The 56621-nt window shown below is 60.1% G+C and overlaps 9 protein-coding genes across 18 annotated transcripts; 3 read left to right on the top strand and 6 right to left on the bottom strand.

The window, feature by feature from the left end:
• Positions 1 to 606: 606 nt before the first annotated feature.
• LOC135403786 (nucleoplasmin-like) lies at positions 607 to 3677 on the bottom strand. Of its 2 annotated transcripts, XM_064638106.1 has the most exons (5): positions 3457 to 3677; positions 3177 to 3259; positions 2976 to 3095; positions 2792 to 2885; positions 607 to 2556 (listed from the first exon to the last, which is right to left on the bottom strand). In XM_064638106.1, exons 1-5 carry the CDS (start codon positions 3518 to 3520, stop codon positions 2471 to 2473), a joined length of 447 nt encoding a protein of 148 aa, XP_064494176.1. In that variant the 5' UTR covers positions 3521 to 3677; the 3' UTR covers positions 607 to 2470. The 2 variants fall into 2 exon arrangements, with proteins under 2 accessions (XP_064494176.1, XP_064494175.1); XM_064638105.1 differs by having other exon boundaries at positions 767 to 2556; positions 2976 to 3259.
• Positions 3678 to 4091: 414 nt separating this feature from the next.
• On the bottom strand, positions 4092 to 7801 carry ADRB3 (adrenoceptor beta 3). The gene is made up of 3 exons (XM_064638184.1): positions 6464 to 7801; positions 5484 to 5551; positions 4092 to 5286 (listed from the first exon to the last, which is right to left on the bottom strand). The coding sequence occupies exons 1-2, from the start codon at positions 7720 to 7722 to the stop codon at positions 5512 to 5514; spliced, it is 1299 nt and encodes a 432-aa protein (XP_064494254.1). The 5' UTR covers positions 7723 to 7801; the 3' UTR covers positions 4092 to 5286; positions 5484 to 5511.
• An 8268-nt stretch (positions 7802 to 16069) lies between these two features.
• EIF4EBP1 (eukaryotic translation initiation factor 4E binding protein 1) lies at positions 16070 to 20751 on the top strand. 2 transcript variants are annotated; one of them, XM_064638182.1, is made up of 3 exons: positions 16070 to 16306; positions 19069 to 19239; positions 20396 to 20751. In XM_064638182.1, exons 1-3 carry the CDS (start codon positions 16159 to 16161, stop codon positions 20428 to 20430), a joined length of 354 nt encoding a protein of 117 aa, XP_064494252.1. In that variant the 5' UTR covers positions 16070 to 16158; the 3' UTR covers positions 20431 to 20751. The 2 variants fall into 2 exon arrangements, with proteins under 2 accessions (XP_064494252.1, XP_064494253.1); XM_064638183.1 differs by having other exon boundaries at positions 16071 to 16306; positions 20399 to 20751.
• A 3657-nt stretch (positions 20752 to 24408) lies between these two features.
• NODAL (nodal growth differentiation factor) lies at positions 24409 to 27356 on the bottom strand. The gene is made up of 3 exons (XM_064637965.1): positions 26381 to 27356; positions 25154 to 25944; positions 24409 to 25065 (listed from the first exon to the last, which is right to left on the bottom strand). The coding sequence occupies exons 1-3, from the start codon at positions 26799 to 26801 to the stop codon at positions 24913 to 24915; spliced, it is 1365 nt and encodes a 454-aa protein (XP_064494035.1). The 5' UTR covers positions 26802 to 27356; the 3' UTR covers positions 24409 to 24912.
• A 131-nt stretch (positions 27357 to 27487) lies between these two features.
• Positions 27488 to 35991, top strand: ASH2L (ASH2 like, histone lysine methyltransferase complex subunit). Of its 2 annotated transcripts, XM_064637960.1 has the most exons (17): positions 27488 to 27618; positions 27911 to 27980; positions 28656 to 28801; positions 29560 to 29648; positions 29977 to 30071; positions 30158 to 30253; positions 30444 to 30539; positions 30753 to 30828; positions 31447 to 31464; positions 32754 to 32847; positions 33182 to 33399; positions 33610 to 33777; positions 33859 to 34052; positions 34381 to 34473; positions 34588 to 34686; positions 34978 to 35037; positions 35409 to 35991. In XM_064637960.1, the coding sequence occupies exons 1-17, from the start codon at positions 27515 to 27517 to the stop codon at positions 35514 to 35516; spliced, it is 1824 nt and encodes a 607-aa protein (XP_064494030.1). In that variant the 5' UTR covers positions 27488 to 27514; the 3' UTR covers positions 35517 to 35991. The 2 variants fall into 2 exon arrangements, with proteins under 2 accessions (XP_064494030.1, XP_064494031.1); XM_064637961.1 differs by lacking the exon at positions 31447 to 31464.
• STAR (steroidogenic acute regulatory protein) lies at positions 35967 to 39274 on the bottom strand. Of its 2 annotated transcripts, XM_064637969.1 has the most exons (8): positions 39257 to 39274; positions 39112 to 39218; positions 38448 to 38561; positions 38070 to 38197; positions 37835 to 37993; positions 37108 to 37292; positions 36819 to 36912; positions 35967 to 36736 (listed from the first exon to the last, which is right to left on the bottom strand). In XM_064637969.1, the coding sequence occupies exons 2-8, from the start codon at positions 39173 to 39175 to the stop codon at positions 36635 to 36637; spliced, it is 846 nt and encodes a 281-aa protein (XP_064494039.1). In that variant the 5' UTR covers positions 39176 to 39218; positions 39257 to 39274; the 3' UTR covers positions 35967 to 36634. The 2 variants fall into 2 exon arrangements, with proteins under 2 accessions (XP_064494039.1, XP_064494041.1); XM_064637971.1 differs by lacking the exon at positions 39257 to 39274 and having other exon boundaries at positions 39112 to 39208.
• Positions 39275 to 41671: 2397 nt separating this feature from the next.
• On the bottom strand, positions 41672 to 48007 carry LOC135403706 (G protein-coupled receptor kinase 5-like). 3 transcript variants are annotated; one of them, XM_064637962.1, is made up of 16 exons: positions 47862 to 48007; positions 45542 to 45637; positions 45299 to 45411; positions 44924 to 45001; positions 44706 to 44806; positions 44544 to 44636; positions 44405 to 44468; positions 44187 to 44327; positions 43926 to 44116; positions 43814 to 43851; positions 43563 to 43652; positions 43265 to 43473; positions 43048 to 43185; positions 42821 to 42958; positions 42604 to 42735; positions 41672 to 42503 (listed from the first exon to the last, which is right to left on the bottom strand). In XM_064637962.1, the coding sequence occupies exons 1-16, from the start codon at positions 47935 to 47937 to the stop codon at positions 42390 to 42392; spliced, it is 1812 nt and encodes a 603-aa protein (XP_064494032.1). In that variant the 5' UTR covers positions 47938 to 48007; the 3' UTR covers positions 41672 to 42389. The 3 variants fall into 3 exon arrangements, with proteins under 3 accessions (XP_064494032.1, XP_064494033.1, XP_064494034.1); XM_064637963.1 differs by having other exon boundaries at positions 45299 to 45406; positions 47862 to 48005; XM_064637964.1 differs by lacking the exons at positions 45299 to 45411; positions 45542 to 45637; positions 47862 to 48007 and adding an exon at positions 45264 to 45286.
• Positions 48008 to 48615: 608 nt separating this feature from the next.
• On the top strand, positions 48616 to 55181 carry BAG4 (BAG cochaperone 4). Of its 3 annotated transcripts, none has more exons than XM_064637967.1 (4): positions 48616 to 48831; positions 52452 to 52691; positions 52946 to 53188; positions 53850 to 55181. In XM_064637967.1, exons 2-4 carry the CDS (start codon positions 52455 to 52457, stop codon positions 54315 to 54317), a joined length of 948 nt encoding a protein of 315 aa, XP_064494037.1. In that variant the 5' UTR covers positions 48616 to 48831; positions 52452 to 52454; the 3' UTR covers positions 54318 to 55181. The 3 variants fall into 3 exon arrangements, with proteins under 3 accessions (XP_064494037.1, XP_064494036.1, XP_064494038.1); XM_064637966.1 differs by having other exon boundaries at positions 48616 to 48894; XM_064637968.1 differs by lacking the exon at positions 48616 to 48831 and adding an exon at positions 51217 to 51299.
• Positions 49134 to 51117, bottom strand: LSM1 (LSM1 homolog, mRNA degradation associated). Of its 2 annotated transcripts, XM_064637973.1 has the most exons (5): positions 50988 to 51117; positions 50747 to 50815; positions 50416 to 50527; positions 50046 to 50161; positions 49134 to 49575 (listed from the first exon to the last, which is right to left on the bottom strand). In XM_064637973.1, coding segments are annotated over exons 1-5 (345 nt in total). In that variant the 5' UTR covers positions 51034 to 51117; the 3' UTR covers positions 49134 to 49573. The 2 variants fall into 2 exon arrangements, with proteins under 2 accessions (XP_064494043.1, XP_064494042.1); XM_064637972.1 differs by lacking the exon at positions 50416 to 50527 and having other exon boundaries at positions 50988 to 51116.
• Positions 55182 to 56621: the final 1440 nt, after the last annotated feature.

Genomic DNA, 56621 nt, shown 5'->3' with positions numbered 1-56621 from the left:
GCCATGAAGGGGATGAGATGGGATAGGGGCAAGGAGGGAACCCAGGGGCAAAAATGAGACCAGCCCTGGGAGACAGGTCCCTGCCACCCTGGGCTGCTTCCCACAGGCAGCTGGGAGCACAGGCAGCACCTTTGCTCACCACACCACTCACCTCTGGACCCCTGCCCGATACAGCCCTCGTCCCTCAGCTCCCGCTCCCTCTGCCCCTCCTTCTCTCCTGCACTGAGTCATCTCATCACCCGCTGCTCTTCAACTCTCATTTCCTGGGCTATTTCCATAGATTATCTCCGGCTCTCTCCCAGCACAGGACTTGCCCCCTGTTTATTTCTCTGTGTACCAGACGTTGTTTCACCCTTAAGCCCTCACGTACCTGATCCACGAGGACTGAAGCTCACGTGGCAGATTTTGGAAGCCCCAGATGGAGAGCTGCCCCAGCCACACTTTCATTACATGTCCCAGCAGCCCCTCAAAAGCTCCACACTCCAAACTTGCATTAATTGGGTTTTCAAACCGACTCCCTCACACCCTGTCTGCTTCATCCCTGAGACGCACTCGGAGGCAGACTCGGAATAAAGTCCCTCTGGTCAAGTGTTTGCTGCTGAATCAAAGTGACACAACCAACCAGCCCTCTTCTTTGTTCTGCTCAGGGAGGGACTTTGCCAGGCAAGCATCAGCAGGGAAAAATTCCCCCCCTAAAAAAATTACTGTGCGCAGGAGCCTCCCCCAGGACACATCCTCAGCCCCCATCTCAACTGGGGGAAGTTTGACTTACTTCAATTTATTGCAATTAAAACAATCACTATGTTAATTATCATGGCATGGGTGTTGAAACAGTGGAAAATGTAAATATTTCAAAGGCATTCAGGGAAATGCTTCCTCCTGCCCTTTCTTTGCTTGGATAACGGGGGGCTCAACTGGACACCCGAGGACTTTATTGGAGTGCTCAAGTTTCACTATTTAACCCTCACGTGATTAATTGGGTGCTCATGGGTGAGCTGATGGGGTGCTCATGCATCAAATAATTGGTCACTTATGCACAGAAGGGCATTCCTGCATTTATTAATTGGAATTTGCTGGTGCAAAAAGGCAGGAGAGGCCGAGCTGTGCCTGGGGGAGCTGAGGGGACCAGCCCCAAGCAGGGGGAGGCACGAACAGCTGTGCCCAGGGTCTCACCCAGCTCATTTCAGGCTTTGGGGTGAGGCTGGGAACGTCTGGAGGACAGTGGCTGCCACGTGCCCCCCTCACAGTGGGGTGACATCCCTGCCCTGGGTGGGCACAGCACCAGCCCCACACTGTGTGCCGGGGGGTCATATCCTGCACTGGGGGCTCAGTGCCTCCGTGGGCAGGGGTGCAGCCCCACCCGCTCAGTTGGTGCCTGTTTGGTCTCCATGGCATTGAGACTTGGCCATTAATTACCTGGCAGTTGCCATGGTTATGCCAAAGCCCTCCTGGAGACGCTGTCGGGCAGGATGGGGTGGACGTGCCGCTGCCAGGGGCTGTGGGAAGGGGGACCAGGGCATCCCCCCAAAGCACCCACCGTTCCTGCTGCTGGGGCTCCACCAGCTCCCACAGGGTCTCTGTGCTGTCCCACAGCCCAGGATCCAGCACAGGGGTCACAGCTGAGTGGGGTGACAGCTCTGGCTCCCTCAGCTCAGCTCTGGCATTTTCTATTACAAGTTGGGAAAAATCAAAACCCAGAGCCACGTGCTCCCTTCCCAGCCCATCCTCCTGCAGGTCCAGGGCTCCCCTTGAACTCAGCCTCCCTGCCAGCTAGTGGCAGGCATAGAATGGATTTGGGTAATTGTCTCAATTAGGAGTTCTAATGACATTATTTCAGCAGCTGCATTTCCCTGCACTGCCATGAAGGACTCGGTCCTGTTGATCCCAACAGGCACACTGGAGAGATTCCTCCTGGAACAAAAGGACCATTAGCTGGGAGCTGGCAGGATAACTCATGCCAGGGCTGTGCAGGGCATTGAGTCCTACCTGAGGAGGCAGAGCCACAGCACAGTGCAGCCTTCCTCCTCCAGACATGCTGGAGCTGGGAGAGGCCCCAAGCCCCCTGTCCTGGCAGCAGCCCACAGCTCCCCAGGGGCTACTCGCTGGGACCTCTGCCCAGCCCAGCATCACAGAGGCACACATGGAATAGGTTTTCCCGAGAGGAGGCAGGGAGGGAGGGACAGGAGAGCAGGTGACACGGGAGCACCAGAGCACAGTCCAGACTGACTCCAGGGTATCTGCACTTCCTATTATTATCACAATAAAAAGGGGGGGGGAAAAGCATTTCTGCAAACATGGGAGGAATGGAGGGGGCCAGGAGAGGAGACAAAGAATGACAGCCAAAGCCCAGACAGTTTGTGTCCCTCTGCAAGGATCTGTTGCATTTGGCACAGGGCACTGGCAGCTCCTGGCAAGGGGTGTCCCCACCATCACACCAGCTGCACTCAGAACTCTCTGAGCTGCCCCTGTTCTATGATTCCCCATCATCATCCTCATCTCCCACATCTTCCTCCAAGAGCTCTTCCTCCTCGGCTTCAGAGCTGGCATCATCTTCCACTGGGGAGAGAAGAGGCAGGGCTGCAGCAGGGGTGGCCCTGACCCACCCCACAGCAGCAGAGCAGGGAAACTGGCACAGACCCCCTTGCCCAGCCCACAACTGCCAGCAAGCACCAGTTGCCCCCTGAGTAGCCCTCCCTGCAACCCTGGGGCAAAGCAGGGAGCACGAGCTGCCACAAAAGCTGCCGTGGGACCCCACGTGCCCACCCTGACCCCGCAGCTTGGTGACACTCACGAGTGACTCGCTGTCCACTGAGATAGACTGGCCCAGCCCCACACTGGAGCACGAAGGTGACGGGAGGGACCAGCTCCAGAGCTTTGAGGCTGATCTGCAAAGAGACAGAGCTCAGAGACATCCCCCCCCCGCCGAGCCCAGCCCGAGGTGATGTTGTCATCCCAGAGGCAGCGGCTGCCCTTACCATGGGCAGCACCGAGCTCCGCAGCGCCGCGATGGGCACCGGCCTGTGCTCCCCGGAGGCGTTTTTGGAGTCCACAGCCACCACGTGCAGCTCGTCCCTGGCGTCAGCCCCCAGGCAGATCTGCGGGGCCGAGCAGAGAGCCCGTGGCAGGGATCCGCCGGCCGGGGCTGCGGCAACTCCTCGGCAGGGCTCGGATCTCACCGTTCTCAGCAGCACCAGGTGCTCCAAGAAGTCATCGCCCTCCTTCACCACGCAGCTCCGGGCGCCCGTGCCCAGCTGGCAGCCTGGGGGACACGGCACGGTCTGGGCGTGCACAGGCTGCCCCCGCACAGAAACAAAGGGGAGGCTTTCCCAGGGGGGCACTCCAAGGGAAAAGGGGAATCACACCCAGCCTGGCTGCCTGCAGAGCACAGCCACTGTCCCCCCACTCGCTCCTGCCACCAGCTGCCCCCAGCGCACCCCGGGGCTCACAGCTCCCTACCCCACAGCTCAGCCACGGGCCACTCCTCCGACAGCAGCCGGGAGAAGGGAAGCGAGGTGTCCATCCCCCACGGCAGATCTGACACCGCTGACCAGCTCCCGTGGGACAAACAGCAGAGAAAACAGAGAAAACAGCACCCAGAGAGCAGCAAGGACCTGCTACGGCACCGGCAGCTGATAAAGGGAAGGGGGATCCCAGGGAGGTGAAAGCTGGGAATGCAGTGCAGGTGACACCAATGCACCCACCAACCCCTCACACCCCCCCAGCAGCACCTACAGCCCATCTGAGCCCCCTTTAGCTTGATTAGAGATGAGGCCACCAGTCCTGCTAGGGGGGACCTGTAGAGCCCTGGGCCCCCATTCCCTGGGCCAGCCCCCCCTTGCCTCTGCTGTTTGGGGAGTCACTCACTGACACTGGGCTCTTGAGGGGGGTAAAGAACCCCTCGTGGGCTGCTTTAGACTGCGTGGGAGGATGAGGCCAAGGGGGCTGGGGGGCACAGAACCTGTTTGTGCTTGGGGACAGCTGCTGGGATCAGAAATGAGTCCCCTGAGAGCCACCAGAGCTACCAGACTGGGGCCTGAGGCTTTGAGATGGCTACACTTGCCACGAGCTGCTTTTATTCTCTTTATTTAGTGATTTCATCCTTGCAGGGTGTTAAAAGCAAAACACACCAGGAGAGGATCCCAGCAGGGCAGACCCTGTGGCACCCTGGTTCCCGTGCAGAAGCTGAGATTTCCCTGGCACCAGGAGGTGGCACTGGGCACCTCTGTCAGCTCTGCCTGCCCTTTCAGGGTGTGAGGACGTGTGGCAGGGCTGGGGGCTGGCATCATGGCACTCCTAGGGCCTGGCTTTTCTCTGCCAGGCACAGCCCCTGGAAAGGGGGATGCACCCCCTGAGCCTCAGGCAGCCCCCCAGGAGCACATGGAGCAGCACCCCTCTGCTTGGGATGGACTTGGAGGCATCGCAGAGATTCACAGGTTTATTTCACACAGCAGGGGGGAGACAAACCAGGACAAAACCTGTACAGTCACTGTGACTTATTTACACCAACTCACGTGGGGTGGGCAGGGCACGTCTGTGCACGTGTGGGACAAGAATCCATCTCCCGTCCCATCCCCAAGCAGCACAGACAGGGACACCTGCCCCAAATGAGAGGGAGGAACTGGAGGAGACCTGACGAGGTCATAATTCCCTGGTTTGGGAAGTCCTTTGTGCTCAGAGCTCCCCTCACTCCCCCGAGCCCTTCCTCTGCCTAAGGCATCGCTTCGGCTCCCGGGATCGCACCCAGCCCTGGAATGCAGCAGCTAGGGCAGGGATGGAAATCCTTGGAAGGGCTTGTGCATGCAGGAGGCTTTCCTCCCTTCCAGATGGACTGTCTGAAGCTGGCCGAGCCCAGGGCGACTGGGCCATTCATCCTTCAAGAGAGCAGAGCTGCCAGTCTCCACATCCCACTGCCAGCGTCCACATCCCACTGCCAGTCTCCACATCCCACTGTCAGTGTCCACATCCCACTGTCAGTGTCCACATCCCACTGCCAGTCTCCACATCCCACTGTCAGTGTCCATGTCCCACTGCCAGCCATGCCAGGAACACTCCAGGTGGGAGCTTGTCCCCTGTCCACACATCCCCAAGGCTGTGCTGTCCCTGGGCAAGCGGCTCCAGAGCTTTTCCCCAGCTCTAGGTCTCCAGCACCAATGGCCCAGAGGAGCCAGTGCTGTCCCGAAACCAGCAGCATTCCCAAGGAAGATCCCCCTCCTCTCCAGGTCAGTGCATGCACCGGAGGGTCCTTCCAGCACCGTCACCCCTGGTGCTGCTTCTCCGTCCCCAGCCCTGCAAAAAGAGGGTGGGAGTGACACAGGGTCACCCACCGGGCTCAGCTGGGGACAGGGACCCACGGCCACCACCCCAGCAGGCACGGAGGGGGATCCAGGAGCACCATGCACAAGGGGCTGGCCGCGGGCTGCACTCCCCGGGGAGGGCAGAGGAGAGGCCGGAGGGGTGATGGCCCGGCCGGGGGAAACACTCACTCTCCTCCCGGCTCTCGGCTGCTCCCGGTCAGACGGACGGACCCGCGGGTGTGTCTCTGCCGGCAAACCTGGAATAGAGCACAGCGGGTGAGAGCCCAGACCCTTCCCACCACTCACCACCTCGTGCTCTCAGCACGGGTGAATCCCAGGGAGCACCTCTGGCACCCCTCTCTGCACATCTCTGCTGGCAGGAATCTCTCCTGCCCTCAGGCATCAGGAGGGGTTTTGACCAGAGAAACACGGTTAAAATCCACAGTAACCACAATAACTCCAGTTTCATCATACTAATAAAAAAACCCTCAGGGTGGAAAAACCCCACCCTGTAATTTGGAGGTGTAAACCCGTGTCAGGGTGCTGGCAGGGCAGAGCCACAGCAGGGGTGTTCCTGCCAGCCCCCTGCCCTGAGCAGGCCACCAGCTCTGGGAGCCCATCTCTCACCGAGGGACAGAGGGGGATGAAATGAATTCCCTTCCCAGATTTACACTGTTGGAGGGCAAAGAGACCCACAGAGCCCAGGCTGGCGACAGCAGCCCTGGTGCCTCACTCTAGAGGGAGTCTCTGCATTGTCCTTCTTTAGCAGCAGAAAGTGGGAGCAGGGGCAGAAGGGAGAAATCCCAGGCTTTGGGACACACTCCTGCTCAGCTGGTTTGCTTCCCTGATCACAACCAGCATTTCCTTTACCCTGGAACAGCAGAATCTGTCCTGGCAGGCTGGGGTGAGACTGGCTGGGACCCCAGTTTTGCATCCTTGTGGAGAGGCCAGGGGTTTAGGGGAACATAAAGGGAGAGGACAGTGGTTCCCAGTCCCACACCCCAGCACTTCTCCCGTGCACCATGGGGTCTGCCTGCCCCCCCAGCTCCAGGGTCTGCCTGCCCTGCAGCTCTGCACTGCGCTGTCAGACCGTAGACCCACCACTGACAGCCCTCCCAGTCACTCCCCAAAGGGCTGGATGCCCTGAGCCCCCCCGAGCCGGTACCTACTCATCAAGCTGCGAGCACAGCGTGGTCTGGGTGCCCTGCAGCCGGGACTCGCCCAGCGGCCGCTGCCGGTGGCCACTGCCCTGGGCTGAGGACGTCTCCTCTGTCCGGCTGCCGCTGCCCCGACCCTCCCCGTCCTCCCCGGGGCACCCGAGGGCCGCCTTGCTGTCCTCTGGGGGGCCCCCGCGGGGGCTGAAGGCGCAGGGGCAGCGCTGCAGGTCCTGCTGGACGGCGTGGAGCCGGCGGTCGGCGCGGCGCGGGCAGCACAGCAGCTTGCGGAAGGCGCTCCTGAAGTCGGGGCTGCGGCAGTAGATGATGGGGTTGAAGGCTGAGTTGATGTAGCCCAGCCAGTTGAGGAAGAGGAAGAGCTGGTCCGGCACCAGCGGCCGGCAGAAGACCTTGATGATGTTGGCCACGAAGAAGGGCAGCCAGCAGAGAGTGAAGGTGCCCATGATGATGCCCAGGGTCTTGAGCGCCTTGTGCTCCTTGATGGCCAGCAGGCGGGACGGCCGCCTCCTCCGGCTGCTCCGGGACGTGGGGCTGGGGGGCTCCTGCAGGAACCTCACCTTGTCCTTGCCGATGAGCTGGACGTGCCGCGTGGCCACGGCGAAGACCCGGACGTAGACGAAGATCATGATGAGCAGGGGCACGTAGAAGGAGATGGTGGAGGAGATGATGGCGTAGGTCATGTTGGTGACGAAGTCGCAGCAGCGCGGGTCGTCGTAGCAGCGCGCCGCCTGCTCGTCCGCCCCGTCCCGCCACCAGTGGTTCATGATGGGCAGGAAGGAGATGAAGGCGGAGATGGCCCACACCAGGCACACCACGGCCCGCGCCCGGCCCTTGGTGACCAGCGCCTCGTACTGCAGCGGCGAGGTGATGGCGAGGTAGCGATCCACGGCGATGGCGCACAGCGTCTCGATGCTGGCCGTGACACACAGCACGTCCAGCGACGTCCACAGCTCGCACACCGTCGCGCCGTAGGGCCAGTGCCCGCTCAGCAGGATGGTGGCCCCCGGCGGCACCACCAGCAGGCCCATGATGAGGTCGGCGCACGCCAGCGAGGTGATGAAGACGTTGGTCATGGTCTGCAGCCGCGGCGTCTTGGCGATGGCCACGATCACCAGCAAGTTGCCAGCCACGATGACCAGGACGGTGAGGCTGAGGGCGGCCCCCAGCACCCACTGCCGGCCCAGGCTGCCGGCCCCGCTGCAGTTGCCGGAGCCCCCCCAGGCGCTGCCGTTGCCCGCGGGGAGGGGGCTCATCTCCGCCGGGCTGGGGGCGCCGGCCCCGCGCCCCGCCGTGCGCTCCCCGCCGCGCTCCCGGCGCAGCCCTCGGGGCGGACCGGCGGGGCCGGGTCCCCTCCGCGCCGGAGGAGGAGCCTTTAAAGGCGCGGGGCGGCCCCGGGCTGCCCGCTCCGGACGGCGAGGGGAGAGGAGAGGGCGGCGGCACCGCCTCCCCCCCGGATGGGGTGTCCCGGCCCGTCCTGCTCCCCCCGGCATCCCCGCCGGGCGCCCTTCGCCGTGCGCTCCAGCTCCTCACTCTGCCTTCCCGTCCGTCTCCATGACCTCCAGCCCCTCGCCGTGTCCCCAGTCCCACCCGTCTGTCCTTGTTCTCCGTGCACAGCGTTCCCTGGTCTTTTGTCTGTTCACCCTCACCCCTTTGTGCCCCCCTCGCCAGTGCTCTGATCCCTCTCCCCACACCTCAGCTCTCACCCTGCCCCTCTTGCTCTCACCCCTCACTGTGCACCCCAGGGCTTTGCTGGTCCTGCTCCCCCTGTGACCCTCTCCCTGGGCAGGACAGGCTGTCCCTGGTGGGGACAGTGACCCCCCTGTCCTCTCTGAACATCAGCAGAGGGATCCAAGGTGACAGCTCTGCTCCCAAAGACGATGCCCAGGGCCACAGTCACTGTTTCATTTACACATTTATTGCCAGAACCTCCTTCCCAGTGGATGGAGGAGACTTCCTTGCTTCCTCTCCTGAATTTGGGTGGGTGCTGATGTCTGGAGACTCCCAAGACCCCCACCCACACTTCCTGCCCCACTCACACATGGCAGTGGGGAGACACCAAAAATCTGGAAGGCTCTGGGGGCCTCCAGAGCCCCACTGCTGTTCCCAGAGTTCCTGGGCAAACTCCAGAGCGGGTCATTTCTTTCCCTATCAGTTATTTATACAAATACTGAAACTTTCAAGACAGGCGCTCTCCAAATGTGGCATTTTGAAGTTTCAGCCAAATGTGGGAATGTTGACAAAGAGGAAAAGAAATATGTGTAAAAATGATCCGGTTGGCATTTCTTCCCATTCATGAGCTCACAAAGCAGAGCCCTGGTTTTACGAGCTCGATCTTTACAAGGCTGTTTTGGTTTTTCAAAGCCCTCAGCCGAGGGCTTGATCCAGCCCTGCTCAGCTCCCAGCCCCAGCATTTGCTGCCGGGAATTGCTGTCCACAGGGAGGTTTGTCCTGGCTCCAGGATGGTGCTCGGCACAGACACAGCACATGCAGGGGTGTCATCATCTGTCCAGCGTGGCTGCACACCTGATTCCAGCATGGATCAGCCCACGGAGCTGGATTTGTGTCTGGAAAGTAAAGCAAGAACATCAGTGGGAATGTCCATGGATAAACAAGGGCTTTGGGCTTGGGTCCACAGAGCTGGCAGAGGACAGGCACCGAGCAGGATGCCCAGCTCTGCCACCACACTTCTGACTGACCAGGGGCTGGTGGCTTCCCCTCCTTCCCTCCTCCTTCCATCCTCACCTCCACTCCCCAGGCAGCGGCGGCCACTCAAAGTGTGCCCGCCGGGCAGAGCTGGGCTGTGCACTGGCTCCTGGGCACCACAGGGGCTGTGGGACTCACCTCTGGGGGTTTTAGAGCATGACTTCCTGCAGACAGTCCCTCATGGCACCTTCTGGCCATGCCCACCCCGCTGTGCCCTGCAGGGAGCTCCCACGGACAGACACTGCCTGCAGTGGGACACACAGACATGTGCTCCCAAGGGGCCAAGCAGGCATCCAACCCACCCTCCTGATGTCTTCTCTCTGGAATTCAAATCAGGCTTTTCCTCCCACTCCCAGGCAGGGGAGCTCGGCTCCCTCCCCGCTTCCCAAGGAGCAGACAGGGCTGAGGAGAGGAAGGGAGACTCCCAGGCCTTTCATCACTGCAGGGGAAGTAACGTGGCTCCATATCTTTGTCCCAGTTTTACAGCTGGAAAAACTGAAGCACAGAGGTGCTGGGTCTTGCCCAGCCCTGACCCCCATCCCCACTGCTCCAGAGCCCTGACTCGAGCCCCTGCAGGGATGGAGACCCCGCCTGCTCCCTCCAGCCCAGAGCTGTCACCAGGGGAAGCATCCTCTCCCCCTTCCCATCCCTGCCACGGGCCAGAAGCACTGCCCTGGCCCTACCTGCATGGCCACTGGCAGCAGGGGAGGCAGAGCCAGCCCTGACAAGACCCCATAGGAAGTGCTGGCCAGAGGGTCAAGTGTTGTTTGGAAAACTCTGGGAAAGTTTGTTTATGCCACGGATCAGAGCGGCTCCTTTGGCTGTTGATCCAGAATAAACAATGGGTATTTAAAGATACTTCTTTATACATAGAGAGTCAGGATGAATCGGGGAAGATCCTTGCTTGGGGGGAGATGGGATGCAGGGAACAGGCAGTGCCACTCTCCTTGCTCAGCAGCACATGGAGCTCCTGGTGCCCACGGATGTGTTTGGAGAGAGGAAACAGATGCCTGAGCTGGTCCCAGACACATCTGAGGGCGCACAGGCTCTGCCTGGCCATGGAGGCCGAGGGGTGAGAGCTCAAGTAGCAGCTATGGATAAAACAAAAGCTTTTTATAGCTGGGAACTCGCTCCCTCCCTGGCATGTGGCTGCATACTCGGAACAGGACAGGAGATAAACCCATCACACGGCGGAGTCACAGCGGTGTCACTGCTCACTGCCATCGGCACACCGGCAGTGGGGACACCAGCGTCCCCCTCTGCCCTCTGGTCCAGCTTCCTCAGCTCCCCACCAAAGCAGAGGGTCCTAAAGCAACCCCAGCACAGCAAGTGAAGGCACCAAAACTGCCCACTGAGCCCTTGGGGGTCTGTCTGTGCAGCCTTTCCCCAGAGCGTGGGTGCAGGCAGAGCAGGGAGGAGCAGGTCGAGCAGGAAGAGGCACAGCAGCACCCAGAGAGACACAGCTCAGCTTTGCAGCAGCACCAGACGGTTCCAGAGCTGCTCCTGAGCCAGGCTCCTGTTGCGCAGTGCTGCCTGTGCAATGAATTCCGAGCCAGAGCTGTGCTGGCACAAGTCTCCAGCCCAGAGCAAAGGGCAGGGGCAGTGGAGGGGTTCACCCCCCAGCCTGGAGAGTCGGAGGCACCGGCACCTCTGGGATGGCACCGCAGCCCTGCCGCTCCATCAGTGCTCATTCCCCACCAGGTTCCCAAAAAGGTTTTCCCAAAAATCCACACACACTGTAGGAAGGTGACAGCACCTTCCTCCTGGTGCTCATGCCCCACACAAGGCTCAGAGAACACTCTGCCCAGAGACCCCTGGTACCCGGTGATGCCACGTGGGGCTGACAAGACACCCCCTCTGCAGGAACCCCCAGCCCACAGCCACCCAGGACGCAGCCACACACCCACCATCACCTCCACCAGGACAAGCCACCAGCCCTGCAGGGCCGCCAACCACAGTGCCACCAGGGTCCCACCCCCCCAGCCTTTTATTCTGCTCCCTGGGGGAGGGGGCTGCACTACACCCCCTCTTGCCAAGAGCTGGGATGGGGCTCAAGGTTGCAGGGAAGACCCTGCCTGGGATCCAGGGCCGTGGGGGACACTGGAGACAGCACAGGGGGCGGGTGAGGATTGTGTGATGCTCTTCCCTCTGCCTAAGCAGAGGAGCAACGTTTTACCCCAAATCCCCTCCCCAGGGAGGGAGCTCTGGGCTCTGTGGAGTGGGCACCGAGGCCAGGCTGTGCTTTGGGAACGGGTCCTGCTCTGGCTGTGTGTCCCCAGTGGTAGTGAGTCGGGGGCTCTCCCTCCTCACTGAGACTTTTCCGAATAGTTTCCATATCAAATCCACAAATCTTGCTTTGAAGTTGTTTGGGATTCTCTGTCATCACGTTTCCTTGTCAGCACATAAACACGCTGTGATGGAGCTTTAACCCCTGGGTACTGCCTGTCCCAGGAAGCCTGCAGGAAGCTCCACATAAACTCTGGTCCCCATATAAACCCTCCTCCCCCAACAAAGGTGGGCACAGCTCTGGGAGCTGCAGCACCACGACAGCTTGGGCAGGAAGGGAAAAATCTCTGTGTCAGAACAATAAAAAAGAGTAAAAATGTGCTGTTTCACTGACTCTCAAGCAAGCTACTGTTTTCAGAGTGTGGGTTACTCTGGGATAATCCTGGTGCTACCCCAGCACGGCCTCTCCCCCAGCCCAAAGGGATGATCCCAGTGCCACTCCAGTGCTGCCGCCCCAGCTCGGGGTGAGCCCCGTGCCCCGGGGGGCTCCGAGCTCCCACGTCTCCGGGAGCATCTCGTCTCACACGCTCACATCCTGTTTTCCAAGAGAAGCTCCTGGGAGCGAGTGCCTCGGTGTGATGAGGGAGCAACGCGGACCCCGGGCACCCGGGAGGTCGGAGCCGGGGCTGAGGTCACTCCACTCCCTGTTTATCAGCCCGTTCCCACAGCGCTTTGCCCTGTGGACACACAGCCCGCGGGAAGGAGCCGTGGTGCCCGTCAAGGGCTGGGCAGGGCTGGTGGGATCTTCCTCGGGGCATCCCAGGGTGGATCTAGGGGGAAAGATGGGGCTGGAGGGGCAGGAAACCTGGCACGGAGAATGCTGCTTCCCATCAGAGAGGAGATGGAGGCAGGGATCTCCCTCCAGGACCATCCCGGAGCAGCACTTGCCATCCCAGGGCTGCAGCTCTTCCTGAGGCCATGGCAGCGTTGTGAGAATGAGGGAAAGGGGCATCTGGGTCCTGAAACCCAGCCAGTGTCAAAGGCTGCGCTAAGGCAATCCCAGGTCCTGCTCCTGCCCCCCAGATCCCTGAGCAATTATGTTTTCAGATTAAAAAGTAGATCATAATAAAGCTGTTTTCTTTCCCACGTTGCTGAGGGGAAAATCCACAGCAGCCCACAGCAGCAGCCAGAGCAGTGCCTATGGGCAGATATTCCCAATTTCTGACACTTCTATCACACCTCACAGCAGGGTTTCACTTCAGACACGTCCCATCTCCCTCCAGCCACAAGTACCCACAGAAGGGAGAGTCCCCGTGCTGCCATCAGGACCTGCAGAGGATTTACAGACATTTCCACAGCTCCTTCCCCATCAGGGCTGGTTTTCCTGCAGCTATTGCTAAAGCAAGCCGGGGTGGGGGGAAGGAGGGAGAAGTTTGCAATAACAGGGGTACAGATTTCACAAAAAGTGTGGGAAGTGTCGCGAAAAAATGTCAACAGCAGAAATAACCTCGGAGGGAGCTGGGCTTTCAGGCAGGGCTTTCCGAGGGATAGAGGAGCATCCCGGCAGTGGGATTCCTGGCCCTGCCCCAAAGCAGGGTGGGAGAGTGAGGGTTTGGGGAGAGGAGCTGCTCTGGGGGAAGCTGGCAGAGATGGGGAGGGATCAAGTGCCAAGAGCCCCACGTGGAGCCTCCTGCCAGCCCAGCCACGGCCACGGGACATCGGCCAAACTGCCACGTGCCGCCCGGCTGCCTCCTCTGCCACTCCTCTGCTCCCTTCCCTGCCCCAGGCACCCTCTGCCAAAGCTCCTGGCTGTGCCCCCACCACCCAACTCCTGGGGCTGATCCCAAGTCGTATTTGCTTCCAGCCCAATGTTTACAGGGAGGAAAAACAACAACAACAACAACAGGAAGAAGAGAAGGATGATGAGGAGGAGGAGGGGTTCAGATGCTTCCCCTCAGGCTCTGGCCATGGCTGCCATGGCAAATCCCGTGCTATGGTGGCTATTTTTAACCCATGTCAAGAGCAGGAACCAACCAGGGGTGCTGAGCACTCCCAGCAGTGCCAGCCCTGTCCCGTGCCCAGGGGAGGGGACACGGGGGGCCCTGGTGAGGGTTTCCTGCCGAGGGCCGGGGCCGGCGGAGATGCCCTTCCCAAAGGCAGGATGGGCTTGTTTATGGGGCAACTTTTATCTGCACAAACAGCCCTTGGGCGGGCAGCAGGGATGTGGGTTTGTCGGGGGTTTGTCCTTATCGCCGGCCGCGATCGGAGGGGAATGTAAACACAGATGGACGGGCTGGAAATGCCACAGCACAGGGACATCCTCACCGGGACGGGATCCACCATCACCCCGTCCTGCGTGGGGCTGCGGTGGGGTCCCCAAGCCTCCGTGGGAGGGACGGGGTGCGGGGTGGGACTGGGAATGCCACATGGACCATGGAGGGGGAGGTGATGGATGGGGTGAGATGAAAGCAGCCCTCGCTCCCCACCGGGCGGGATTTTATCCTCCCCTCGGGATATTTTCTTCCTGTCTCAGCAAACCCTCCCGCAATCACAGCCCAGTCAGTACTGGGGGAAGTGGGGCCGCTGATGGCAGGGCTGGGCAGGAGGGACTGCTCTCACACCAGGGCTGGGGGCATTTCACGGCTTAAAAGACACATTTCCCTCCCCAGGAGGAGCGAGTCCCTCACCAAAACCCAGCCCTGCTCAGCTACCAGTGGTTTATACCAGGTCAGCAGCAAAGACACTGCTGGTGGAGGGACGGACGCCTTGGAGAGGCACTTCTGCTCCCGATTTAGAAGGCAATAAGGCGATAACCTCGCGTCACATGAGGATGACAAAGGGCTTTCCAGCACTGGGAGCTGCCCGGGGAATGGGCAGATAAAATGCCCTGGAGAGGAACATACTGTAACCAGAAAGAGTCTGGTTCCCTGAAGGGGCATCTCCAGAGGGATGTTTTGTGGGATTTGGAACTCCCTGGAGGGTTTCCCCTCACACTGCTGCAACCAATCCCTGTCCACACCCTGACCAGGGGGCCCACAGGCACCGAGGGCAGGTGACCCCTGGAGCAGGGGCCCCTGCTCTGCCCCAGCCAGGATGTGCCCTTAAACCTTGACCTTTAAACCCCCCCGGCTCCTTGACCCTGTAATGGTCTGTTCTCCGGACGAGGAGGAAATGGCAGTGGCTGCCTCACTGGGTTGGGGGTCACTGCTGATGTCATTCTGTGGCCGGAAATGTTATTTTCCTGCCCCAGTGCCCACTAATCGATTCAGCAGCTGGCACAGGGCGAGGGCTGCCTGCCTGGCACCGTGGCCTGATGGGGTCTCAGGGGTCCTGGGGGGCAGAAACGCCCCTCTCCATGCCCCAGCCCGGCAGGAGATCACTGCCTTGGCCACTAAAATGCTGCCCTGTGGAAAGGGCTCTGAGCCCCCCCGAGGACCCCCAGCACCCCAGGGTTGGCCCGTGGCTCCGCAGGGATGAGCTTGGCCCTGGGCCAGGGTCCGGAGTAGCGTGTGGCCGCCGAGCTCCACCTGTTGGAGCCGGGATGATGGTTTGGGCAGGACGGGACTGGCCGTGTCCCACCTCCGCCTGGGCCGGGAGAGCAGCCTCGAGTCCCGATCGAGGGACGGGCACTGCCGGAGCCCCAGTGACCTCGCGGTGCTCCAGAGCGGGCGGAGCGCTGCTGGCATCTGTGCTGGCATCCGTGCTGGCATCCGCGCTGGAATCCGTGCTGGAATCCATCCTGGCTCCCGGCATCCCGGCCGTCAGCAGATGTCAGCACTGGACCGGTGTCCAGTGAGGGTCAGCAGAGCTCTGTGGCCGCTGCTGGGGGAGCAGGGAAGGGCTGAAGGGGCTTTTTCCAGCGGGTATTCGTGGTGGTCCCAAGGATGCTCGGAAGGGCTTCGTTCCAGGGCTTCGTCCCAGGACCCCCCAGCCTCCCCCTGCCCGGCACGGGGGTCCCTCCCGGCCCAACCTACCCCTTCCGCCGCCGCCGAACGCCAGCTTCTCCTTAAATCTTTTATTTAGTAAAATCTTAAGAAAAACGCTATTTTTCCACCGCTCCATCCCACAGGAGCATCTCCGGGGACACGGCGTGTGTGGCCCCCCCGGCCCCCTGCCACGTTTGTCCCCGGGCTCCCCGGGGGTGGCAGAGCCATTTGGGATGGGGTTTCTCCACCCAAGCCGGGCAGACATCTGTCCCCGCAGCGCTCCCACAGGGACCACCCGGACCTCCCACTGCGGCTCTCCCCGCTCCGCTCCACGAAGGGGCAGGGGCAGCGCTGCTGGGGGGTCCCGGCGTGGCGAGAGGGGCACGGAACGAGGCGGGGGATCCCCCAAAATAGGGGACAGAGGCGGTGGGTGCCTGGGAGGGAAGGGGGAACCGGGGGTGCCCCGCACAGACCCCGCCCACGGCCCTCTTAAGCCACGCCCAGTGCCACACCCACCGACAGGCCCCGCCTCTTCTCGTGCGAAGCCACGCCTCCATTGAGTCAAACCGCGCCCCCGCTCGTGCTAAACCACGCCCACACACAGACCGCGCCCATATCGGACTAAACCACGCCCACTCTCTCTGCCGTTCAGGCCAAATCCCGCCCCGTGCCCCGCCCCTTGCCCATATGTAGGCAAAGCCCCGCCTCCTCTGGTGCACGCCCCGCCCTCTTTTCCCGCGCGACGGAAGGGGCGTGTCCCGGCGCGGAAGCGGCGGCGCTCCCGGTGATCCCGGTGATCCCGGCGATCCCGGTCCCGGCGGTCCCGGTGCCGTCATGTCGGGCCGCTGCTGCCAGGGGCAGACGCCCAGCCGGGACATCCCCGGCCCCGGCAAGTGCCTGGCGCTGCCCGACGGGGCCGCGCTGCCGCCCGGCGACTACAGCACCACGCCGGGGGGCACCGTGTTCGGGACCACGCCGGGCGGTGAGCGGGGCTTCGGGGGGCTCCTGCTCCCCGGGAGGGGCTGGGGAGGCTCGCTTTGGCCAAGGGGGGGGCTCCCCTTTTTGTCCCAGGAGAGGGATGAAGGGGAGCCCCTGCTTTGTCCCCGAGGCTCTGGGGAGCTTTGGGGGGCCCTTGGTGGGATGGGGATATGAAAGGGGGGGGGTCCCCACCTTGATGGAGGGGGCTTTGCTTTGGGGAGGGCTTTTCCCCGGGAATTCGGACACGGCTGTGCCCGGAGGAGGAATGAGGGGTCCGGGGGGCTCCCACCTGCCCAGGGATGGGGCTGGGGGCTGTGCCCCCCGAGGAGCAACCTCCGGCATCCCCCCGGGTTACTGCTTAATTCTAATCTCTAATATTTGCTGTTTTCTCCGGCAGTCATCAAACCCTGGGGGCCTTTTCCTTTATTTCTTATTCCCAGGTTGCTCCAAATCCTGGAAGTGTGGCAGCTCCACTGCTGCAAACAGGACGTGGGCTGGTTCTCTCCTTGTTTGCTGCAAGTCCTGTGCAGCCCCAGAGCTGCCAGGAGTCGGGAATCTTCAGGGATTTGATCCTCAAATAAGAGGAATAAACAGGGTATACGAAGGGCTCCTCCATCAGAGGGGTTTTGTGCCCCCTGTCCTGCTCGGGTGTTTATTTGGGGCAGTTTGGCCTCGAGAAAAGCGGCTGCAGCTCCAGGTGATGGCACCTGGCACAGGGTCGGTGTGGAGAACTCCAGCTGCCTCTGCTCCCGCCCAGCAGGGGTTTGGCATGACTGTTTTTCCCACACCTCTAAGAATTTCCCCCCCTGCATCCATGTCCGGGTGGATTTGAGCAGCGGGAATGGTGAAGCTGCACTCGGGAGGGGACGGAGGTTTAGTTGGTCCCTCGGACCCACCACTGGGTTCCAGGGGTTAAAATTCGGAGAGAAGGGGAAGTGGCACTGCTGACTCACACGGTGGGTTTTGTGTGTGCAGAAAAGCTGAGGTTTGGGGTTGTTTTGGCCAGTGTGTTCCCTCCTCTGAAAGCAGTGCCTGCAGGAATTGTGCTGGAGAACGGGAGCCAAGAGCAACAGAACAGAAAGGAGCAATTAACGGCGTGGAGTAACGAGGGCTGTCAGCTGTTTGTCCCCGGGGAGCTGGTGGGTGCCTGGAGCTGAGGTTGGGGTGTGCCCACCTGGCAGTGCCCATGGCACTCCCGTGACCCACCCAGGGCTGTCCCAGCCTGTTTGGGGACACCAGGGCTGTCCCAGCCTGTTTGGGGACACCCTGTGCTGCCCGGCCCTGGGGCTGGAATTTGGGTGCTGGAGGGAGGGGATGATTCAGAGCTGCTGGAGGGACATGGGGTGTGAACCTTGGGCTCTGTATCTGCCCTGTGGGCACAGCGAGGCCCGCGGGGGCTTCCAGGGAGCAGAGAGTCCCATGGGGTGTGGTTTTCCTGCTAAATCCACCCTGATCTCCCTTACAGCAGCAGGGAACTCAGCTTTGGGGGTGTGAAGGAGCCTGTCTGTGGCTCTGTGACAGCCCAGAGTCCTTTTGCTTTGGGAGCTCTGGGCACGTGGCTGTCAGAGGATGTGGAAGCCCTTGAGCTCCTGGTGCTGGTACATGAGCTGCAGTTCCAGGAATCCCTGTCTTAGTCCTGCTCCCCGAGCTTCCCAGGAATCTTAACGCCCCTGTCCCAGCCAGCTGCATGTTGGGTTGGATTTCCCCCCCACACACCTTGTGAAACAACTCAGATTCAAAACCCTGAGTGAGAAGTTGTTCAGTGTTTTGGGAACTCCCCTGCAGAACTCCGCTGGAACACAACACCCGGACACGTTGGTTTATATATATTTATTTTATATTTATAGTGTTCAAAGCGAAGGGAGTTGACTGTTCCAGGACAGATGGTAACGGGAGCTGTTTGCCCACACATGTGTACTTTAGTTAACACTTTTGGGGAGGTCACAAGGACTAGTTCCTCTCCCTCTGGCTGGAACAGGAGCAAGGCAGGACAGACCTGAGCCAGGGGGGTGTGCAGCCCCTGGAAAGCAAACGCTTTTCCAGCACTTCCTGGGTTAAGGCTGTGGGCTGTTTGGAGGGAGATCCCTTTTCTGCCTGTGGTTTTGGAGCTTTTTCCATGCAATTCCTTTACAAGGAACAGGCTGTTCCATGTATTCCTAGAAATCCGTGCCCGGAGGCTCGCTGTGATGGGCTGGAGCTGGCTTGTCTTGCTGGGCAGGGAGAGCTGCCTGTGGGCTGGTTAACCCTTGGAGCATTAACAGCTCTGTGTAAGCCTTGAGCAAGGTGTGTGTAACTGCTGCCCTGCCAAGGGAGGTGTCTGTGCGGGCACGGCACGGCCACGTCCTGGCCCCTGGTGTGTCCAGGTGTGTCCACCTGCAGCTCTTGGCCCTGCTTCTGGCCATGGGTGGAAATTAAATTCGATTTTCTGTTTGCTCTGCGGGTTGTTGTGACCTTGGGCGAGGTGGAAGGGGCCGGATCTGTCGCTTCCAGCACCGGGCTGGGTTTGGAGCCTTGTGTTCCCTCTGGGCAGCAACCTGACAGCATTTGGGTGCTTGAGCCTTCACCTTTACTTACAGATACAGTGTTCAGGTGCCTGGCTTTCTTGTGAGGCAACACAGCCTGAGCAGTGAGTGCTGAATCACAGCTATCACTTAAATATCCAAGAATCCCAGAATGATTTGGGGTTGGAAAGGACCTTAAAGACCATCCAGCTCCAACGCTGGGCAGGGACACCTGACCATGTTCTTGTCCCCCCCCTTCCCCCAGGTACCAGGATCATCTACGACCGTAAGTTTTTGATGGAGTGCCGCAACTCCCCGGTGGCCAAAACACCCCCCTCCGACCTTCCCGACATTCCAGGCGTCACCAGCCCCGGCGCGGAGGAGCTGAAGCTGGAAAACCACCACGTGCAGAACTGTGAGGAGAAAGCGAGCGCAGGTGAGCGGGGGCAGCAGGGACCCAGCAACCCGCGAGGGGCACGGCTGGTTCCTAGAAACTCCAGGGCTGGCACGGAGCCAGGAGGTTCCAGTGAGCCGTGGTCAGTGCTCCAGGGAATTCTTGGAAAACCAGAGTGGGCTCGATGCCACGGGGGTAACAAGGCTCTCGTGGCTGTGTGGCCCTGCTGTGGGCCCCAGCAACGTGACTTTTTCGGTTATTAAGTGTGATTTGCTGTGATTCCTGTTAATTCAGCGTTTGGGAGGCTGCTGCTGGATCAGGAGCCCTGTGAAGAGCAGAGGAGGCAGCTGTTGCTGCCTCTCCCTGTCCTGGGCCGTGCTGCAGCTGCTTGGGGCTTCAGGTTACAATTCACAGTAGGATTTACTCAGGGTTTTTAATATCAGCACGAGTTGTAAATTCCTCCTGCCTGTTTCTGACCCCACTTTGTGACAGGGACACTTCACCAAGGCCCTGAAGCAGCAACACGAGCCAGTGTTGCTCTTGAAGAACTGTTCTTAGAGTTATTTGAGGTTAGTTCTTGAAGCAACATGAAGCTACCAAGTGCAAGTACTTATCTTCTCTCTAAAAATAAAGTCCTGAAGGCTCCTGTTGGCTTCCATGCTCACTCCAAGCAGAATCTTTCCAGAGTTGCCTCATGCCTTCACACTCCTGTGACCTCAAGTGTCTCGCTGGACCCTCTGGCACCCTGAAATACAGGCTGGGCACTGGGTTGTGACTCTCCCAGAGAATCCCTATGCCCAGGAACAGATCCTGGCTGCTCTGGCTGGCTCCTGCCAGGCTGTGGGAGCAGCTGGAGGGATAATGGTTGTGAAATGTGCCTGTGTGGGTTCGTACCAGTGATTGTCACCAACGTGGGTCCTTACATTCCCTGTTAGAAGGACATCCAGGGGTAGGGATAAATTATTTAAAGGGCATTTTTTCTGCCTCTGCTCTTTTTGGTCAGAGGAAGATCCCCCAGAGCTGACACCTTTACAAGAGCTTCACGAGATGGTTTTCACACCAGCCCCAATGCCTGAATGCAGATTTTTAAGCCCAAGCAGCCCCATTTCTGAAGCAGAGCTGCCAGTCGCCCCTTCACCACAATCCCTGGTATTCAGTGTGGAACTCAGAGGACTCATTTGTGGTTTTGTCCCCTCAGCAGGTGAGGAAGAGCAGTTTGACATGGACATCTAATGCACCTGCCCGGGGAGTGCTGATCCAGTGAAGCACCAGGACTTGTCTTGAGGATTCCCACCAGCCAGGCTTACAGCAGCCCATGCCTTGAGTGCCTTCCTGCTCCTGGGAAAGGCAGTTGATTCCCTTGGGAGAGCAGAGCGTGTCCTGTTCCAGGGGCCGGGTCTCGGAGTGCCAGAGGAGACACTCTCACCCCTTGGTTTTGGTTCCAGTTTTATGCTTTTGTTAATCATTTTAATACTGTAACAGTTACAGAAATGCTATATAAGGGAGAAATAAAAATCATGTGGAGTCTCCTGGTGTGGAGATGAATGCAATAAATGTGGCTTCTGTCCCTTATTCCAGCAAGAAACCACCGGCCTGAGGTGTTCCACAGCAGGTCTCTTTGGGGGGTGAGTGCTTACCTGGGTTTGTCATCCCTGCTGAAACTCCAGTGCTGCTTCACCCTTGTTTCTCCTTTTTATCCTGTGGTAGGCAGGGGTCAGGGCTTTGGGAAAGAGGGTTTGGCTGGGGGGGGGTTAGAAACAAATCTGGGTTTGAGAGGGGAATTTTCATGTGAGAAAAGTTAATTTTTCCGTGGGGAATGCCCAATTTGCATCCCCATCGACCAAATATCTGCATTTTTAGCCTCGGGTTTAATAAATGTGGTCTGCAAGAGGTTCTAACACATTGCTGTTGAATGCTGAGGGGGAGTGGAGGCACCTCAAAGGAGGACAATCCATATCAGGACACAGCCTGGACCTCAGACTTCCTGAACCACAATGAGTGTCTGTGCAGATCAGATTCTGTAGATAGCTTTTAAATATCTGCTAATGAGGCTCAGTGGTGACATTATGATATGCAAACCCTTAATAATGAGTAACAGAACAAAGCAATTGCTGCAGATAAACCCGCATTTCTCCAAGATAAGATTTAAGGGTTTCTCTGAAACCTTAATGGGAACAAATCCAAATTTATTGCCCTCTGGTGTGACTTTATCAGTCTTGCAACTCTGCACGGGTTTGGTTCTGATGAGGGTTTGGAGAGGAGCTGCTGCAAGAGCCTTGTTGGATCAGGATTTGGGTACAAAGGCCTGGATTTTGGGGTAAGTGTCAGGTATTGCAGGTAATGCTCTTAAATCCCATTCCCTCCCACCTGCAGGAGAGGTAACACGTGCTGGAAGTGTTAAGTACTTTGTCCCTGCCCTGGAAGCTTTGCATTGGTATCTGAAGCTTATGCAGATCTGGGGGAGCATCAAAGCCCCAGGTGCCTGGGACAGCAATGCATAGCTGATAATTCGGAGGGAGGGAGGGCTCCCTGTGAAACACCTGGCCAGGTGTGACCAGGGCTCTGCCGGGAGGGTCGGGGCTCCTGCTGGGTTCCCAGCCAGGGCCCTGGGGCCACAGGCACTTGGGGGCAGTCGTGGGGGGCAGAGAGAGTCCTGACCAAAGCTGTGGATGGGATGAGGTGACACGACACTTGTGGGCATCTGCTCCCTGCAATTTGTCCTGAGCCCGTTCCTTGAACTTTTCCACCCGTGGCGTGGGACCAAGTGGTCTCAGCACCCCATTGCTCCGGTCCTTCACCCCCTCCCTCACACCCCCAGCCACTGCATCCCTCAGCTGGGCAGTTTTGGATCCATCTCCTGCCTGCCTTCATGTTTGCAGCTCTCCAAGCTTTCCCGAGCCCTGCACGGAGCAGCTCAGCATTCCAGGGCAGTTCCCTGCTCCACCAGGCTCTGTTCCTTGCCCAACACTTGCACTCCCAGGCCAAGGAGCTGCTTTTCCTGCAGGCTGAGCCCTGGTGAGCACGGTGGGAGGCAGGGAGGGAGGGAAGGCAGCTGTGGGTGGCTGTGGCACAGCTGGGATGCTCTGGGGAGGTCCAGGGACAAGTGTTGGCTTTGTCATTGCATTTCCCATCCCGGCCCCTTTTTGTCGCAGGAGGGTAGAGCAGCACACCCGGTGTCCCTGCATCCTGCTCCACATCCCTGAGTCCTCCTCCGTGTCCCTGCATCCTAATCCGTGTCCTTGTGCCCTGCTCTGGTTCCCTGAGTCCTTCTCCATGTCCCTGTGTCCTGCTCTGTGTCCCAGTCACGGGACAAACACCACCTGCCCGCCCCAGCTCGTGCCTTAGTGCACCACTTGTACAAATATTACCCTGGGCCTGTGATAAGCCCCTTGGCCTGTTTGTTTTTGCTCTTTCCTCGTGTGTCCAAAGCAATCCGTGCCTGCCATCCCCCGTCCCTCCAGACTGATCCCAGCCAGGCTCAGCTGCCCCACGCTCCCGTGCTCCCCGAGCGGTCACTGCTTGTATCCAAGTCTTGCCCTCCCAGAAAACCTCAGGCACCTTCCCTGCTGGAAAACCTTCCCTGCACGGAGGGGCTCTGTCCTTTATGTTTAAGGCTGCTGAGACCAAGCCAGCCCTTCCCAGAGCAGAGACCTGCCGGCTCCCCCCTGGCCCTGGGATGCTGAAGGGTCACAGGCAGCACCCCATGGCAGGGCTGGGGCTGTCCCCCCACTTTATTATCTTGCGTGTCTGGGCTCCCTCTGTCCCCCCCACGGCCCCCCCGCAGCCGATGTGGATTGGGGCAGGAGCAGGGCCACAGCTCTCCCTGCTCAGATCAGGTCCCTGCTCACAGCCCGAGCCTGGCAGAGCCCGGCTCGCCAGCAGATCCTCGCCTAAACCCGGCTTTATTGTCACCGCCCGCACTTTGATGTTTTCCTTACAGCCCTGGAATCTCAGCCTTTATTTTTCCACCCCGCTCTTCCCAGGGAACGGCTGCTGCCTCCCCCTGCCCCGCCACAACTTTTGAACCCGCTGCTGGATTCCAAACAGGGGTGATGGAGGGGCAGAGATGGCAGAGATACAGCGGGGGCTGGGGGGGGCCAGGGCGTCCCGGGCTGGGCGTGAGGGTGTGAATCCTCCCGTTTATGAGCAGGAGTGGCAAAACTGCGGAGAAAGAGGCAAAATAATGTGATTTTATGTCACCCACAGCGCAGATGTGCCGGTTTCTGCATGGCTTTGCCTCCTGCCGGGGGTCAGCCCCGCGCCCCCGGCCCACCCTTGACAGCTCCTGCAAATGACCCTCTAATGACGGGATGGTCGCAGTGTGAAAGCTGTTGGAATATGTAAGCGGCCCCGGGGAGGGTCTGCTGGGGAGGGGGGACACACCAGACACGCTTTGTTTATCCGCCGGCTGGGATGTGGATTGGGGATAATCAGGCTGGGCTGGGATGTGGAGTCGGGGCTGCTGGTCCCAGGAGGGGCGGGATGGAGGTGGCCCCTGTCCCATCCTGCGCAGCCACCCGGGCCACCCGCCACCAGCCCCGATGCTTGTGGTCCCTCCCGTCCCCTCGGCTGCGCGGGGGTCACCGTGGGTCCCCCCCGCGAGTGCCGTGTCCCCATCCACGGGGCAGCCCTGAGCCTGGGGGACCCCAGACCCACCGCCGGGGCTGCAGCCAAACCCCAGCACTGCCCCTCACTACCCAGGAGGAGCATCCCCCGCCAGGACTGGGGTGCAGGGGGGACACGGTCACCCCAGGGCACTGGAGGCCCCGGGCGTTGCCTGGGACTGGGGTTCTCCTGCTGTCACCGGGTTGGTGACCCAAAGGAGCTGCCTGCACCGGCCACAAGGCTTAGAATTCACTGCTTAGAGAACACGGCCCTTCCCTTATCTCCGAGGGGTAAATAAGGGTGGGAAATCCCTTTAGCCTCCCCTTCCCCTCCTGCAGGTGCCTCCCTGCTTGCTCTTGAGCAACCTCCTGTCAGGGTGGGAGCAGCTCCATCCTTATCTCACGTGAACTTTGGAGCTTCTGAGCATCTTTTGCACCGTTGGAGGGACCCTTTTGCTCTGGCAGTGTCAGGAACAGCCAGAGCCCACCTGCTCTGGTGTTACTGGTGAAGGAGCAAATGGACAGAGAGATGGAGGAACTGCACCCTGACAGACCACCAACAGCAAAAATGGGCTGTGGAAATCAGCCGAACCACCAGGCGTTTTTAATATAGATATATATAATTTATTGATGAGTTTTACAACTGTGACCCTTTCTCTACCACCCCATCCAGCGAGGGGGGAAAAGGCTTGAGCAGATCCATGGCCTCACGGAGGGAGCAGAGTGTGCCGTGGCAGGGAGTGATGCTACCATGCTCCAGTCCTGCACCTCAGCTCCTGCCTCTGCCCTTGGCTGCCCCAGGCACACCTTCCAGCAGCACCACAGCTCCTGGAAAAACACAGTGTGGGGCACTAAGGTGCCACAGGGAGGTAGCTGGTGGCCTTTCCTGCGTGGAGCCTGGATCCAGCCATGCACCGTGGCCATGAAGCACTGCTAACACCCCGGCACCCCACTCCCCACTCCTCCCCTGGCCCAGCCAGGGCTTTGCCGACCCACAGTCACATGGGCTCGAGATGCCCCGGTCTGTGTGATGGCCATAGGTCGGGTGGTCGGTCCTTGGGGGCACTTTTGGGCAGAGATGTGCCCCTTCCCAGCGGGGGACGAGGTGGCCTCAGTTGCAGCCACACTCCTCGATGATCATGTCCTCGTGGTGGCGGACGACGATCTCGCCCTTCTCATAGTAGAGCATGGAGAGGGGACTCATCCTGACCGGGGAGCAGGCGGGACACGGCACCTGGTTGGGCTTGTAGAGCTGCAGCAAACTCTGTGGGAGACACGGGAAGGGCAGAACATCCCCCCTGCCGCGGGTGGAGGGCTGGGAGTGTGGGGGGCGCGGGGGCAGCTCCTCTTACCTGTATGTACGCGTGGTTGGTGGGCTTGAAGGTCTCGTCCACGGGCGAGGGGCACAGCCCTTCGCACCGGTAGGCGTTGTACTTTTTGGGGTAGACGATCCAGCTGCCCCAGCCCGTCTGCTCGAAATCCACCATCATGTCCACCCGCCTGCACAGGGCCCTGCCCTCCTCCCGCGGCGTGGCCGGAGCAGCGTCGCTCGCTTTGATCCTTTGCTTCTCCATCCTGTTCCTGCGGTGCCGGCGCGTCCCCTCGCCCTGGGAGCCGCTGTCACGCATGATGTACTTGGAGGTCTCCGCTGTCCTGATGAGGCTGTGGTCTCCTGGAGACTTGTCCGTGGAGAAGACGAGCAGCAGGACTCTGTCTGCCACGTCCTGAGGCAGGGCTGGCTCCCCGTGGCCAGCGTCGCTCAGGGTGGGCGAGTGCACTGCACTGGTGGCCGGGACATCCGAGCTGTTCATCTCCCACCGTTCCTTTCCCATGGGATTGTGGTGCCCGGGGACCACGGCTTGGTGCAGCCAGGACCGGAGCAGGTTGGTGACCTCGAAGACTTCCCAGGAGGCCTGGGTGGCAGAGGGGCTGCCAGCCACGGTGCCCAGGAAGAGCTGGTGGGCGCAGGTCCCGTGGCCCCGGCACCTGCGCCGCTGGCTGTGGTAGATGTCCAGGGAGACGTTGTGGGAGTGGGAGAGCCCGGGCGGGCGGATGCGGAGCTGGGCCAGACTCACCTCCTGGCTGCTGGACAGGGAGGACATGTCGAAGGAGAGCGCCCAGCGGGAGCCGTTCTGCAGGGAGCCTGAAAGCCAAGGGCAAGGTGAGGGGACGTGGGGCCGGGGGTGCCAGCGCCGGGAGGGACGGTGCCCTCGCGTCCCAGCCGCGGGAGCCCGAGGGTCACGGGAAAGCCGCTGGATCCACCCCGAGAGCCAGCGAGAGCCCCGGGCAGGGCCGGTCCCGGGGACAGGGATTCTCGGGACAGTGGGGGTCCCTGGACAGGGATGCTTGGGGCCGGTGCAGGTCCCGGGAACTGTAACTGTGCCAGAACAGGGATGCCTGGGGACAGTGCCAGTCCCGGGAAGAGGAATGGTGCTGATCCCGGGGACAGGGTTGCCCGGGGACCGCACGGGACCCGGGGACAGTGCTGGTTCCAGGACAGGGATGCTGAGGGATGGTGAGGGTCCCGGGGACAGTGCCGGTCCCAGGACAGGGATGTCCGGGGCCGAGGCCCCACTCACCGTGCGGGGAGAGACTGAGGGCGGCGGCGGCGGCGGCGCGGAGCGGGGCGGGAGGGGCGCGGAGCAGCTGCAGCATCAGCGGGGGGCAGCGCGGCGGGGCGCGGGCCGGGGACAGGGTGGGCGCCCGGGTGGGTACTCGGGGGGATGCTCCTGTCGGTGCCCAGGTGGGTGCCCTGGAGGATGCGCAGCCCAGGCGGAGCAGGGCGAGGGCGCAGAGCGCCAGCGCGGGCGCGGAGCGGAGCGGGACCCGCATGTCTGCCCGGGCCACCCGCAGCCGCCCTATTTGTACAGCGGCCCCGAGCACCGCCCCGGGCACCCCCCTCTCCGGCAGCCCCCTCCCCTCTTCTCCCCATCCCTCTTCCCAGCCCTCCGTCCCTATCTCCATCCTCCCTCCCCTCCACCCCCATCTCCGCGCTGACATCCCTCCCCGCTTCCAACTCCGCCGTCTCTCGTTCCTCTCTTTCTCCCTCTCTCCTTCCCACCCTTCCTTAACTGCCTCTAGTCTTATCCACCCGACTCATCCCTCCAGCCCTCCAGTTCTTCTCGTCCTGCCCGTTTCCCTCTCCATCCTCCCCTCCATCCCTCCTGGGCTCGTCCCCACCACCAGCTCGCTCCATCCCTCTCCTGCCGTGGCTGGTGGGTGCAGGGACGGCACCGCCCGGGACCCCTGTGGACGAGTGACCCAGGCACATTCCCCGCCACCCATCAATCCTGTCCTGCTCTTTGGAGAAGGGACAGGGACCTGGGGTACCCGAGGACCCCAACCTCTCCAGGGTGGGGGTCTCAGCGGGGGTCCCCCTTCGTCCCCGCCCGTCACCCAGCGAGGCGACGCTCCTCCCTCCCTGGGAGAAACGTGCGGGGCACCGTGGAAACCTGGGACCCGCTGGTGGTTTCTTACCCCGCTGTCAGCCTCTCACCTCCCTCTCAGGCTGTGCCCGGGTGACGTCACGACGCTGCAAAAAGTGACGTCACGACAGAAGGGAAACGTGACGTCACGGCTCCATCTCCCCGCCGCGCAGTTCCCAGCGGCCGCCGCCAGGTAGCGCCACTGCGCTGCGGTGGGGCCCACCCGGAGCCATCGCCCTTTGAAGCGCCGGGTCTCGCGAGAGCCGCGAGCGCGGGCGGCGGGCGAACATGGCGGCGGCGGCGGCCGAGGGCGCGGAGCCCCCTCCGGAGCCCCCCCCGGCCCCGGAGCCCCCGGCCCCGCCAGAACCGCCCGCCGCCGACGCCGAGAGCGGGTATGGCCCTCCCTGCGCGCGCCAGAGCGGCCCCCGCACCGTGAGGGCTTTGATGGGGGAAAAGGGGGCGGGGGGGGGGCTCGCCGCGTTACCATGGGAACGGGGATGGGGGGCCCGCACCGCCCCAGAGGGGTCCCCTGGGGGCCCAAGCGACACCGGGAGGGCGGGGGGTAGCTGCACATACCCCCCCATCCCGCGCCGGGCCCCGGGTCCGGGCTGAGCCCCCCCTCCGCCCCCCATTCCCGGGGGTCCCCGGGGGGGCGGCTCCTCTGACACGTCTGTGCCCTGGCAGCGGGGACACCGCCCTGGTCGATGTCACCACGGCCCTGGAGACCGAGTCCGCCAACGGCAAGGAGCCCCTGGTAAGTGCTGTGGGCACGGGGGGTGGTGGGTGGTTCAGCCCTAAGGGAATTTACATCCCCCCAGCTTTGGGTCTGGAAAGGGTTATTTTGGAAGTTAAATCCTCAGCCGTGTAACGAGCTGAGTCTATGGAATAGCTCCAGCGCGGGCACGGATCAGGGAGAGGGATTTATTCCATTTAAAGGTAGCAGCGTGTGAGTCCCTGGCTGTGCTCTGCCCCAGGCAGTGTGTGATTCCCTGGATCTGCCCCAGGCACTGTGTGATTCCCTGGATCTGCCCCAGGCACTGTGTGATTCCCTGGATCTGCCCGGGCAGTGTGTGATTCCCTGGATCTGCCCCGGGCAGTGTGGGATTCCCTGGATCTGCCCCAGGCACTGTGTGATTCCCTGGATCTGCCCCAGGCACTGTGTGATTCCCTGGATCTGCCCCAGGCACTGTGTGATTCCCTGGATCTGCCCCAGGCAGTGTATGATTCCCTGGATCTGCCCCAGGCACTGTGTGATTCCCTGGATCTGCCCCAGGCAGTGTATGATTCCCTGGATCTGCCCCAGGCAGTGTATGATTCCCTGGATCTGCCCCAGGCAGTGTCTGATTCCCTGGATCTGCCCCAGGCACTGTGTGATTCCCTGGATCTGCCCCAGGCAGTGTATGATTCCCTGGCTCTGCTCCTGTTCCAGGACACGGCTGGGGATGGTGCCGAGGCCCTGGATGCCCAGGGGGGCTCGGGGGACGAGGAGAACGCGCGGCAGCTGGGAGAGATCGAGCTGCAGTGTGGGATCTGCACCAAGTGGTTCACGGCGGACACCTTCGGCATCGACACCACGTACGTGAGCCCTGGCAGCAGGAAGGGAGTGTTTTAGAGTGCGAGTTCCCAAGGACCAAGGCCCCGTCTGTATCCTTGGACACTTGGAAACCAGCATGTTGTGTAAATAACTAAGACTTTGCCCGTGATAAAAGCACCCCCACCAGATACCACTGAGCCTGTAAGGTGTTTCTGGGCTCAGGGAGAGAAAGAATAATTGGTTTCTAATCTGGAATAATTAATGTCTTAATCCAGTGTAGTAAAGAATAATTGACTTGATTTCTTTTCTAAGAAAGACACTGAGGGACTGGAGTGTGCCCAGGGAAGGGAACGGAGCTGGGAAGGGTCTGGAGCACCATGAGCAGCTGGGGGGGCTCAGCCTGGAGAAAAGGAGGCTCAGGGGGGACCTTCTGGCTCTGCAACCCCCTGACAGGAGGGGGGAGCTCCCAGGGAACAAGGGACAGGAGGAGAGGGAACGGCCTCCAGCTGTGCCAGGGGAGGCTCAGGTTGGACATCAGGAGGAATTTTTCCCTGGTAAGCAGGGTCAGGTATTGGAAGGGGCTGCCCAGGAAGGTGGTGGAGTCCCCATGCCTGGAGATGTCCAAGGAAGGACTGGACATGGCACTCAGTGCTCTGGGCTGGGGGACAAGGTGGCGATCGGGCACAGGGTGGACTCGATGATGTCAGAGGTCTTTTCTAATCTCAGTAATTTTGGCATTCCTTTAATCTAATGCAGTAATTACAGTGTACCCAGCCCTGACAAACCTGCTCTTTCCCAGGTCCTGTTTGCCCTTCATGACCAACTACAGCTTCCACTGCAACGTGTGCCACCACAGTGGGAACACCTACTTCCTGAGGAAACAAGCGAGTGAGTCTGGGAGAAGCACGTTGGGGGGTGTTTTGTGCAAGATAATTCTGAAGGTTTGGTTTTGTCTGGGAGGGCTCTGCTGAGACTCTTGGGAAATGACCAGAAAATTCATAGCAACAAATCTGAGGCTTTTTCTAAAAATGTTTTGCTGTTTTAATTGCTGAAGATGGTTTCAATGTTTTCAGTGGGGGCTGATCAGGGTGAACTCGAGGGGGTTTGCTGTTCCTCGGGGTGATGCTGTGGGGTCGGTGATTGCTGTGAACACAGGTGGGTGTCCTGATCTTCCCCACCAAGTGTAAGTGTATCCCTGGGGTGTTTTGTTTTCCAGATCTCAAGGAAATGTGCCTTAGTGCTCTGGCCAACCTCACGTGGCAGTCGAGGACGCAGGACGAGCACCCCAAGACGATGTTCTCCAAGGATAAGGTTTGGCTGTGACGGAACCGCCGCGGGTCCGCGTCAGGGGTGGTGTCAGTGAGAGGAGCTCAGAGAAATGTTCTCTGCTTTCACAGGATATTATCCCGTTCATTGATAAATACTGGGAGTGTATGACAACGCGGCAGAGGCCTGGGAAAATGACCTGGCCCAATAACATTGTCAAAACCATGGTAAGAACTGGGGGTAAATCCCTGGAGGAATTACCACGAACATTTTGGTGTGTGCTGAGGGCTGGGCTTGGAGCTGAAGGGTGAAGATGCTGATGTACCTCCCACATATTAATAGTACACAATGGGATTTAAACACTTGTTAATTAATTTGTTAATCTTACCTCGTGTGATTTGAACTCCTCTGTTTCAGTGCAAAGAAAGAGACGTGTTCCTGGTGAAAGAGCACCCAGACCCGGGCAGTAAAGACCCAGAGGAAGATTACCCCAAATTTGGGCTTCTAGACCAGGTATGTGATGAGAGAAGGGAGGAGAACAGGGATCTGGGAGGAGAAGTGGGGGATCCTTGTGGTGCCTTCTGCTCAGTCAAGGGGCAAAGCTCTGCCATGAGTCTGTGTTGTGCCAGCGGTGGGTGGGAGCTCCAGCACCTGGGGGTGCCCTGCTTGGGCTCAGGGTGGCACCTTTGACCAAGTCTGTTCAGCAGATTGTTTGACCTCTTGCAGGATCTTGCCAATATTGGCCCTGCCTATGACAACCAGAAACAGAGCAACGCTGTGTCCACGAGTGGAAGCTTGAATGGCAAGTTCTTTACTCGGGAGGGTTTGGGGTATTTGGGACTAAGCTGCATTTCCCAGTCCTCTGGGCATCTGTGCAGTTCAGCTGTCGTGTGAGCTGAGTTTATGCTTGTGCTCAGAACAGTCTCACTGTGCCTTTTTATAGAAGGATTAACTTTAGTTCTTGGGAAGGTTCAGCTGTTTCTTTACGGTGACCAGATAAATCGAGATGCTCGCCAGAAAGCCCAGCTTGTCAGTTTGCTCTTAGAATGGTTTTAATTTACCTCCTTGTGTTTCCCTTTCTCTGAGAGTTGAAAGTAGCTGGGGAAAGGATAAATATATACATTATTCCTTGTGCTTACTGCTTGTGCTTTACTGTTACTCCTTGAGGGTGACTCCTGTGCTGTCCCGTCCTGCCGAGGTTGCTCAGGGTGACCTTACTGCAGTGAAGTACCTGCTGATGAGGATATGTATTAATAATCTGCAGTAAACACATCCCAATAGTACAGGCAGGAGGTATTTGGGGCTTTTTAGAGCAGGTTACAGATATCTCAGGTGTGTTGTCTCCATGTCATGCACTGGTTGTTTTTTATTGAATTTCCGGGAGACTGACAAACATGTGGTGCCACTTCTGTTCTTGCAGGTGGAGCCTCTCTGGGAGGTGAATATTTACCTTTCAGCTTCTAAAACTTAAGTATTGCTGTTTGCAAAGCTTTTTTGCTTGATTCTCTTAGAAGCCAAAGTCAATTAAAAATGAAAGCGTGCCCTGATGTGATTGCAGTCAGGCTTTAATACAAACCAGCAATTCCACTCTTTAATCTTTAGCAATTAGAAGCTTTTATTGCCATATTCTGCCCTACTTGACTGTTATAAATGTTTTATTTGTGTATTTTGTTCTTATATTTATTTTTACTTTGTGTCAGTTGACCTGATGTTGTCATTTTAACTCTTAATGTCTAAATAATTCAGTCTGAAACATACAGTGTGATGGTTTGGGCAAGTAAATATTTACCAGCTGGAGATCCTGAATGTTTATCTGCACTGGATCAGGTGATGTGCAGCTGGATCAGGTCATGTTTGTGCAGAATATGGTATTCCCTGGGTGATTTGGATCCCTTACACCATAAGGGAATGCTGGTAATGGAAGAGCTGACTGGATTTTTAATTACCACACGAATGCAGTTCGTGAAGGTGTTTATCTACAGTACATGAAATTTCCATAGTTTTCCTTGTGAATCAACACTGATCTCTTTTGAAATAGTTTGATGATAAAATGCACATATGATTTAATTCATTTAATCTCAGTTTGATTAAATTTGACACGCAGCCTTTCCTGTACTACAGTCCTGTGGGTTCAAAATCAGTGCTGTAGTTCAGGCTGGTACACTGTTCAATCCCAGAACTGACTTTGGTGATACTGAAGAGAAACACCTCTTGCTTTTTGTTTTTCCTCCACATAGGTGCATTTTATTTTATAGATGGAAATTGAACATTAAAGTGCTTCTTGCTGGTTGGTGTCAGAGTGTTCCCCCAGCACAGGGTCACTGGGATAGTGGCTGTGCTGTAGGGTGGGTTTCTGCCGCTTCTGCAGAAGTAGATTGGAACTGTGACTGGAATCTCCATGAAAGACTAATAATAATACCTCTGAAGTGGATCCCAGTGCTGCTGCCTGTAGCTCTTCTCATGACAGAAAAGATTCTTAATTCTGACCTCAAAAGCCCGGGTTGAGCTTGTTTTGCTGCTCAGTCTCCCTCAGCTTCCGCTCCAAATTTAGTCCCCTGCGGATTTTGCTGTGCTCGTTGGCACCACGGGCTGGTTCACACTGACTGTGGGCAAAGGCTCCTGAGCCCACGAGCTCATTTTGGTTTGGCTGCTTCTGCCCCTCTGTCCCTGGAGATTCCGGGTGCTCCCCGACCCCCAGCTCTTAATGTGCCCACTCTGTGTGTGCAGGGGGAATGGCTGCTGGAGGCAGCGGGAAGGGCCGGGGAGCCAAACGCAAGCAGCAGGACGGAGGGACCACGGGAACAGCCAAGAAAACCCGGAGGTGAGAGGAGGGCACGGGTACTGAGGTGTTGGGCACCGGGCAGGGACGTCCGTGCTTGTGATGCCTTAAGCTGCCTCCCACCTGTCTCTGCCTCGGGTGGGTTCATGGGGAGTCACTCCAGAGCCCTGTGACGTTACTGATAACTCACAGGCCATAAATCATTTGCAGTGGGGGAAGGTGTGCTCAGTTTGTAGGTGAGTGTGTGCTCGTTTGGCACAGACACCACTGTGCAGCCCCTGAGCGCAGGGACAGCTCTGCAGGGGGGTGTCCTGGGGTGATCTGTGATGGCACCACAGCCACTGGGAGATGCCAGCCTGGAGTTTCTGTGTTTCAGTGACCCATTGTTCTCAGCTCAGCGCTTGCCCCCCCACGGGTACCCTCTGGAACACCCCTTCAACAAGGATGGGTACCGATACATCCTGGCCGAGCCTGACCCCCACGCGCCCGACCCGGAAAAGCTGGAGCTGGACTGCTGGGCAGGAAAACCGATTCCTGGGGACCTGTACAGAGCCTGCCTGTATGAACGAGTCCTCCTGGCACTGCATGACCGAGGTACAGAGCTCGTTAGTCTGTGCAGGTTGTGTTTCCTTACAGGGACGTCCCGGTGACCTCTCGTTACCGGTCAGTGACGGTTCAGGTGTCATTGCTCTCAGAGGTGCAGATGGCAGATCCACCTCTGCATGTTCATTTGCCTTCTGACACCTCCACACTTTGCAAATCCCAAATAACTGCTCGTGTCACCCCCTTGTGTCACCCCTGCAGCTCCCCAGCTGAAGATCTCTGACGACAGGCTGACTGTTATTGGCGAGAAGGGCTATTCCATGGTGCGAGCCTCCCATGGCGTGCGGAAAGGAGCCTGGTACTTCGAGATCTCCATGGATGAGATGCCTCCAGACACAGCTGCCAGACTAGGCTGGTCACAGCCCTTGGGTAAATAATGGGACCAAATACTTCTTAGGAGATGCTCCTGCTACACTCCACGTGTTCACAACAGAGTGTTTGTTTCTGCAGGGAACCTCCAGGCCCCTCTGGGATATGACAAGTTCAGTTACTCCTGGCGCAGCAAAAAGGGAACCAAGTTTCACCAGTCGATAGGGAAACACTATTCGTCTGGCTATGGACAGGGAGACGTCCTGGGATTTTACATCAGCCTTCCAGAGGACACTGAGACAGCCAAATCCCTGCCTGACACCTACAAAGACAAGGTGAGGGGCGAGTTCACTGTTGGATTGAGCATTGGCAAGTGGATAAGTGGTAAACAGGTTGCTCTGGCCTCACTCCTGCCCCTTTCCATGGATCCTACCCATCCTGCCTCTGGGTACCTCCGTGGTTCATAGGGGAGAGGTCCAAAATACTCCTGGATGGGATTGCCCACGTCTCCTTTCATCTTCCCCTCCTGGCTCTCAAATACTTGAGCTGTGGGAATCACTCCTCACAGGTACTCTGACACCAGGCACACCTGTCCCCAAGCAGGGCAGGTGATGGGCAACAGGTTTTTGGACTTGCTTCTGACATTGTTTGCTGCTATTTCAGGCTTTGATCAAATTCAAAAGCTACTTGTACTTTGAAGAGAAGGATTTTGTGGACAAGGCAGAGAAGAGTCTAAAGCAGGCACCTGGAAGCCAGGTGAGTTCTTGGGTGTCACTTCAGCACATCTGGTAAAGGGGAACTGGGGGTAATCCTGACAGAGTTGCTGTGTTATGACAACCACCATCAGTGGGAAAACCCTTCATTTTTCAGATCATATTCTTCAAGAACGGTGTCAGCCAAGGAGTTGCCTTTAAGGACATCTTTGAAGGGGTTTATTTTCCTGCCATTTCTTTGTACAAAGGCTGCACGGTAAGTGAGGTGTCTTTGAAGGAGAATGCCTGAATCCCTCAGTTTCAGTAATGCACAGAGTGGGAGTGCTCTGGGAGCCTGCCAAGTGAGGAGGGAGGATGGGAATTATTTTAGTGAAGTGACTCTGGAACAAAACTGCTGAAGGAACACCCTCCTTCCATGCCAGGGATGCTTGTTCCTGTGGGCTTGCACAGGCTGGGGGTAGGCTCAGAAGCAGGAGGGGGATGAGGACTGAGGACTAAAGAAATTTTCCTGGTTTTTTTAGATCTAATGAAAATGTGTCTTCCCCAGGTTTCTATAAACTTTGGGCCGTATTTCAAGTATCCCCCCAGAGACATCACTTACCGCCCTGTAAGTAAACCTGAAGCTTTTTTCCCCCCATCTGAGAGACTCAGTGTTTAAAACAAAAGGTATTTTGGTGTGGTTCGTACCACACCACAGCACATTAAAAAATATTTAAGGACAGCTAGCCCAATAAATAATTTAATTAAATTTCCATTAAATAGTAGATGCTGTCTTGTTCCTCTTGACAGATTGTAAGGCCCTGCTGTTGCCTGTGTTGGCCTCTTTTATCAGTAAGAGGGTGGAATTGTTTAAGGACACACTTGGAATTTTTTTTGCCCCACCGATGTTTCCAGGAGGGGAACAGCCCTGGAATGCTGCTGCCACTCCTTCCCAGGCCTGTACCCCGTGGCTGGAGCTGACTGTGCTTCCCCCTGCAGATGAGTGACATGGGCTGGGGTGCCGTGGTGGAGCACACGCTGGCTGATGTCCTGTACCACGTGGAGACAGAGGTGGATGGGAGGAGGAGCCCCCCCTGGGAGCCATAAACCCCCCCCCGAGGATTTATCGCAGAGGAACGTCCATCCCTCAGTGAGCAGCCACGACCCACCGGGCTGAGGTGTTGTGTATGTGTTACCTGCTGCAGGTTCACACCCCTCCCCCTGCCAGAGTGTGAGTGGGGCAGGTCTGGGGTGTTTTGTGCTATTCTGGGGCATCTCTTGGAGCCTCCAGTACCGTTACAGTGTCACTCCCAGGAGAAGGGGGTGCTGAGGTACCTCCTCCTGGGCTGGGACTGTGGGGTGTTCCTGAGAACAGGGTGTAGCTGGACCTGCCAGGTGTAGGTACAGTGACACCTGTGCTCAGGTGTGTTTGGCTGATTGGGACCAACAGCTCCCAGCCAGGAGGGCTCTGTTGGAACGAGACAGCTGCATGTAAGACTGAAATTTGGGCTTCTGTCCAAACTGTATTTTTTCTTTTCCCCACAAACTGGAAACCAGTTTAAAAATAAAGGCTTTAACTCTCTTTTTATTCTGTTTTTGTCTTGTAAATTGTTACAAGTGAGATTTAAACTCAAAGTAGCTACATTTGGAGATCTCTCAAGCTGAAGATCTGCTCACAGGAGCTACACTGGGCCTGCTGCCAATGATCATCATTGCAGAGCTTTTGGATGAATAAATAATTTGACACTGTGTCTGTGCCTGTACAGGAAAAATAAATTAGAGCTGCTTTGGGGGGGAGAGGGAATAAAATTGTTAGTTAAGTGCTGTGTTTGAGTTTTAGGGGAGTAAAAGGTGAGGTTCAGTCAGGCCCGTGTTTGCCTCACTGAGGATGTATCTTCCCAGTCAGATGTCTGGGGCCTCCCTAATAACTAGTGAGCCCAGGCCTGGGACACCACTAATTAAAGCTTTATTTATTCAGTGACAGTAATTAGGGAGGGTAGAGGTTCCTGGCTGGACAGGAACATGTGCTCAGTGAAGCAAATGTAGGACTTAAAAATTTTTGGTCCTGCATTTCCACAATGAGTTCCAATAAATAAATCTTTATATTTATTGATTGAAACCACGTATTAATTAGTGGTGTCTGCTGCTAAAGGCCTTGGCTGATCAAAGTGACTCCCCGTTTGCCCCTGAACAAAGCCCTGCCCCGGGTGGTGGGCGGGTGGTGGTCAGCAGGACACGGGCCGGGCCAGGCGCTGCCGGAGGTGTTTGGCGAAGTCCACTTGTGTCTGGGACAGGACCTGGTTGATGATGGTCTTGGGCAGCCAGCCCTGGAGAGGAGCAGACACAGCCTGTGAGCGGGACCTGCCTCCCCCACAGCCCCTGTTCTCCACCCTGCACCCTTCCCAGTACCTTGAGGTCGATGCTGAGCAGCCAGGTCAGCCTGGTCTGGGAGGGGCTGCCGGGCAGCGGGCGCAGGACCATGCAGGTGGGACCGTTCTCAGCCCTGACAGGGGGGAGGGACCGGGTCAGACCCAAAACCCAGACTTCGAGCCTCAAAAATACACTTAGTGACTGGGGGTTTCCTCAGCAGCTCCTGCTGCCCAGACAAACCCAGTGACTGAGCCCCTGCTAAAACCCTCCTGCCCCGTGGGGATCTCCCTCGTTGCACACCCCGTGAGGGGACTGAACAGGGGGTTACCTGACGAACCCCTCCTGCTCCGGCATCGCTCCGTACGTCGTGGACATGCCGGCCAGGACACAGGTGGAGCCGCGTCTCTTGGAGCACCGGACGCTCACAAAGTCCCGGGGCCCAACAATGTTCCCGGGGGTCGGGGCTGCCTTCTCGTGGGTGATCACCGTGTCCTTCCCAATCTTCTCCAGGATCTGCAGTTTGGAACTGAAACCTCAGTTTGAAGTGTTTTAAGTGCCAGCGTAGCTAAAAAGCTGCCTTTGTTTACCGGGTGCTCAAACACAGGGTCTGACAAAAACTTGGTGTTTACAGGGAGAAAAATTGCAAATATCTGCTCCACCCCAGGTGCAAAACATGAGTTTTCAGTTCCTGAAAGGAAAGGGGTTTCTCTTACTGCTTCTCTGATTCCAGAGGAGCTGTGGGATAGCCAAACTCTTCCTTGTGCCTCAGGGCTGCTTCTCCTCCGGATCAGCCCAGAGTTACAGCAGAACTGGCTGCTCCTCGCAGGAAAGTGCATTTCCTGCAGAATTAGTCACAGAGAAGCTGCTCCAGACTCACCTTTTCTACAGCAGCAATACAGTTACTGCATAAAAACTCTCCACATCTGCAGCAGGCAAGGGACAAGATACAGTCGCAAAGAATGGCAGAGAATTCCCTGTGCTCCTGCTGTGATGGGTCCTTCCAACGCCACATGGAGCAGGACCCGTGTGAACCCCAGCTGTGACACGTTTCCTACCTTGACTTCTTTGACGCTGGGGTTCCAGTCTCCCATCTGCTCCATGTTGTCCACCAGCTCTCCATACACTGAGTCCAGGGGCTGGTCCACCACCACCTCCAGCCGGAACACCTTCCCCACGTCCGGCAGCACCTTGCTCAGCACTTTGTCTCCGTTTCCCTGGAGGGGGGACAGCAGGATTAACACCACAGCTGTTGGCAGGAGGAGCGTCAGTGCCACACGGCAGAGCACCCACCGCCACCGTCTCCGTCTTCCAGCCGTCCTGGTCCTCCAGGATTCTGAGGGATTTCTGCAGGGCTTCCTCTCCTTGTTTGATGTAAGACATTTCCATCTCACTGAAGGGCTTCTCCTCCAGCCTCGAGCCTGCCGGGACCAGACAAAGGCAGGAGTGAGTGCAAGAACATTCTAACGTGCCAGACAAGCTTTATCTACACCAAATACCCTTTCCATGCCCAGGGACCGGGGAATTAAACCCAATTCCCACTGTGCTGCTGGTTCAGCAGAAGCACAGCCCGCCCACAAGCAGGTTTTCCCCCAGCCACTCCCTGGATCCCCAATCCCTGACAGCCTCCCCCCGGCAGGAAGGGACAGACCCCCCTGAGGTGTCACTTACTGAGCAAGGAGCTCCTCCTGCGCACCTGGTGGATCCAGGAGCTGGGTCCTGGGCTGCGGCAGGCGAGCCTGCTCAGCTCCTGGCTGATGGCCACGGCAGCTTGTCTCCTCAGACCTGAGGGGGAGAGTGCATCAGGGGCCTTTCCAGGGGCTTTTTCCCCCAGTTTGATCATACAACATGGAAAAGCCTCTGCTTGTCACCTTTACTGAGTCCCTACAGGCACAGGGAGCAGCCATCACGCTGCCCTGGGACAGCCTGTCCTAAGCAATCCCAGGCTTGGCTCCAGGTCCAAGCCACGCAGCAGTAAAAATACTGAGGAACATCGGGTGGCCCAGGAAAGAGTATAGAAATGGAGCACAAGGATAGAAAATCCTCACTGCCAGTGGGAGTGTGACGCAGAGCTGGCCACAGGGGCACGGGCACCAGAGATGGCAAAAAGGGCGGCAGGGACAGTAAATCACAAAACCCAGAAAGCACCACGGCATAGGGTGGGGTAAGGAGAGCACCCCTGAGCTCGTCCTCCTGCCCAAGAAGGAGTTTAGAAAGCAAAGGGGGGGGGGTGTCCTTTCTGCACCCGCGACTCAGCGGGAACTTCTCCCACGAACTCCAGTGTGACAGCGGGGACAGGACCCCACTGCCCCTCCCGCCCCAGGCAGCCCCTCACCGGTCATGTTGCGCAGGTGCCGGTAGGAGATGGCGGCACAGAGCTTGGACGTGGCTGGGAGCATCTCCTGGGCTGTGGTGGTGGCTGTGCTCGGTGTCTGTGGTGGTGTCTGTGCTTGGTGTCTGTGGTCAGTGGCTGTGGTCAGTGGCTGTGCTCGGTGTCTGTGCTCGGTGTCTGCAGTCAGTGGCTGTGCTCGGTGGCTGCGGTCGGTGTCTGTGCTCGGTGTCTGCGGCGAGCGCAGCTCTGTCCTGGCCCCGCCGCCACGGCCTTAAGTACGTGGGCTGAAGGATTCTGCCCCGTCAGCCGCCAGATAAGAGCCGTCACTCACGGCAGGGCCCCGTGGGCCAAGGCCACGCCGGGCTCCTCACGCAGCTGAGGGGTCAGCGCCGTGCTGGGACACGGAGCCAGCACAGGGGGGCACGGCCAGCCCCGTCCACGGCACAGCCACGGGGGCACAGCACCCCTGAGGGACAGCAGAGAGGCAGAGCCCCCCTGCCCAGCTCCTGCCGTGCCAGGGACAGACCCTGCGGCACACGGGCCATCAGCTGCGGGTAAGGACAGGTGATAATCAATTCTGACAGGTGTCGGTGGGCAAACACAGAACCACAGAATCAGTAAGGCTGGAAAAGACCTACAAGGCCATCGAGGATGATTATCGTGGATGGATAACAATGGATAATAACAGCAATGGACAACACCGTCTGGGGACAGAGCCATCCTGGAATAACCCAGCCAGGCTCAGCCCAACCTCAGCAAACGCTGCACACAAGAACCAGGACAGCCCATACAGAGCTGAATATTAAACACGTTGAGCTGTTGAGCCTGGGCTGGGAGAAAGGGGCAGCCTCGTGCAGCCCCCCTACCCCCGAGCCTGGTTATCTGTCCCAGGGCAGGGAGTGGTGGGCAACGGCAGAGCAGCGATAACGCTCAAGGCTGAAATGACATTTCTGGGATGAGTTATGGCCCGGAGACCAGCGGTCCCAGGAACCCGTGAATCACAGCTGCTTCCTTTGACGTCAACCCCTGCACCCTCCTGCGGGGAGCCTGACCTTCCTCCCCGCTGTTGCAACAACTTGGCCCAGGGGGAGGTCACCCCATTGCTGCACCAGCCCCGGGGAGCCCCTCGCCTCCCCCTGCTTGTCCCCAGCCCCCCCGAGATGATTCGGGTCCCACCTGCCATCCAGAACGTTCCTGCTGCTCCTCAGGATGCTCCTCTCCATCGCCAGGGCTGCCATCCTCTGCAATGTGCAGAAAGCACCCCACGTTCACGTCAGCGATGCGTGACTGGACGAAGGTGCTGGAGGGACCAGGAGGAAGCCGGAGGCTGCACCGTCCCCTTCCCAAATGTTTGCTGGGAAATCCTCGCTGCAGCCATGATCCCACAGCTGTGACTCCCAGGTTGTGCCACAGCTCTCCCTGCTCCGGGCTTCACCCACCTGCTCCCACCTGCCTGCACATGGAGTGAGGGAAATTCCAGAGGGTTTGAAATCCCTGAGCTGCTCCCGGGAGCTCCTTGCCCAGAGCTCTGGCCAAAGGCACACGGAGCACCCACGGGTCTGGGTGCTAAGGGAGACCAGAGACCCCCACATACTGTGCATTACCCACAGCCCCCCTGCCCTGACAGTGAGGGGGACCAGAGACCCCCCAGCTGTGAACCACCCAGGACTGTTGTTATCCCAGACGGAGCAGTGGCTCCCGGCACGAGGCCTTGGCACAAGGACACGCAGTTGTTTGTGAGAAGAACCAAAACAGCCCCGGCAGAGCCACCCCTCTGGCTCTGGGCTGGGGGGGCTGGAGGGGCACGAGCTCCCCTGTGCCCCTGGGGAGGGGACATGAGGACAAGTCACACTGTGCCACAGCACACGAGGGAAACGCTCCAGGTGACCCATCCCCAGGGTGCCACAAGGGGACTCCAAAAAGGATTCCAGAACCCTCAGGGGGCTCTGGTGATCTGGGACACACCCAGGACCCTCACCAGCTCCTGATGTGGCTTCAGCATCTCCTCTGGATGTCCCTTGAGGTCCCCCTGCTGATGCATGCATCGAGCCTGCGAGGGAAAGGAACAGCAGCAGGGGGGTACCGAGGGTAGCCAGGAGGAGCAGCAGCAAAGCCACAGGCACCAGGGATGGGATTGGGGTCCCAGCACCTACCTCGGGCGCCTCTCCATCAGAACACAGCTGGCCTGGCCGGCTGAGCCCACTGAGCTCCAGCAGCAGGGCAGGACAAGGCTCTGGCCACAGCTCGGACCTGCCTGGACCCAGCTGGCCCCTCGGCTGAGCCCTGCTCTTCTGGGGACGGGGCTGGGGGCACGGGCAGCACGTGGCCATATCCCGTGTGCCAGCAAGGGGATGCCCGGGAAACCAGCACAGCCCCGCCCCGGGATGGGCACCCAGCACCCCCACCCACATCCCGCAGGGCAAGGAGGGGGGAGAACATGCTGGGGGAGGTAAAACACCCGAGAAAGCCCCCACAGCCCCCCCGAAACGCCCCTCAAGTCCCCCCACAAAGTCACCACGCAGCTCCGTTTGCAGCTTTTCGCTTAAAAAATGTACAACAGGGCTCGAGGTACAAATATTCACAAATGTACAAAATATACAAAACTGGATCAACGCCGACCAAAGGTGCTGGAGATTCACCAGGGCCCAAAGGGATGGGGGGCCCAGGAACCCCGAGGCTGCCTGGAGCTGCCTTGTGAGGATGGGGGGAGCCCCTCACCCCCTCCTTGCCCAGCCACCTTCGAGAAAATTCCCCTCTCCCAGCCCGCTTCCCACCGCAGTGGCCGGAGCAGGGGAGGCCGTGCTTCTCTGGGGGGAGGCTCTGTCGGGGTGACCCCGTCCCTCCTGCTGCAGCACAGCCGGGGGGGCCAGGGTGTCCCCCCACTCCAAGGCTGCCCGTGTTGCTATTTGGAGAGTGCAGATAAACCACAGCCCCCCCCAATGCCCGCAGAGGTCACGCTCTGACCCGGTGATAAGATAATGGGCTCAAAAGCAGCAGAAACAGGTCTGTGCCCTGGCCCCCTCCCCTGGCAGTGGGGAGGGGAGCTGGTGGGAGGTGGTCCTGCAGTGGAAGCCTCCAGGAACAGGTTGGAGGGATGGGGAGCTGGCAGGGTTGGGGTCAAGGCAGCTTCCACCCCTCTGCCCCCATCGCCCCCTGCCCACCCACATCAGCCCGTGCCAGCATCCCCCTCCCCTCCGTGAGCATCCCCGGAGCCCCCGGCCCCAGAGCTGCTCCAGGATAACCCTGAGAGGGCACACGGGGGCTGGGGGCCCCCCGAGGGGTCAAGACAGTGCTGGTGCTGGTGCCTGGCAGGAGGATTTGGCCGCAGGAGGGTGTGAGTTCACAGCAGCTGGGCTGGGGGGGTGGACAGAGGTGCCAATGGTGTAGTCAGCTGGCTGCAAGGAACAGTCAGACGGATGATGGGCAGTGAGCCAGGGTGGTCTCGGGGAGACCCCAGGGCACCCCAGCCCCCCGAAACACGCCCCTGTCCCTTACGTGTCGCCGGAAGAGCCGCTGCAAGAGGCTGCGCTTGGGGGGCTCGGGCAGCCGCTGCCAGTCCAGGTCGGGGGAGCGGGTCCCGCTGGGGCCAAACACGTTGAGGTCCTTGAAACACTCGGTCTCGATCATCTGGGGGGGTCAGGTCACCGCAGGGTTGGGCACCGGCAGCACCACAGCTGGGTGGGACTCCTCTGGTGCACCACGCCCCCAGTACCTCGTTCTGCCAGGGGATGGAGACGCTGCCCGTGGCGAATTTGGCGTAGAAATCACTGTCGGTTTGGTCCAAGTTGACGCCCTTCACCGTGGAGAACTGCTCGATGTCCAGCACGTCCTTGCAATAAACTGCCCGCGGCTGCAGGGCCCGGGGGCTGTCAGGAGGGCAGTGGGGGGAGTGAGGCTGTCCCCCCACACCGTGGGTGCCCACCCCTGCCCGGCCCTTACGTCCGGCACGAAGGGGGGGGTCATGATTCCGGCCTCCAGCCGCTTGAAGTTGATGGTCCTGAAGAAGGGATGTCGCTTCACCTCGGCCGCCCCGCTGGCCCCGCAGCCCAGCCGCACCCCGGGGTCCTTGGCCAGGAGCTGGGGAGGGGAACGGGGGTGTCACAGCAGGGATGGACCTGGTCCGGCCCCCGCGGGGACTCCTGGGTCCCCAGCTCACCAACTTGCAGATGGCCTGAGCGTCCTCGCTGAACTTGTCCGAGTAGAGCTCCTGCTCCTCCTGCACCCGCTTCTCCACCTCCTCCCGCTTCACCCGCTCCTTGCGGGCGCGGAAGGGCGACTGCCCCTCGATCATCTCGTACACCAGGCAACCCAGGCCCCACCAGTCGGGGCTGAAGGTGTATCGCTCATTGCTGATCACCTCCGGGGCTGTGGGGCACAGCCCCAGCTGTCAGCACCCGGGCACGGTGCCACACAAGGACCCTGGTCCAGCCCACCAGTGCAGCCCTCACGCTCACCCATGTAGCCGACGGTGCCCACGCGGCCGCGGATGGTCTCACCCTCGGGGATCTTGACAGCCAGCCCCAGGTCAGAGATCCTGATGTGGCCTGGGGCAGGGAGGGGGCTGAGGGCATTATCCCAGGGAAGGGTCACCTCACATCCCAGCACATCCCCCCAAGGGCACAGCCAGGCACCCCCTGGATCACACAGAGACCCATCCCCGTGCCATGAGCATGGGCAGGGTCACACCCAGCAGCTCCCTCCTCACCATCGTCATCCAGCAGGATATTCTCCGGCTTCAGGTCCCTGTGGGGACAGAGGGGTGGCTCAGCCCCGTGCAGAGGGGTGGCTCAGCACCCGCTGCCCCATGCCCAGCTCACCTGTAGACGATGCCCTCCTGGTGCAGGTGCTGGAGCCCACAGCAGATCTCTGCTGCATAGAAGGCCACGCGCTTGTCCTCAAAGCCGGGGTTCCCCATGTTGTAGATGTGGAACTTGAGGTCTCCCCCGTTCATGATGGTCAGCACCAGGCACAGAGCATCCTTCGTCTCGTAGGCATAGGCCAGGCTCACCTGTGTGCCCACCTTGGCCATCAGCACCAGCCCCGGCCCCCCCAGCCCCCCGGGAGGGTCCCACACGCACCACGAACCGGCTGTTGACTTTCTCCAGGATCTGCTTCTTGTTCAGGGCCATCACCTCCCCTTTCCGCTTCTTGATCCGTTTCTTCTCCAGTTTCTTGCAGGCGTACATCTTGCCCGTGGCCCGCACCTGGCAGGCACACACCTGGGGGGCCAGGGCCGGCAGTGGGGTGAGCCCCCAGCCCATCCACCCCCCCAGCCCTCCCTCCTCCGTGGCCGTACCTCTCCGAACCCGCCCTTGCCCAGGATCCGGTACTGCCGGAAGGTGTCCTTGGTGATAGCCTGCCTGGAACGCACAGCCCCGGCCGGACACGTCAGCCCCGCGCCCTCCGGGGCCCCCAACACCCCTCAGAGCCCTCACCTCTCCAGGTACTTCCACTGCAGGAACCGGTCGAAGTACATGCTGGCCCGGTAGTCGGCGAAGGGGTCCCCGCTCAGGAACTGGTGCAGGGGGCTGTGGGGAGAGGGGGCTGTTGGTGCCACCACAGCCCCCCCGTCCCCCAGCCCTGGGTAGGGTGCTCACCGCAGGCAGCTGCTGAACAGGTCCTTGCAGGGGCTCTTCTGCAGGTCCTGCAGGTACTCACTGGCGTGGGGGTGGCCCACCTCGGGCAGGGAGTCCGGGGACTGCCAAGGGGAGCAGAGGGATCACACCCTCCTGGGTATATCACTCCTGCACCCCACCCGTGATCCCATCTCATCTTGGTCACTTCCTGGAGGAGGAAAAGCCCCCCCAGGACTCACCTCCTGCCTGAGGAACCGCTGGATGATCTCTTCACCCATCTCCTTCCGCTTCTCATCTGGGGAGAGTTCATACTCCTCCTGGGACGCCCGAGGAGAAGAGGGTGCTGCAGACGGGGCACCAGGCACAGCTCTGCCCTGTGACTCCACCGAGCCTCCCCACCTCCCAGAATGAGGCAGGTCTGCCCCGGCCACGGGGTGAGGGATTCCCCCCTGCTCCTGCCCTATGGGCACCACTCACAGCAGGCACAACTGGGACCGCTCCTCAGCCACAGCCCTGGGGTCACACTGGACCTGCCACAGGGCTCAGCCCAACCCCAACAGCCCCCTCCCGGGAAAACACCTCAGTGCATCCCGAGCATCCCGAGGGTCCCTCACCACGGCGTCCAGGAAGCGGATGCAGCGCAGGAGCTCCGGCCGTGTCTCACAGAACTGCCGGAAGAGCAGGCGGCCGATGGGCTGCCGCTGGCACAGGCTGCCATAGTCCTGCTCTGCAGGGGAAGGCAGGAGCTGCCACGGGAGCTGCCCAGCACACGCCGCAGCCCCGGCTGTGCCAGGACCTGCGAGCTGGTTCTGCCGGCTCCCAGTGCCCTCCCGGCTCCCGGTGCCCCCCCGGCTCACCCAGGCCCTGCCGCAGCTCATCGCACTGGCTGATGTGTGGGAACCGCAGGATCTCCCTCCACTTCTTGCTCCGGCCTTTCCTCTTGCTGCCGCCTCCTGCAGCCGGGAACGAAGGGCCAAGGTCATGCTGGCACGATGGGCATCACTGCTCTGGGCCACCAGCGATAAGGGAAATGGGGTGGCAGAGCCCCTGCCCAGTCCTGCAGAGTCACCTGGTTTGGGGGTTCCCTGATCCCACCGCTCCTGGCCCCCAAAACCCATCGCTCACACACCACACGCTGCCAGCACTGCTCTGGGCTTTGGGCACTGCTAAAGCCACGTGGGAAAACAGACCCCCAGCCCCAGAGTGGGCTCTGACCCTTCAGGGACCCTGATTGTGAACAGCCAAGGGGATCCCCACCCAATCCTGACTCCCAGGGCAGGGAGGGGATCCCCCTCAGCATCATCTGGCACCAGGGGAGGTCGAGCCTGGCATGTGCAGGATTCCTCCTGCACAGTGTCGCTCCCTCCTGTAAACATTTGGCTTCCCTATTCCCCCATCCTCAGCAATGGGAACTCTGCAGGGACACCGAGGGGGCAGAGGGGTGGTCCCCCACCAGCCACCACTCCCTCCTGGGCAGACACTTGGTGCGTGAAGTCATCCCTGCAGGGACCTGACATCAGCACCACCCACCGCCAGCCCCGGTGACGCCGAGGCGAGCCCGCGGTGCTGGGCTCCAGCGGGGCCGGCACTCCGGCCGGGCAGAGCTTCCTGCCGTCATCGCTGCTTCCTCCAGCAGGAATCGCCCCGCGCCAGCCAGCGGAGCGGCCTCGGGAGCGAGAGGGCCCTGGGCCCCCTGCTCACCCTGACACGGGGGCACAGGGGCCTGAGGAAGAGGAGCAGCCGCTCCCCTCGGCCTGCGGTGCCCAGGCTGGAGCCCCCTGGGCTCCTGGCAAAGGGATGATGCCCAGGCAAGGACCTTCCACCTGCCCCAGGAACCATCCTGGCATGGTGGGCCAGGCCGACCCGACCTCGCAGGGATGCTCATCGGGATGCTCCTGGGATGGACCTCACCGAGCCCCCTGTGCCTTCCAGCACCTTCCATGACGGCCTGTCACTCCAAGCATGGGGATCCCCAGCCATGGCTGTGGGGTCTCAGCTTTTCACTGAGGAGGCTCCAGTCCTCCCCACTGCTCCAATCTCCACCCAGCCGGGACCCAGCCCTTGTCCCAGCCCTGGTCTCACTCCACGTCCCCGCTTCCATCACCTCTCACACCATCACACACTGACATTAACCCATGTGGTGCCCACGGCAGCAGAGCCACCCTCGCTCAAAATTCTTCTTCTCCAGCACCAGCTCCGTTGAGACTCTGGCTCATGCAGGAGCCGTCAAGCATCCCACTGGACAGGAGCAGCCCCGAGCAGGAGCATCGCTGGGATCGCCCACGGCTGCTTCAAGCTGCCGACACCAAATCTCTCCCTCCCTGGCGAGAACAGCGGCACCACTCCAGCCCCGGCACATGGGCTGTCCCCGCAGCACCCCCGGCACTGCCGGGAGCGACAGGATGGGGGTAAGGAGACCTTTGGGATACAGGGATGTGCAGGACCAAACCCTGACACGCCTGGCCCCCAATTCTCCCGCAGGGCAGCGCCGGCGGCTCCAGGGCCGTTCGCTTTTCGGTCAGGAAGGTTCAGTGACGAGGGCGCCGGCTTCCCAAAGGAAACCAAAAGCAAACAAAGGCTCCCTGGGAGCCCGTGCCAAGTCCCGCTCCGGAGGGGCGCGACGCCCGCAGCTCCTCGCCCCGGCGGCCACAGGGCTCGCACCAGGACGGCACCGCCGGCACCTCCCGGCGAGGCCGAGTTCGTCCTGGCAGTGCCCCTTTGGCTCCGGCCTGCACCGAACCGTCCCGGCACCGGCAAAGTTCGGCTGGAGCGAGTCCCGTCCGTGCCAGGCTCGTCCCACCGGCACGGACACACGGACAGAGCGGCTCCCGGCCACCCCTGCACACGCACCCCTCGGGGAACGGCACTAAATCGCTTTTTACGCTCCCTGCTCCCGTCCCCGGGTCTGCGGGCGGGTATGACGGACGGACAGACACGTCCCAGCGCACCGGGCACAGCTCCGGGGCAGCCGGTCCCTCCGGGGGCTCGGCGATGCCACCCGGGACGAGCCCACCCGGCACCCGCCGTCCCGACCGAGGGGTCCCGGGGTGCCCGCGGAGGGGTTCGGGGGGGTGCCGCGGGCTGGGGGTGCCTGTTGGGAGGGGGTCGCGGGGAGGACACCGGGGTGCAGCCTGGGAACGGGGAGCGGGACGGGGAGCAGGGACCAGGTGCCGGTACCTTCCCGTGCCTTGAGCAGGACGGTGTTGGCCACGATGTTCTCCAGCTCCATGGCGCGGGGGTCCCCGCACACCATGCCCGGCGCGGTCCGGGCGCCTCCCGCCGCCACCGGCCGCCTCCGGGGCTGCGTCACCGCCGTGACGCCACGGGCCGCCCCCGGCGTCACGGGATTATGTAAAGGGACAGCGGGAGCGACCCCGCGCCTCGGGGGTCCCCCCGACACCCCAGTCGGGGGTCCGACCGCACCAGCCCCTCGCACCGCCCACCTCGGGCTGAAGGCACCGAACCCGAGACTACCGGCACCAGCGCAGCCTTTCTCCTCCTCCTCTTCTTCCCACCCTCCAGCAGCGAGACCCCAGGGCTCTGGGGAGTCCCGACCTATCCAGGTCCCAAAAAACCATCCCCTCCCACCGGGGATTTTCCAGCCGCAGGAGCCACCTCCAGCTCAATAAAAGCTTTTTTTTTTTTTCAGCATTTCCTTGTTTACACCTTTGCCACCCCCAAACCCACAACACCCACTCGAGCCCACCCAACGGGTGGGGACGCATTTCCCCCCAAAGCAAGTGGGCCCCGGGCCAGTGAGGGGGAAGCAGTGCTGGCCACGTTGGCTGTTGGCTCTCCAGGACAGCTCTGCTCAGCCCCAGCAAGAGGAGCTGGGCTTGTCCTGCACAGAAACCAGCCACTTTGGAAGACAAAACCCCTGCCGTCCCCCCAGCACAGATTCTTCCCCCCAGAGAACTTCCCCACTGCCCAGGAAAGTGGTCTGAGCTTCCACAGGGATTGTCCCTGCCGAGGTTTGCCCTTCCCTGCCCACACACAGGAGGCTCCCGGAGCCTGGCAGCTGCCCAAAGCCAACCCCAATCCAACGTCACAGCCAAGGACTCTCCTACCTCTGGCAGCACCGGGACACGCTCGGGGCAAAGGACGTTCCAACCTGAGGCAGCTGCGCCGGCTCCACCAGAGCACTGAGGTGAGGAGGGGCTGGAGGCAGAGGGGCTGTGCTGCCCCTCGTGTGGCAGCTCTTCATCAGCAGGTGGGCTCAGCTGCAGGGGAGCAGCACAGCCTGGCTGGGGGGTGCTGGTAATCTTTGTTGGGGTACAGGGGGTGCCCAGGTTCTTTTCCCCATCCCAGAGGGAAGGATCTTGCTTTTCCTTGGAGCAAGCCTGCTCCCCCTGCACAGCACCCAGCAGGGACACGAGCTGGCACAAGGGGTGCTCGTCTTGAGAGAGGGGGGACCAGAACACCAGGACCAGAACACTGGAAAACCAGTGATGCCAGGATCAAGGATTTATTTACACTTCAAGGAAAACTCTCGCCCAGAGTCACATGAGGAGGAAAAAGCAAACAAACCCAAAGAGCAGCGATTTGCCTCCCAAACACAAACGCTCGCTCCCAGCCGTTGTGCCAGACCTCATCTCCTTCTCTGCAAGGAGACTAAAGGCATGATTTGTGTACAGAAAATACAATCTGAAAATAAAGGCCGCCTTTCCAAGGAGCTCTGTCCCTGCACAGGCGGATCAGGAGCCCCCAAGGGGCAGCAGCTCTAGTACTCGTCCAGCGTGTCCGCCCGCGGCACCGACAGGCCCCGCTCCTTCAGCGCCTGCACCTTCAGCTTCTCCGACTCCTGCTTGGCCTGCAGCTCCACCCGCTGCTCCTCCAGGATCTCTTCAATGGACACCTGCTGCAGAGGTGTGTCGCTCTCCTTCTCCAGGTCCTGCGGGAGAAATGACCTGTTGAGCTCCGCACAGCACCCCGGACCGCAGGACACCTGTGCCCACACACCTTCCACAGGTGCCATCAAAGGGTGGAGGTGACGGCAAACAGAGGTGCTGGAGGCATCCCGAGGAGTGGGAACATGGGCAGGGACCCCCGGGCCAGCGGGGAGGTGACAGGCAGCCACTAATGACACCCTCCAGCAATGCCACACAGAAGCTGGAGCTTCCCTGCAGCTCCCCCACATTGCTCTTCATCCCTCACATCATCCCTGATGGGCTTCAGCTACAGGAGACACCTCTGCCCTCTGCACCCTGGGAGCATTTCTGTGATGGTTCAGCCTGAACTGGCCCTGGGAGGGGGCTTAAATTCCAGCCCCCCAGTAGGACGGTGACTGTATTTCTCAGCAGACAGACAGACCACAAATGCCCCCAGCTCAGTCCCAGGCTGCTGCACGAGCTGTTCACTTACAATTTCCCCCAGCAGAACCACGTTCTCGCCCCTCACGACAAAGATGCCCCGAGGGATGTCCCCATACTTCTTGCCCACGTGGATGCGCTCCACAGTCTGGTGCAACACCAAGTTTGCTACAGCGACGAGAGAGACAGAAAACCATCCACATTTCGCTGTGATTTCCAGCTGCACCGAGTGTCCCGTCCCACCAGGCAGAGCCCCCCGGGCGGTGATGGTGCTCTCCCACCACTCGGTGGGTGCTCTGAGCCGCGCCCCCGAAGGCACCGACCGTCTCCCCAGCTCTCTCCACCTCGGCAGCTCCCCCCTCAGCTCCCACAGCCGTGCGGGCAGGGCGGGGAGAGAGCTCAGACCCCCGGGCTGAGCCCACCTGAGACCCTCGTGCCTTCGGCAGCGGAGAAGACGGCGGGCGTTGTTGGTGCTGCAGGTTCTTGGCAAGGAGCGAGCGATGGGCCGGAGCGCGAACATCACCCGGGCTATTTCTGCCCAAACAGCGATGCCAGAGCATCAGCGCGGGACACAATCACGGGGGGGAGCTCCCGGTTCTGGGAGAAGCACCAAGCGACACACAGCGTGTTTGACCCGCAGCACGAACACGCTCTAAAAACGCACCGCGGACCCCTCTTACTCCTCCTCCTCCCTGCCCGGGACCGGCCCCAGGGGGTGCCCGCAGCCCCCCGCAGCCCCCGGCCCGGCCGTACCGAACTGGTCGATGCTGCGCAGGTACCCGATGAGCGTCCGCCCGTCCCGCAGCAGCACCAGGTGCTTCTCTGCGGGGGAAACGAGAGCGGGGCGTCGGTCCCGGCCCCGAGACAGCGCGGGGGGACCGGAGCCCACGGGGGGACCGGAGCCCACGGGGGGACCGGAGCCCACGGGGGGCGTCTCCCCGCGGGGAGAGGGGTCGGGGCAGCCCGCGGGGGGCAGGACCGCGGGCGCACTCACTGTCGATGTCCTGGATCAGACTGGCCGTGCCGGGCATGTAGTTCATGGTGGTGCCGCCGCCGCAGCGGAAGCGCCGCCATGCGCCGGTGCCGCCGCCACCGCCCCGGAACCGGGCGGGGCCCTGCGGGGCGCGGCCCCTTTTAAGCCGTGCGCGCGGGGCGGGCGCCGATTGGGCGGCGGCGGCGGGGCGCGGGCGCCGATTGGGCGCGGGGCGCGCGCGGGGCGCGGCCATTGGCGGCGGCCATGGAGCGCCGCGGGCGCGCGGCCGCGCCGGGCCCGCCCGGGTCCCCCCGCCCGCCGGAGGCCGCGCAGGTAACGGGGACGGGGCGGGCAGGGCACGGCACAGCCCCGCGGGACGGGCGGCACCGACCCCGGCCCCGGCCCCTGCCCGGCGCCCCCGCGCCCCGCCGATTTGGGGTTCCCGGGGCTCCGTTCGCGGGTCTCCGCCCCCCGGGCGCGTAACGGGGCGCAGATGCCCCATCCCGGGCGCGGGGAAGCGCTGCCGGCGGACCCGACTCACGGGGAGGTTTCTGGGGCACGTGTTTTAGCGCAGCGGTCCCGGTGATGCCGCCATCCCGGGCCGGTTCGGCGAGCGGGAGAGCCCCGATCCCACGGCTGGGCATTCCCGGACCTGATCCCACGGCTGGGCATTCCCGGGTCCGAGCCCCTGGATGGGCATTCCCGGATCCCTTACTGGGATTATCGCAGCGAGAGCTTTTTTGGGGCCGCTGTGCAAATTCTGTGCGAAGGGAAAGGCTTTGCCCTCCCAGAGCGGGGTGAGCTCTCCAGACACGGCTGTGGTTTGGTTTATCCTGTGGGACGTGCAGGTCTGGTCCGACTCTTCCATAAATCCCGGCACGCAGGTTGTGCAGTCTCTGCTGCCTGAAGCAGCTCGGGGGCAAAACGCTGCTTTGCCCAAAGCTACAGGGAGTCATCCCTGAGCTCCTGAAATCCTGTGCTTAGTCGTCCTCTCTGTGGTCGAGTGGAAGCTCACGTTCCATAGACACATTACTGGGATGGATCCAGGTAAATCCCAACACATCCTGGGCGTGCAGACCTTCCATACACAGGTTCTCAGACCCACACGAGCTGTGGCTCGGGGAGCTGCGCTCCTGCTCCTCAGGCCTGGAGCTGCTACAGCTCCTCTGTTTGCATCGTGCTGTGTGAGAATGAGCAAGGAAACGGAGTTTCCTGGAGTGTTTTCCACCCTCTGGTCAGTGATGCAGTGCTGGGGTCGATGCTCCCAGGAGCTGCTCCCTGTGAGGGGCTGCACCCTGAGCTGACATGGTTAAGCTCAGTGTTGGATCTGGCACGGCCAGGTTAGACCAGGAGAACCTAAAACTGGGTGAGATCAGCCCGGGGCTGAAGGAACCCCCTGGTTAAACGCTGCAGGAAGGGCCAGTCCCTGTTCCCAGAGCCCCTCTGCCCATGTACATGCCCACTCACCTTTCCTCTGCTCTCCAGGCCATGGATTCTCCCTATGCCAACGGAGCCTACAGCCCCCCGTACCCGCACTACCCCAGCCTGCCCCAGGCACGGGGGTTCTACTGCTCGGGGCCCCCCCGGGCCCCCTACCCCCCGGAGCCCACGGGCCTGTACCGGCCTCCATCGCCCGCTCCCGCCTGGAGCTACATGTCCCCGGAGTGTCCCGCCGAGGGCTCCGTGCTCCGGAGGCAGCAGGTCCCTGGCTACTCCCCACCACAGGTAAGGGACAGTCTCCAGCCCTGGGGTCGCGTGTGCAGTTCGTGGGATGTTTTTTGGGGGCTGTGGTGGGGGATGTCCTGAACCTGAACCTCCCCTGGAACAGCTTGAGGCCGTTTCCTCTTGTCCTGTCTCTTGTTCCCTGGGAGCAGAGCCTGACCCCCCCCCAGCTCCACCCTTCAGCTCCCAGGGCTCTGTGGAGGGAGCAGTGCTGGGAGCGACCCTGGTGGTAACACCTGTTCCCCCTCTCCTTGCAGACCCCGGGAATGCCGATCCCGCAGTATCCATATGGAGACAGCAGTGCAGGGGTCACGGCACAGGGGCCTGTGCCACAGCCCAGAGCCCCAGAGGACACGTGGGGCCCCCCCTCAGTGTATGGGGTGCAGCCACGTTATGCCTGGCCCACGGCCCCAGGCCACGGGAACCTGTACGTGTCCGACTCACACCCGTCCTGGACCAACAGTGGGGCTCCTTCCCACCCTCCCGCCTGGGACTCACAGGTACAGGGACCTCTTTGCAGACAGGAGACCAAAATCCACAGTTGTGGTTCTGTAAACTACTGGAGATACCAGACATCATGGGGTGGGTCTGGAAATGGGTCAGACCTCGCCTGGCTTGTCCGAGAGCAGCAAAATCAGAAATTGTCCAGCAGGGAGCGTGGGACTGACCTGTGGGACAGGTGTTCAGCTACAGGTGCTTGTTTTGGGCACAGCCATCCCCTGCTGAGGAGGAGTTTAAGTAAAAATCAGAAGGAAAATGTCTGTTCATTCGGCTTGGTCTGGGTTCGATCAGGAGCCAAGTGACTCTCCAGAGGTTTGATCCCCAGGGAGCAGCAGCCCTGAGAGGGGGATTTGGGGATAGGGGCTGCTGTTCCTTGGGAACACCTCCAGAGTGTGTTGCCTGTGGAGAAGGATCTTCTGGTCTACCCAAACGGGACCGTGCTGAAATCTGTTCAGCATCTCTCCTGTCCCTGGGTAACAAGGGTTCAGGGGCTCACTCTGCTCCTGCAGACACGTGCCCCTTGCTGGGGTTCTGCTCCAGCAGTGCAGATCCCTGTGCCCAGTTTCCCCAGCCCTGCCCACACGTGGTGCAGGCTGAGAGTGGAGACCCCCTGGGTTTAAGGGAGATGCTCTTACGGGTGTTTTCTCCCTCCGACCGCAGGACTCTGCCTACGACAGACCCGAGCAGAGCCCGAGCCAGCACAGCTACTACTCCGAGGTGAACCAGCAGCCCTCGGGGCCGGCGGGGGAGCCCAGGGCAGCCCAGCCCCGGGTGCAGTACAGTGCCCAGCCCCAGCTGTACGACCTCGCCCCGCGCCGGCCCGCCAGCCGGGAGCCCAGAGCCAAACCTGCCGACCCCCCTCCTGCAAATCCCACAGCCATCCAGCCCGAGATCCAGAGGATCCTCCACGTCATGGGGCAGGCTGAGCAGCTGGAGGAAGAGGTGGATGAGTTTGTAGGGAAAAAGACAGATAAATCTTACCGGCTCCTGGAGGAGATGTTGACCAAGCTGCTGCTGGAGCTGGATTCCATCGAGACTGGGGGCCAGGACAGTGTCCGGCAGGCCAGGAAGGAGTCCGTCCACAGAATTCAGGCCATACTGGAAAAACTGGAAAGAAAGGGATTGTGAAAGCACATCAGCCACAACACACGGCCTGTTGTTGAGGTTCCAAAGAGTTTCAGTTCTCTTAAATCTCAGCTCTTTCTGCTACGCACTACTGACAATGGAAAATAGCAATAAGCCCTGAGTTAACAATCAAAACAAACCCACAAAAAAGCCACCCCAGAAGCCCAGCCCTGACAGACAACTTGGCAAAGGACAAATTGAGAGAGGTTTGAAGAAGCAAACGTCATTAATGAAGATGTTGAAGAGGACTGGGCTGAGGATGGAGCCCTGTGGGGCTGTGTACAGAATTCCCCAGACCAGGCCCAATCTCTGGGTGCCTCCTGCAGCCACAGACGGTCTTTAAACACTTGCCAGATGTGCTGCAACGTGCAGCCACCAACCAAGACTCAGGGCTTGTCCTCACTGCCTGTGTTTTCAGCTTCAGCTCCCTCACCATAAAGCCCGTGTGTCCTCGTGGGGGTTGTTTGGCTTTAGTGCACTCAAGGAGTGACACCGAAGTGCTGGAGGGGGGCACTGTGCTGGCACATCACGTCGGGCTGTTCCTCCTCTGAGGTGAGAAGCCAGTCTGGGGTGTCCCTGTGGACTTAGGAACACAGACTGGAAATCCCAGTTCTGCCACTGGAAAGGAGAGGTGCAAGCGGAGGAATGATGTCAGAACAGATGCAGGGGGTTTGGAATTGATTTCCAGGTCACTTGGGTAAAAATCTCGTTTAATGTCCCTCTCATCCTGTGAGTTTTGTGTCCCACTGCACAGCGGGGAGGGAACAGCTCAGCCTGTTTCAGCCTCCTGGTTACAACGTGCTCAGTGAGTCATTGCTGTGTGTGACACTTAATAAACCCTGACAAGTTTTAAATGTTATTTTGTAATTGAGACGTCTCAAAGTCTCTTTTTCTTTAAAGAGAAGTGGTGGGGAAGGTTGTGTAACTCAGACCGGGCTGTCTGGGCAGCCAGGTCAGGGGTGAGTGGAACATCTGAGAACACTGGGCTGGGGGTGTCAGTGTGTCCCATCACCTCCCAGGCAGTGCAGATGCTCCAGGAGCCTCCAGCTGTGGCTCCAGGAGCTGTGGCCAAGTTTTGGAAGGGGTTTTGGCACGCCTGAGGCCGGGAGTGCCCTGACCATGCATTCTGAGGGGCTGACAGCCAACCGATGTCCTGGAGGCACCCAGCAGATCCCACATTCCCAGACGGAGCTGCAGGCATGAGACTGACCTCTGCAGCTCATTGGATGTGTCTGTGATCACATCAGCCTGCACACCCAGCTGTGTCTGGGGTGAGCTGGGAGGGAGCTGGGACAGGGAAAGACTCAGCTGCTGTTTCATCTTGTCCTGTCAGGAGGGAGCAGCCAGGCTGAGCTATTCCATGCTTGCAGCCTGTTATCTGCCTGTGGCTGTGTTAATCACAGAATCATGGGATGGTTTGGGTTGGAAAGGACTTTAAATCTCATCTAGTTGCACCCCCTCTGCTATGGGCAGGGACACCTTCCACTAGAGCAGGATGTCTCTGAGCCCTGTCCAACCTGGCCTTGGACACTCCCAGGGATGGGGCAGCCACAGCTTCCCTGGGCAGCCTGTGCCAAGGCCTCACCACTCTGACAGGGAAAAAATTTTTCATAATATTCAATCTAAACCTGCTCTCTCTGAGTTTGAAACCATTCCCCCATGTCCTGGGCAGCCAGCAGCTGTCAGCCTAAAATCCCTGGAGCTGGCTGAAACCGTTTTCTGTGTTTGTTTCAGTAGCACAAATCCCATCAGGAACAACTCTGCATTGTTTATCACCTCCTGTCTGCTCCAATCCCCATTTCCCTCCTCTCTGTTGCCAGGGAGAGGAGGCAGGTAGATCCCAGCTGTGTGAGGAGGAGTGTGGAACAATCCTGGTGCCTCACACTCAGCACTGCAATGCAGGGAGCCAGGAGAGAGGGACATGCTGTGCAGGTGGCTGCTGTGTCCCCAGCACTCTGGGGACAGGACAAAGGTCCCTGTGCTGTGGTGACCTGCTAAGAACAGGGTGAGAAGAACTGCAGGTACGTGTGCAGCATCCAAACCAGGGAAAACCTGGGAGGAAGGTAGAAGCTGTTTTGGTGCTGAACCCATCCAGGTAACGTATTCCTGAACAATATTTCCTGTTCCTGCCTCCTTGGCAGAGGGTTATGTAAATCCCTAGTGAAAAGCACAGGAGGGAACGTTAAGTGAGCTGGAAGAGCAGGTTATCATTGCAGGGAATTTGAACAGCTCTGTGGGATGGCCTGGCTACGTGTGACCTTCGGGCGTCCCTGGGTGCGTTCTGTGTTACCCCACACCTCAGCTGAG

Source organism: Pseudopipra pipra, chromosome 28 (genome assembly GCF_036250125.1).
Source record: "Pseudopipra pipra isolate bDixPip1 chromosome 28, bDixPip1.hap1, whole genome shotgun sequence".
NCBI classification, from domain to species: Eukaryota; Metazoa; Chordata; class Aves; order Passeriformes; family Pipridae; genus Pseudopipra; species Pseudopipra pipra.
This window is presented reverse-complemented; position numbering and strand designations above follow the sequence as displayed.

What these genes read in the sequence shown, in the direction of transcription:
- NODAL (XM_064637965.1), bottom strand. Translation starts at nt 26,801, where the DNA reads ATGTCAGCGCGGAGATGGGGGTGGAGGGGAGGGAGGATGGAGATAGGG. An exon ending in CCTCAGTCTCTCCCCGCACG is followed by an intron (nt 25,945 to 26,380) that starts GTGAGTGGGGCC and finishes CTTGGCTTTCAG; the next exon opens with GCTCCCTGCAGAACGGCTCC. An exon ending in CCAACCACGCGTACATACAG is followed by an intron (nt 25,066 to 25,153) that starts GTAAGAGGAGCT and finishes TGTCTCCCACAG; the next exon opens with AGTTTGCTGCAGCTCTACAA.
- LSM1 (XM_064637972.1), bottom strand. Translation starts at nt 51,033, where the DNA reads ATGAACTACATGCCCGGCACGGCCAGTCTGATCCAGGACATCGACA. An exon ending in GCGCAGCATCGACCAGTTCG is followed by an intron (nt 50,162 to 50,746) that starts GTACGGCCGGGC and finishes TCGTCGCTGTAG; the next exon opens with CAAACTTGGTGTTGCACCAG. An exon ending in TGGTTCTGCTGGGGGAAATT is followed by an intron (nt 49,576 to 50,045) that starts GTAAGTGAACAG and finishes TTTCTCCCGCAG; the next exon opens with GACCTGGAGAAGGAGAGCGA.
- LOC135403706 (XM_064637962.1), bottom strand. Translation starts at nt 47,937, where the DNA reads ATGGTGTGCGGGGACCCCCGCGCCATGGAGCTGGAGAACATCGTGGCC. An exon ending in TGAGCTGCGGCAGGGCCTGG is followed by an intron (nt 45,412 to 45,541) that starts GTGAGCCGGGGG and finishes CTTCCCCTGCAG; the next exon opens with AGCAGGACTATGGCAGCCTG. An exon ending in CAGGAGGGCATCGTCTACAG is followed by an intron (nt 43,852 to 43,925) that starts GTGAGCTGGGCA and finishes CTGTCCCCACAG; the next exon opens with GGACCTGAAGCCGGAGAATA.
- ASH2L (XM_064637960.1), top strand. Translation starts at nt 27,515, where the DNA reads ATGGCGGCGGCGGCGGCCGAGGGCGCGGAGCCCCCTCCGGAGCCCCCC. An exon ending in CCTGGCACTGCATGACCGAG is followed by an intron (nt 33,400 to 33,609) that starts GTACAGAGCTCG and finishes TCACCCCTGCAG; the next exon opens with CTCCCCAGCTGAAGATCTCT. An exon ending in CTTTGTACAAAGGCTGCACG is followed by an intron (nt 34,687 to 34,977) that starts GTAAGTGAGGTG and finishes TGTCTTCCCCAG; the next exon opens with GTTTCTATAAACTTTGGGCC.
- LOC135403786 (XM_064638105.1), bottom strand. Translation starts at nt 3,520, where the DNA reads ATGGACACCTCGCTTCCCTTCTCCCGGCTGCTGTCGGAGGAGTGGCCC. An exon ending in GGAGCTCGGTGCTGCCCATG is followed by an intron (nt 2,886 to 2,975) that starts GTAAGGGCAGCC and finishes GTCTCTTTGCAG; the next exon opens with ATCAGCCTCAAAGCTCTGGA. An exon ending in CAGTGGACAGCGAGTCACTC is followed by an intron (nt 2,557 to 2,791) that starts GTGAGTGTCACC and finishes TTCTCTCCCCAG; the next exon opens with TGGAAGATGATGCCAGCTCT.
- BAG4 (XM_064637968.1), top strand. Translation starts at nt 51,231, where the DNA reads ATGGAGCGCCGCGGGCGCGCGGCCGCGCCGGGCCCGCCCGGGTCCCCC. An exon ending in CTGGCTACTCCCCACCACAG is followed by an intron (nt 52,692 to 52,945) that starts GTAAGGGACAGT and finishes CTCTCCTTGCAG; the next exon opens with ACCCCGGGAATGCCGATCCC. An exon ending in CTCCCGCCTGGGACTCACAG is followed by an intron (nt 53,189 to 53,849) that starts GTACAGGGACCT and finishes CTCCGACCGCAG; the next exon opens with GACTCTGCCTACGACAGACC.
- ADRB3 (XM_064638184.1), bottom strand. Translation starts at nt 7,722, where the DNA reads ATGAGCCCCCTCCCCGCGGGCAACGGCAGCGCCTGGGGGGGCTCCGGC. An exon ending in CTGTGCTCGCAGCTTGATGA is followed by an intron (nt 5,552 to 6,463) that starts GTAGGTACCGGC and finishes GCTCTATTCCAG; the next exon opens with GTTTGCCGGCAGAGACACAC.
- EIF4EBP1 (XM_064638182.1), top strand. Translation starts at nt 16,159, where the DNA reads ATGTCGGGCCGCTGCTGCCAGGGGCAGACGCCCAGCCGGGACATCCCC. An exon ending in GTTCGGGACCACGCCGGGCG is followed by an intron (nt 16,307 to 19,068) that starts GTGAGCGGGGCT and finishes CCCTTCCCCCAG; the next exon opens with GTACCAGGATCATCTACGAC. An exon ending in TGAGGAGAAAGCGAGCGCAG is followed by an intron (nt 19,240 to 20,395) that starts GTGAGCGGGGGC and finishes TTGTCCCCTCAG; the next exon opens with CAGGTGAGGAAGAGCAGTTT.
- STAR (XM_064637969.1), bottom strand. Translation starts at nt 39,175, where the DNA reads ATGCTCCCAGCCACGTCCAAGCTCTGTGCCGCCATCTCCTACCGGCAC. An exon ending in GGAAGACGGAGACGGTGGCG is followed by an intron (nt 37,994 to 38,069) that starts GTGGGTGCTCTG and finishes TCCCCCCTCCAG; the next exon opens with GGAAACGGAGACAAAGTGCT. An exon ending in GAGCAGGAGGGGTTCGTCAG is followed by an intron (nt 36,913 to 37,107) that starts GTAACCCCCTGT and finishes CCCCCCTGTCAG; the next exon opens with GGCTGAGAACGGTCCCACCT.